This window comes from Galendromus occidentalis, unplaced genomic scaffold (assembly GCF_000255335.2).
Source record: "Galendromus occidentalis unplaced genomic scaffold, Mocc_1.1 scf7180000077458, whole genome shotgun sequence".
NCBI classification, from domain to species: Eukaryota; Metazoa; Arthropoda; class Arachnida; order Mesostigmata; family Phytoseiidae; genus Galendromus; species Galendromus occidentalis.
Genome location: NW_003805446.1, coordinates 168163 through 237258, shown reverse-complemented (window position 1 = coordinate 237258; position 69096 = coordinate 168163). Strand labels below are relative to the sequence as shown.

Here is a 69096-nt window from a genome sequence, read left to right as displayed (position 1 = left end):
TTTCCCCTACAGAACACCCTCGATAGCGAGGGACGGGAGCGGCAAGCAACGACTTGCCCGACTGAGATGTTGGTCATGACAGGCTGGCGAGGAATGGCGAGCGAGTTGTCATGTCAGACGGTGGACGTTATTGCAGAAGCTCGGTGGAAACGTGACTGGCCAACTTCCACAAAGGCAACGCTCGCGAGGACAACCGCCGAATGATCGTCGACAACTACGTCAACCACGTGTACAGTTACAGCAGACAGAGAAAAACAGCCGTTGTGACCGTAACCGTTCCCGACGTCGGTCGCTACTCCTCCCACCGCATCGGCGGCCATCCAGCGAACGGTAGTGATTGCTTGCGTTGACTTCTTGCTTCACGCTGCCGGCTCGTAATGAATAGTCGGTCGGTCTATCCGTGCGTCAGCGGGTCTGTTCGTCCGCCGACCGTTCAGCTCATTCTCGTTCTATCATGGCGCGGCAGGGCTTGGGAAGAGAGTTGGGGGGAATAAGGAGAGGAAAACGGGTCGCTCGCAACCGTCGTGGCCCTGCAGGCGGCGAGCTTGTTCACTCTCTCCCCCTATTTCTCTCCTCCGTTCGTTCGTCCGCCCGCCCGCTTGCTTGAGCGAGTCTCCGGCTGACCCATAGTCTCCTTAAAGCTTTCTCTACCTCCTGGTCTTGTAGGTTACGTTGATCAATTTCCTTCCTTCTGTGCTTGCTTGCCTGCCAGCCGGCTTCCTTCTTCTTACTTTCCTGATTCGTAGCCGCGGCAGCGGCCCTCCTCATCATCAATCTAACGGATCATGCTGCTACAGCCAGTACCCATCCACCCGCTCGCTCTACGAGCCCGGTCGGTCGTCCGTCCGTGCGCTCGCGGCCCGCCAGTCCGCCTGCTACCTTAGCGGCAACCGGTCTGACTTCTACAGCTTGTCAGCCTCCGGAGCTTTTTCCATTCTCTCTCTTCTCGAGCGTTCGATTCCGAGCGTCGCCGTACGGGATCGGCGTTGCTCACGCTCACAATGGCATTCGAATGTATCCGCGGCACTTCCATCGTCCCGCCTGCTCTCATTCTGAAATTCGCTCCTCGAACCAGGAGAGCCTCTCCCCTCCCGCTTCTGACCGCAGTGACGGACGTCTTCTTCGATTGTGAAAAGTGTCCCGAGACTGGAGCGCTTCTCCGGAAATGTGGGGGGAGGGCGGCCCGAGGGAGGAGGAATTCTTGGGAGCGCACAGATTCGATCGGGAATCACACCTGCGAGGACGCGACCGTGTGGACTCCCAACTCGATCATGGGAATTCATTGTAGTAGCTATTCGCTCATCATTCAGAAACCGATAGCCAGTGCGTCGTCGCAGGATTTCGCTGCGCTCTACGCTCCTCCGTCCCGTCCTTCTCTCGAGTCTTCTCCTGCTTCCATTATTTCAAAGTTTGGATGGAGAATGAAAACTGTTTCAACTAACCGGGGAGCTAGTCGTCTGAAGTGAGTGCAGCGCGCAAAGCGACGTAAAGCTGATATCCCATGAATAAGTACAAAATATGCTGATCCTCACAAAACGAAGGCGGCAGGAAGAACTCGCTAAGAAGGTAAGAGGAGCAACGAGCAGGAGGGAGCCCACCATAGGGTTTTTCGCCGCCTCCCGCTGGCTCATGGAAGGACGCTTACGGAGAGACTTTTGAAGAGGAATCATCTCCTTGCGAGGCTCCTCGTTTTCACGAGTGCGTAAGCTAGCGTTCTCACGCGACTGCATGCACAGTCGAGGAAGGTCTAAAGTATTCTCAACGAAGCAATCATATAATGCATACGAGCGCTTAGGATAGGAGCACATCAGGATCCGGAACATTTCTCTCGCGCTCAGTATTACAGTGTTAGCCCACGCGAAATCCGTTCTCAGTCCGACCCATCTCGGAGCCCTCCCGATCCGTACGTACTGTGTGAGGCCGTAAGCGTACATATCCGTAACAAAGAGAGAGAATTCGCCAAGCGAGAGGAAAATTCGTGTTTCCGCTCCGACGGAATATTTCACGTAGTTTAAAAAGCTTCTGAGATTGAGCCAAATTCTCTAGAACGTCCAGGAGATCCCGTGTCGATAAGCTGCGATTTGAGTTCAAAGCTTACATCGATGGGCTCAAGATCCAATTCCGTACAAGAACGATTGCTGAGTCCGATCGACGACGATTTCTATCCACTGCTCATTCAATGCCGCACAGACTGCCCGGAGCGGTATGCAAATCTGAGTGAAAGTGAGTCCTCTATCAGTCTGTATTGCCGTTGACGATGTTCTGCCCCTCGACGATCGTACGTAGACGTTTTTCAGCTTCGAACGCAAGAGCCCCACCTTGTTCCGCTCGTGCTCCAGGCTATCCGCAGGACCCACGCCGGGGACGACGCCCGCGTCACCGAGCAGAACGGCTGATGCCTTTCTCCATGGGAAGTCTTTGAATAGATGTCTCGAGCTAGTTGTTCAGCCTCGATGAAACGGCTCAACTCCTCTCCATCCACGTCTAGTTCTATCCATTCTCGGAGCTCTTTGCGATTCCGCGGGCCGGCCCGCCGAGCAACGGGACGATTGTACCCGAAATCGATTGAATAAGTTCGCTCAGCAGAAGAGCCGCGTGTCTTCCTTGAGGGTCGCTCATTGTCCTTCTGTCTGGCCGGGGACTCATCGCGCTTCCTGGAATTCCTCTCTTGTTCCCGCCTGTACCCCACCCCTCCCCCAACCTGTTCTCGTCCACGTAGTGCAGAAGATTCCTTCTTCTGGAATACGGTCTAAATGCGTAAGTGTACGGGTCTCGCGGATCTGCGGAGGAAACATGGCTGGCCGGAGAGCTAACGAAAGACGGCAGTGCCGGTGGCGGCGCGACGGTGGAATTAAATCTGGCGGGATTGTATTCAATCCAGAATCAATATAAGGGCGAGCAGTACAGGCAGTCAGTCAGTCGGGATGTCGGATCGTCGGGGTAGTCGCGGTAGAAGGAAACGACTAGACATCCGGCGCCTGTTATTGAGTGAGGTAGCTGGTAGGAGTAGTGGCTGTGGCGGCAGTGGTGGGGAACACCGGGCACAGTCGGCGCAAACTTTATCCTCCCGAGGTTTAGAGGGTCCTGCCTTGAAACAGAAAGTAACGTCCAGACAGACAGACAGAAGGAAAAAGGGAGAGAGAGAGAAGAAAGGAAAACTCGTTTTGAAGAGTACGGCGAACCTTGTGTTTAAAGAGCGAAACCGAGCAACGACACTTGCTTCCCCAGATGGAAATTGGAAAGAAACAGAAATGAGCGGAGCGGGAGAATCGGGAAAAAGGAACTGTGACGAAGGGGCTTCGGATGGAACTGGAAATCGGAGCGGAGTGCAGCAACCGTCAGATCAGAGCGCTCATTTCGAAAGATCAAGAGGCGAACCGGAGCCGGACCAGCTGCTACGAGAACGAAAATAGGGATAAATAGGTGGAGGGAAAAAAGGAACAGAGGTCAGATCTGGAGCCGCCACGAGCGGCGAAGCGTCAGAGTCTCGGACCGAATGGTTTTTTTTCTCGCTTTCCGATACCCTCTCGAGTCGAGTTGAGCGGAGTCGAGTCGATTCGATCAAAAGTCAAATTCCAGACTCGAGCGTAACCGAGAAAACTCTTCGTCGACCGTAAGCTCCCTCAACTCAGAGGGAATAAGTGCGCCGACACAAGAATCGTTCCTTCGTTCCTCGGCTTTGGTTTCGAAGTAGATTCTCTCCTTCCAGCTAACTCTTTACGCTCTCGGGGCGCTTTCGTCTGACGCTGTTGACCGAGGAAAATATTGCGAAAGCCTCCCCGCCTGCCTTGCTCCCTCGGAGCATAGCAAAATCCGCCCCTCGTATCTGATCCGTTTCGATTGTTTGCTGAAGTACGGGGAGAAAATCGCAGAACTCCTGCTACGCTGAGCCGGCTCGAGGAGTGTGTGAGTAGACTGCATCGAGGTCAATCGACGTTTCTCTCATTTTCGCGTAAGGCATCTGCACGGTGTCTAGTCGGAGTTATATCGAGATTGCTGATCCGGGAGCAGGCGAAGGTATAAAGGAAGGCTTCCCGACCAGGGAAGATCACATCGCAGGAATCTGACGGCTCCGTTCGTCTCCCTGAACCGAATCAAGCGGATTGACAGGGAACAGGGGTTTCAACGATACAGGAGGATGATTGAAAACGTCGGAACGAATAGACGAGGCGGAGACGTAAAGCGGGAAAGGGGTACGGTCGACGGCGTCGTAGCGTTGGCGAGCAGTACACGAAAGAACGAACTCGATTCGGAGAAGGAACGCTTGATGAGAGAGGGCACATGATGTAATTAGAGCAGGGAGTGGGCGCGCGGCGGGGAGGAAACGGTCAATGTGGACTGAGATGTCAATGGAGAAAAAGTGGCGTTCCGTGCGAGAAAACGTCTGTAGTATAGAGCCGGCCCCTTGTTGAGTAAGGCGTTCATAGAAGCAGCAGCCGGAGCAGGGAAAAGGAGTTTGTGCGGAAGAAAACAGGAAGGAGTAAGAGGATGGCTGGAAGCGAAGAAAACAGCGGGAAACTGCCAGAGAACTGGGAGCACTCAAACGCATCTGCCGCCCACGGGCCAACTTTATCTTCTTCCTGCTTGGTTGCTCGACCGCCCACCCGCCTGCCCGATCGCTTGCCCGTTCGTTCGTGCGTCCGTCTGCCGGACTGGTCTTTGCTGTGCACTACTCCGGCCGGCAAACTGAAGAACCAACTTTGCAACCCTCTGGCTCGAGCAGACCCGCTCAGATTCGCCACACCACTGTATCAATATTCGCTGACCTCCAGCAGCCTCGAAGGGAGCAAAGGCGTCCGGAGCTATCTCGTATCGGGAAAACGGATAAGATATATTCACGTATGGGTAGAGGACGAGAGGGGAAATATTTTGGAAGCGCCCTGGATGATGAGTGGCGGCTGGAATGACCGTTCTCGAGCCGACGGCGGCCTCGAGGGCGATGTCAACAACGGCGACGACGACGACGAAAACTCCACCTTAAAAGGTCATTGTGTACATATTATCGTGGTAATTATGTCCGTCATGCGAGGTTCTCGCATGCACGTCTATCAGCGGAATAGTCCACACGTCACGGCGCAGGCTCAGCGGCGACTGCACCGACTTTAGTGCTGAGGCGGACTCGGTGGCTCGAGATCTTCCGATTCGGAGGAAAAGAGGGTCAATCAGGGGATTCGCTCCTGCCTCATTGAACCTACAAAGACATCTGGACAACGGGACGGTTAGAATTCAGGAAAGGACTCAATGCCGATCCGGGATGACCGCAATGGGCAATATCGGGGTCCGCATACCTTGAATTCAAGAGAATTTCGATCGCCTGATCCTAATCGTGGTAAAACTTATGTATTTCGAGATACAGGCAAACACCGAACTTGTGACGCCGCTGCGAAATGGGCTCGCAAGCAACAGGTTCTCCTCTTGCTCGGCAGGCCCCGAGCGGATAAAATGCGGCTCCCAACAGCAGAAACTGGAAGTCTGTCTCGAGATCGTACGAGACCGCTTCCGGAAGCTGAGATCTGGCGAAATCGATATTTCCGACTTGATTCCATCTTGGCGGACTGGAACGTCTGGGCCACCCTGTCCTCGGACAATCGAAACGTCTCAGGTTCGTGTTCAGTGAATAGAGACCAGACCAAGAGGATCTTCGTTCCTGAACCCACAGCAAGATTCTGCCTCTCGTAGATCATCTAGAACGATGGCAGAGTACGGATGGAAGCAAGATCGAGTATGGAGGGAGCGGCGGGCCCGATATACCTATCCGGCCAAGTATTCCCCTCCGGTTCCGATTCCGGGGCTCGTCCAAAAATCCCAAGCAGAGTCAGCACAGGATTCCGATGAGAGGATGCCAACGCGTCCTGCAATCTCGAGCGGATGATTCAGCCTTGTTCGGGGATGGGAAGAGATTCTCGAGAGCTTATACGCAACAAGTGCTTTGTCCTCGTCCAAAAGCAACAGGTTCGACAGGGTGCCGAGAACTGCAGCCCGTTTTCCAGAGTTCGACAGTGGAGAGAAAGAGAACGAGAGGCTCACATCAAGCGAAACAGACCTCTTCCCTCGAATCGCGTAGAATAGGCACGATCCAGGCGAAACTTCTCTTTGCTGTCGTGAGTGAGAGACCGGGGGTGTAATCCCCCTCGCCGTGTATCCGGGAACGAGTGAGTGAGTGAGAATTCGTGTGTCTGCTCGAACCAGGCCCACTCTGGCAAGACGCTTGACAATAGCACTGGAGCTGCTCCAGCGATAAAAGCTATCTTGAATTATACACAAGCCGAACGCGTTACTGCCCCACTAACTTCCACGCATCTCCAGCGGGCTCTCTCAGCTTGTCGTCGGTGAACGATTGAAAGCAAACGGCTGGTATCACGATTCGCGGGACAAACGGGAACTGCGGATACCTACGATGACTTCCACTCGATGAACTCCGACGCGCGAACTCGAACCCGTTGACGCCGGCGCCAAGTTCATGCAGCCGGATCGACCGTAGATGAGAACGCCTCGCTCGGGTCCGGCCGCTGCGCCGACATTTCCATTAGGGCTGATAGCGGCAGTGGGCATAGGAATAAGACGGAGGACACAGATGCGGAGGGGTCGGAGAAGCGGAAGGATCCGTCCGTGCCGGAGTAATATGGCGTTCGGTAAGACACGCAGGACGTGACCCGACGGCGGACATGGGATATCTCACAACACGCGGCGTGCCGAAGCCCAACGGAAGGGAGTCTGAACATTTTTCATGGATGCCTTCCGAAGACATTGGGTTCATCCGCTCGAGCATATTCCACCCGGTGGAGTCCGCGTGGAGCTCGCAGCGCGCTATCGACGATTGGATCGGATTTGTCCGATCGAATCGTCGTTTTACAAAACTCGATTCCGAAGCGTGACTCTGTCCCCTGGCGACATTGTTTCTCGCTCGCCGTGAGCGGGGGACGATCGGAAAATTTGGATTCGGGTCCGTTCGGTGTAATCTGAGCCGCGAAGGTTGGAACCTCGAACAGGTTCCGCGACGAGGAGAAGAGGAGAGTGGGTTTGCACGTCGACCCACAACGATCCTACAACGACATCGCAACCATTCCGTAACCCACTGTGGCATTCCGCGGACCATCCACTTCTATCTGTCCCGCCGTCGACCGAGTGGGTGGGCAGGCAGGCGAGCGGGCGGGTGGGCAGGCAGGCAGGCGAGCGGGCGGGCGGGCGGGCGGGCGGGCGGACAGGCGGTGCCGAGCACGAGTGGATAGAGATCACGTCAGCTCTCGATAATATCATTCCCTGGCCATCAGACTAAATAATTCATGTCTCACAAGAGGGTCCTCACCGCGGATCTGCTGCGCCGCGCCGCAGCCGCCACCGCTGCGGCCCGGCAGGGCAGGGGAAGGGACACGGCTAACTTCCGAAGCAAGCCTTGTCCGAACCTCCGTCGGACGGCTGAACCTCGAATGGTCGTCCGGCCGGGGCCGTTCGGCAAAAAGAGAGGGAGACAACCCCGCCGAGAGCGACGTGTCTCCGTACCTCATTTAATCCGTTAGAAATTGATTGCCTCTACCCTGAGTCTAGTGGTGCTTGATTCGGTTCTGGGTCGGTCGGTCGGTCACTCACTGCCGCGTCTATCTGTTCGACTGCGTAGTCGACCGGGCAATCGCCTATTTACCCCGTCTGACTGTCTGTTTGCCCACCAGCCTGCCTGCCCGCCTTCCGCCGCCGCCCGTACCGCCCATATTTCGCTTCCAATCACGACCCAGCGAGCTGTCACGAACTAGACAGTCGGATGATTCCCACATCGCATCTCCGCGAAAAATTGAAGTTCCGGCCACAGCGATCCGCGACCTCGCCGTCCGCTCTGATCACGGATCGAACAATCCGTCAGCGACTGTTCGCCGGTCGGAGCAATCCACAGGTAGGTTTTCCCATCGTTGCTCGCTTTGTTGCGGCATCCATTCATTTATTCGCAGGTGGCAGCGGTCGCAGCTCGACTCCTAGCAGCGTATTAGCATGGGTGGAGAAGAGGGAGCACCGATCGGTCCGGTAGACAGACAGCGAGCGAGCGAGCGAGTTGCCCACCGAGCGACGGACCGAACGGCCCGCCGGCCTTGCAGGCGAACAGGGGGCAAGCTGATTCGGAGCAGACTTCCGTGCGTGCTCCCCAGCGGTATCACCTGTGGAACGGCGCCTGCCGATCTCATCCCTCCCCCGGGAGCAGCTCTCACTTGTTCAAACTATCCCTATATAAACAGAGGCCTACTAATTGCAGAACAATTGGGACAACGACACAACACTTTACTTCGCTGACTTTTCCACCTGCCGCCGCTTCTCTTTTCCCTTGTCGGCGTCGTCGTCCTCTCCCTCCTTCGTCGACCGTGCGAAGCCGAGCCGAAAGAGGAGATTTCTTCCCCGCGTGTGTAGTACGCACCTCCATGTTTTTGATCGTACGCGAACGAGCGTGCGCAGCGGCGTGATATTTAGTCTCGCACTAGTCCAAGTAGCAGGGGGTACATAGGAGCCAAAAAGTACAACAACTCAGAGGGAAGCCATGAGGAAGGAAAAAAAAAACAAATGCGGCTCTTTCGCCCGTGTCACGTCAAGGGTGGTGCAAGCTCCAGACGAAGACGAGCATACGATGATCGGAGGAGCGGATGAGGAAACGGCGAATGGAGCAGACGGGGGAAGGAACAGGAAAAGAACTGGATTGGGGATAAGAAGCCGAATAAGGGACCTCCCGAACAGGGAACACGGAAGAGAACGATGGAGAGGCACCTTGGAGAGAGTCTGTCCGCCAGCCAGCCGAGGATTTTCGGAGAAGACACGGAGAGGGAATCAGACCGTAGCAGGGTGGAAGGACGGGAGGGGGCGGTTCCCGCAACGAGGGAGCAAATGCAGAACAGAGGAGAAAGGATCACGGCTGGCGCCGAGAATCGAGACAGGCGTGCTGGGGTTATGAGGATCAAACTGAGGGCAGAGGATCAAAACGACGCACTCGGGGACAGGGAGCCCGGAGATCTTTCCAGAGCCGATCTCACGCAAGCCACGCGGTTCGGCTCTCGGGGCTCGAACGATCTCTATCCGTCCTCTCGGTCGGTCGGTCGGACGGCTCGTTGGCTAGCCGGCTGACTGCTAATCAATCTTGGCTGTGATAAAGCACTCATCGCATCGGCTCCAAGTCCTCGTCAAGCTTTCGATGAAGTTTCCCGATGACAAACTCTGAACTCTCGTGACTGCGATTTTCGTTCGGTCGCCGACCGTTGTCATTTCGAGCCCTCCTCTCATTTTTCTCCTCTGCTCCGCGGAGCCACGTCTCTGGGTGCCCCATGTACTTTGCCCTTCGGGTAAGATTCAACCGACGGATAAGATTCTTCCGAGGTCGTTTCCTCGGCGTTTTTCCTCTCTCCGCTTCTCGCACCGCCATTCATTCCCCTGATAATCAGATGGTGTGCAGCTGATAGCTGATTCGCACATTTGCTCTTCGGTGTCTCCGGCTAGAGCGTGTGGTATTCTTCTCTCGCACATTTTGTACCGAGCTCGTTACTTCGCTCTTTCGTCTCGGGAGCTCCTGCGGTGCTATCGGCAATGAGTGGGTCAGATGGCCTATTTTCCGCCAGGCCGGGGATTCTCGCCCTCTCACCGCCTCGCTCCCCCCGCCCCCTCTCGTGGCGAGGGCAGTCTACAGAACTTCGATTGCAAAGGAAGCGGCATCGGTGGTTTCGCCGAGTTAACCAACTCTTGCTTTTGTGGTGAAAGTCGTTGTTGTATTTCCGCTACAGCAAATGGCGGTGCGCGAACCAAACGAGCGGTCCGGGAGGAGAGCCACGGGGGTGCAGTAGAGCACCGGGGCGGGGGAACGCGAAAAGGGGGCACATCGCTCTTGGCATGGTAGTCGTAGCACTGATGTGGGTGGAAGAGGCTGACTGCTTGACGTTTCGAGCTGCGACTGAGCTACAATCCATTCATTCCGCGCTATTTACCCCGAAAAGCAAGAGCCGCTTCGCCTCCTGACGGCCTCCTTGCTCGGTCGGCGATATCGCCGTTAGCTCGCGGACTGAGCTCTTTGTGAGGGGCATCAAGTCCACGAACGGTCGTGCGACGACCGTCTGGGTCACGAGTGCCAGCCACAGACTCGAAACGATTCCGACATGGATCCCGTTTTAGAATATCGAGTGCTCACTCGTTTGCTAATAGATTGGTCTCCTTAGTGCCCTTATCGGTCTCGGGCGACCCGGTGAACCCGCGCCGTACGGCGAAGGTTCTCAACGCTGCGGCGTTGAGTACGTTCCGGACAATCGATAAGGTTTGTTGCAAAGAAGAAGTTCCGTCAACAGTAGCGTGCTCCGGGGGGCGGAGGGGGCGGCCGCCCCGGGCGGCACTTTCGGGGGGCGGCATTTTCGAGATCGACATTCGAAAAAAACGGGTATTTTTGTGAGAATTTTCGAAATTTCTCGCGAAAAATACTCGGCCAGGGGGCGGAATTTTGGTTGATCGCGTCCGAAAAATGAAAATTTTCGCGGTCCTTCGTTCTCCGTTTTTCCCTCTCTCCAGAATGGTCATTTCGATCCGAGCTCGAGCTTCCCGGGAGCCTCCCCCTCCCCCCCCCCCGTCGAGGAAGGGCCGAATAAAAGCTGAGAGACGAACTGATCGAGCAAAATTTTCCTCGTTGAATCTATCCTTTTGAGGATCCTCTCGGAGCTGCGAAGGTACCTCCTCGGACGGGGCTGCGGGATGAAGTATCGTATCGTGAAGTGGGTTCAAGACGGCTGCGGAGGTTATCGGCTGGCAAGGGACGAACGACAAGCGAGCGAGAGCCGCTTAGATTTCTTGGAGGTCGCCGGGGAACAATGTAAATACTATCACACGTGATTGCCTCTGGTCCGACCAACTAGTGGAACGAAGGAACAACCAGCCAGCCAGCTGACCAACCTACCGAGCAAGCAACCAACGAAGCGGGCAAGCAAGCATTCTGTGAGCGAGCAGGCAAGCAAGTTGGAGAGAGTCGGCCGACCAACTTCGTGAGGACCAGCGGGTAGAGAAGAACAATCGAGAAGACCGTTTGGAGGGCAAACCAAGAAGAAAGCCCAAATGAATATCTCTCATTGGCCAATCAGGGGAGTCGCTCCTTCCTTCGTCGGTCCGTCTGTCTGTCCGTCCGTCCGTCTGTGCGTCTCCCTTCACTCGTTGTTGTTATTGCACGAAACCCACGCGGATCGACCGAAGAGCGTGGGCATCGCGACGATTGGAGGGAGAAAATAATACATACACGGAAGTTGAGAGAGACAGCCAGAGTTCTCCGATGCGCGGAACCGAAGCAGAGCAGGCTTTCTGCCTATCTATGATCTACCTATTGTTATCAGCAGCGGGCAAGTCTTCGGTCAGAATATCGAAACGACTTCGTCGCGGCAGCAGCAGCAGCACCGACGACCACCGTATGCATATAAAGGCAAGCACTGGTGGGACCGGGGAGGTGTTTATTCGTCGAGCCGTCGTTCGCCGGAGTTCGCGATGCAAATAGCCTCCGGTGAGATCAGGTGTTTATCAAGTGCTCGTCTACGGCCGGAGCATCGCGGGAGCAGCTTGAGCTGAGCAACAACGGTGGAAGTCTACCGATCCGCGCAGAGTGCCTCTTCCCATAGACCGGATTTGTTGTCCCGAACAGATCAGCGCAGGAGCTCCGCATCGGAATGTGTGCAGTTCTCGTTCAATCAGATTATTCCCAATGCAATGCATGACACTCATCGTGGCACAATCGCGGGAGAGTCTCCTCGGAAAAGCAAGCGAACATCGGCTCGTTCCATCGGACCTCAGTTCGGTCTCGGACGCCCTCGGCCCAATAACTAACCGAATGGTCGAGTGTAAGCCTCGGCGTCGTTCGGGTTCGCTGCTCAAGCTGGGTGGCTCAGCTGTGCCGTGGAAACTACAGGAGAACATTCAGAGACTTCTCGGGATCAGCTGTTGCCCTCCATTGCCTTCTCTCTCGTTCGCCGACCCGCCTGTTTGTCTGTCCTCCAGTCTTTCTGCTCGTGTCCTCGCTGTTTGGTCTTTCTCCCGTTAGCCCGGATCGCCCGTCACAGTCCGTTCGCCTTCGTCGCGAAACTTCTGTTCGAACCCCTCGAGCCTATTCCCCGCTCTTGCGCCGGCCGTGTCCCGATATTCCTGATCTCATTTCCATTCATGCGCTGTCCCCGCTGCCGATTTCTCTTCACCTTGACATCCCCAGCCCCCTCCCCCCTCCCAGCTCTCCGAAGATCTAGTTCCCTCCCCGTCTCCCGGTACCGTAGCCACGGGTCCTGAATCGACTATTCTCCCCCCAGCTGCTCGCTTTCTTGCACGCAGATCGATGCTATTAGCTTCTCAGGAGCACTGCTGCTCCGTGCTCCTTGTATGTTTCTCCTCGTGGAAGAAGTATTCCCCATTCTTCTACTTCTTTTCTATTCTCTTCCTTCTCGCCCTCGACCCATTCTGACTCGTTATCCTCCGCAGTATCCGTTTCTTCCCCATCGGCTCCCCCCAACCCTCCGTCGGCCCCGCGCTGGTTCGTCTAATCCATTCGAAGAAAAGCGACGGCTGTTCGCGTCTCGTATCGAGGACCTGGTTCGGCAAAACTGGCATCCCCCAACGCCGTTGCTGTTGTTGCCGTTGTTTGTTTCTTGTTAATGCCGTTGTTTCTCCTGCGAGAGCCCCGCCCGCTTCTTATCGGACAGTCGTTGTCGTAGCTTCGCGCTGTTTCCCTCATTGCTTTCTTTCTTTTTCCCTCTCCGTCCCCCTGCCGCCCCCTCCCCGACCGACCGAGCGACCGACCGACTTGTTCCCAGTCGTTTTCCTCGTTAGCCTTCTCCTTCTTTTATATCGCTCTCTCCCACCTACTATGTTCTTCGATTCTCGCCAACCGCTCGGCTATTCCATCCGTAACACGGCAATCATCAATCATCGGGAAACTATGGTGTCGGTAAGACAGTTAGACAAACAGGACACTGAGAAATCTCACAAAGGAGAATCGATCGCTGTAGCTTCTTCCGCCTCCTCCATCGGTCCGAATAGACTCATTTTTCTCCGCTTTGTTCATCCGGAGCATGAGAAAAACGAAGAAAGAAGAACTCGCTGGCGGCAAAAGTCGCTCGTAACTTTTCAAAATACGCGATTCAACTTTGATAAGATGTTCGGCTGCTTACAGAGAGTCGGTGGGGAGAGACAGAAACACTGGGAAAAAGTTTCCCAGAAGGGCGGAGGTGCTGCTTCCGAGGAGGGGGAAGGGGTAGGGGAGGGGGAAATTCGGTAATCGCTCGAAGAAAGCTTGAACAAACTCGCAGCTCGGCCGCCACCGGCTCACATTTGCGCGAACAGCAGATGGGAGGAAAGGAACAAACGAACGAACGGCGGCGGGAGCTCCGAGGGGCGTTCGCAAGCCCGATGGTTGGATAGATGGAGAGCTGCTCGATCTGGCAACTTTGTCGCATCACCCTGGAAAAGACAGACAGACAGTGAGTCCGTCGGCAGACCTACCGAACGGCCTGCTTCGGCCCCGAGCGAGCGAGCGAGCAACTTCGAGGGTGTCTGGCTGCCTTTCACCCAGAGCTCGTCTATCCTTCGGTGCTTAGTGCGCAGGCAGCAGCGGTCCCGACAAAACTAAGCTACGTAGTAGACTCTTCGATCAAGACGGTGGTGTGAGGGAGACAACGCCGACGCACCAGAGGAGGATGAAGTGAGGGATCTAAGGCCCAGCGCTACACTATGAGGTGAGGAAGACGAGCCAGCCGAGGATACTGCAGAGGAAACACAGAGCGGGAATTCGACAGAGAGAGGGGATTCCGCGGCGAAACTTTGTTGAGTGAGCTCGACCGCCCACCCACCAGCCACAACTATTGATCGGGAGCCATCAGCAAGCTAGGTCAGTGGGCCTCCAGCGAAAGCGAAGTTCGGCTTGACAAGCATTCGGACCGGCACGACGACGAGGACGACCCGCTTCCCTCCGAATCATCGACACCAGCACCGAATATCGGGGGTCCTCGGAGCGGGCCGGTAACGAACACGTAAAACACGGATGTTCGGACGAATTATCCGCCGCGCCGCCGGTCGGAAGCAACCCATGGGCGAAGCATCCACGTGTGCGAGCGACTCGGCCTTGTCCCCGGGGACATCAAATTGTTCGAAAACCGATCACGAAGTTCGGTGTGGAAATTCCACCCCCGTAGGATTCATGGTGCGAGTCTATCGATTCGGCACTCACGACAAGCTAAATCGACAGAATCGTTGGGCGTTCACCGCCGGTTCGTGGGTCACATCCCACAATCCTGCTTCCATTCGATAATAGGAACGACACCCGCTCTGTCGGTCCGATAACATGTCGTCGGACGAGTATTATTGGCGAGACAGTACGAGAGGTCGACTTCTGACATAATCCAATCACTCGCCTAACTCGAATAGGCGTTCAGACCCCGCATGCTGCTCTGTCAGCAGAAATTCCATGATAGGTTCGTTTGATTTTGAGAATCGCCCCATCTATTCCTTGGAACTCATTCAAGGACAACTTGGAGGAAGAGTTCGACCGGAGTCTCGACAAATGAGATATTGAACCGCTGTTCTCGTGAAGCTCGTACACGACGACTATCACTGCCTGCCTGAGTGGAAGTTCGCATGAGCGGCTGTCCTGTCGTCGACGATCGACAAATGTTTACCGAGGGTCGGTACCTAGAATGACAATGACGACGTCTGAGATCATGCTCGATATCGAGGGAAAGCGTCTGTCGAGTCTCGATCGAGTGCAATCATCGAAGAATATCCGAGCGATCAGAACTGGAGCCGAGAATTGAAGTCCCTCCGATCACTCGATTAGCGGATCCCGATAAGTCTAGATAAGCCTCGATCGATAACTCTCAAACGCTCCATCGTCTACGGAAATTCGTAATCGAATGTAGCGAAATGTTCACTTCGATCGCCGGGGTAAAGAGTAGAATGTTCCCGAATATGTATAGGTTTTAGAGGAACAAGCTCAAAAACTTGAGAAGGAACAAGCTGACTGGGCCATCGATGGACTCGATGTACGCCGCTCGAACAGCAGTGTCACGAACAGACACCGAAATACATCGAAATCGACCTTGGCGGCGGCGGCGACGACGACGACGACAACAACAACGGCAACGACGACTCCGCCCTTCATGATCCCAGCCCAGCTTAGCATCGATGGATCCACGGACCGACTGGTCGAGCGAGCAGCGACCGACCGACCGAGACACTAGCAGACATTCACAAAACATTGGCTCAGCCTAATACATAATTCCCCTCACACAGCACACGCACATCGGGTTGAAATCGCCGATCGGATCGTTGTCCGACGTGGTGTCCACGATGATTTCAATGTGAGCCCCCTCCATGCGCTCGGCTTCTAATGACCGGGACGTTTTTGTTATCGATCGATCGGAGACTCAACGCCGGGTTCGTTGTCGAGGCTCGGGCTCGTTGTAATCGCGGCTGGAGAGCACTGGACTCCTCGTGGATTTTGATCCCATGATCTCAAGGAGTTCCATTCGCGGAGTCAGCACGACGAGTTATTCAGCCTTTCCTTGATATTCAACGACTTTGTTCTAGTCTTGAATTTTTCTCTGCTCTTTAATTTGGAATTCAGCTCACATAATAATTCAAACGGCGGAAAGGTCTTTCAAACGAAGCGAGACGCGAGTCTCTTCGACAACGACTCGAGAACGTTTTGAAGATATGGCTGTATACAAAAAAAAAAACTGTGCGCCTGTTTGCTTGCACGAGAGCGTCGACGACGACGGCGCCTCCTTCCGCACGTCCGCTCGTCCCCTCCCCCTTGGACTCGCCCCCGACACGTACCCCCTTTATTTTTCCTTTCTTTTGTGCTTGCTCGCCGACGAGTTCAGTCGTTCTACGCTGCCAGTGCGTTGATATAAAAAGTCCAACATGTTCCGTTGATTCTTCGCCCGGCGCACTTCTCCGGATTCGGTCGTTTCCTTCGATTTCGTTCGTCGTCTTTATTTTAATTCGATTTAAGCAACCGACCGTCCGATCGGAGGACCGACCAACGGAGGAGCATTCGGTTCATTTCTGCCTCAGTTCTGTTCTGACTGAGTGAACGAATTAAAGCAACGAACCGACGAGCGGGAAAAGAAGGAGCGGAATCAAAACGAGAAAGCAGATAAAGGAAGGTCTAACTCGCGGAGTAGACTGACTCGCCCCTCCCACGGCTGGAATCTCAAACGGAACATGGACTTCTATTCCTATGAACCTGTCACCCGGGAGGGTTTGCTCAGACTTTTTCGAATCCTGGTGGAGCGTTCCGGAACCTTCGAAGCGCGGCGCACAAGTGTGTACATAGATCCGAATATTTTAAAGGATCGACGTCGCCTACATCAGCTGTACATAGAAGAGTGGTTCGCGTGCTCATGGAAAGCATGCAATCGTGCATAACCGTGATAAGCTCTTTGACTGGAAGAGAGAGAGAGAGAATTCTAAGGTTTGAGGTGCGCGGACCGTGCCGAGCACATCGAGAGGATTTTTCGGGCAAGCTCTCGTGTGGGACGAGGGAGAACGTCGAGGTGATCTACTCACGGCATGCGGCCCGATCTCTTCGTGTTCCATTACGGAAGTATGGAAGAGCTCAGCTCCGGGTCGGACGACCGCTGTGTCGTACCCTTCGTTATTTCATCCGGCGGACGGCTCTTTTCCCGGTCACTCGTTTGTTCTGCTCGCCTGCGCTGCTCCAGCGAGCGAGCGCCCTGAAGTAGCTGTTCCTCTGTGAGTTCAATCTGTTAGCCCGCGTACATTAGTCCTCTGACAGCTAAGTGAGAAAAAGATGGAAGGGGGAACGCGGGACGAAAAATGAAAAGCAGATACGGCCAGTTCTGTGAAGGTTGGAAAGCCACGGGAAAGAGCCTGCGGCTCACACGGGATATTCAGGATGAGAGCCAAGCGGCCAGGAGGGTACACAGAGGACGGAAGGAAGAGAGGAAAAAGATGAAAAACGAGCTTTTCGAAAGAGATAGGACACGGAAACGGTCGTCGGGGCATGAAGTGAAATTCGATAAAATGCGATAGCTATTGATTTGTGATTAGGGCGACCATTGGGTCGCTCCGTTGGGTCTTTCGGCCTGTCTGGCCTCTCGCCGGCTGCCCGTTTCGCCAACGACCGTCCGACCGGGCGAGCGGGCGGGCGGGCGGATTGGTGCCCCTTGCCATCCGCTTAACGTTAATTAATACCTCCCCGTCCCCTGGCTCTTCCGATAGCTCCTCTTTCAATCGTCCGATCTCACCCACAAACTTGCCACCCTCCACCTGGCAGCAGCAGCAGCCGCCGCCGTCGTCGTCGCCAACAGCTAGCAGAGAATTCAAAGTTCTCTTCTGAGTGAGCCGCCGCCGCCGACGTGCTTTGGAATAGAATTAACTGAAGAGGGAAGAAGACGGGGCTGGCGGACCGATGAGAGGGGGGAGGGACTGGAGCTGGAGACGATAGACATGGGAGACAGCTATTTGAGATTCGAGCCGAAGTCGAACGAGCAAACTTCGAACAAGCCCTACTGAGCGGCCGGAGGAGAGCGGGGAAGAGGATCACATGAGAAGCCGTTTAAATAAATAGATAGATAGTATTAGGGGAGGATCACCAACTGTTTCAGTCTGCCAAGGGGTCCCCCAGAGAACCTACCAGCTACCGACCGCCTGTTCATTCCATCGGCGCGCTCAATCCTTTCAATGGAGCTCCATACTGGGTCGAATTCCTTGCTCCGCTGAAGCAATCCCAGTAAATTCAAAGCGCCCCATAGGTACCTTCCATCTGAAACTGACCGGGACTTGTTAATTGGTATTTCGCCCCTCTCTCTCTACCGCTGCATCAGCCGGTCCGGCAGAGCTGACTCTGATTTGCATTCCAAAGCGGGCGGGCATACCACCGAGCTCGCTTGAGCAGCCCGCGCGGCCTTGCTCCCGACGCAGCGTGCGCCTGCCTCGAGTACGTAGGAACACACGAAGAACTCGGTACGAGCCCGTATACTTCGAGTGAGTAAATGACCACCGCCGAGGATGTCCAACTGTCAAGGCGGGCGGGCGGACGTAAGAGAGTATGGCAGGGGGTAATCACGACACGCCATAAACACGCTCAGACTAGTTGTCCAGTGTACGATTTCGTTGACGTCGTCGTTGGCGCTAAACAACCGCAGCCATTATGCTTCATGCTGCTGGTCGTGATGGTGTTTATATCGCGCACGGCTGGTTGTTGTCTGAAGCGATGTGCCTGAAACAACAACGAGCGAGGCTTCTTCAAACCGAGCGTTTAAAGACTATGGGCGGAAGGTTCCGGACAGATAGACAACGGCTTGCAGGCGCTAAAGTACGCACTTCAGCTAAGTAGCTTATGACATGACGTCGACGTGTTATAAACTGAACAACACGCAGACACCACCGGCCCCCGCGTGGCCGTGAATGAAGCAGCTCGGTGAGCTTCGCTCAACATGGCGCAAGTCCGGCCTGCTGCCCTGCTGTAGGTACATATTCATTCACGGATACATAAGTCGTATTTCGGGCTCTGCTCCGGGACGTACGCGATGCCGTCCTCGCTGTTGCAGCTGTTGTACTTATTGCTTCTGTTGTTGTTGTTGATGTCGTCGACGGCATCGTCCGGTAGGTCGGCAGCGACGGTACCGTTCTGTGCCTGACGAACAGAGCAGGCTGCAAAATTTGATGATGCTCCGTACTTTCTCTAGAGATATCACGCTCACTCGATGGCCCAACTACGCTCCAGGCTCGTAGCCCGGAGGCTTGCCTGGTTGACCGGTGAGCAATCGAGATACTGAATGGCAATACCCTCGATCGATAAATCTTATATGCGATGGCATCATGTGTTCAGAATGGAAGGAGCCGTCTTGGACGAGCCGGACGTCGATATAAGGTCAGGCCGGTAGAGGTAGCTCCTGAAAGAATCCCTATGAGATGACGCGATCATTATCGAAGAACGAGCTGCCCGATTGACCGGGCTTGTCGCATAGCCTGCTAACAAGGTAGACGCGGCCTTGAGGAAAACTTTCAACTCACCGATAGCCAAAGTTGCCGTTTTCCGGTCAGACCCTCGCGTCCTTGACCTCCGGTAGTTTCGGAAAAAGAAACAACTTCCTGCCTCTGTCGAATCTCGCTTGCGGGCCTAATTCTGTAGCTCAAAGACGTGCGCTAGAATGCCTGAATATTCCGTTCCAATCGATTCATCGGGCTCGGAACATGAGCCCGATGAGGCTACCGCTCTCAACAAGTCCGTGGCGGAACTCCGACACGCTACTTCCCTCTAGAGGGATAGATCGCCTTTGCATTCCGATGCCCGATCGATGAATTTGTCTGGTTAGTCGACAGAACGTTCGAGTCCACCTATCAGCTTCGGAATCTCGTCTTTGCGACTTGTCTAATCTGAAGTCAAACCCTCGATCGTGCTCACGAGCGCTTTCCGGTTTCCGTCATGAGCAATTCAGCGAGCGTCTCCAATAGCCGAGGAAGCAGTCTCGGAATGACTGACTCATCACGAACAGGAATTCATCTGTCTCGATAATTTTTTTTGAAAATACGTCCAAAGATTCCCAATGACTGCCCCGTAAATACTGGTCCCTCCCGCGTTGATCCGCTAATCGAGTCTCCTTAGCGCTCCGTTGAGAAGACGCGGTCTCTTGGAAGTTCGATCGTTTTCGAGAGAGTTAGCAAGAACACTCGAAACCGTCTTGATCAGCATCATCATCATCATCATCATCTCCCATACCACAAACAAGTCTCCAACGTAATCGAGACGATAAGGGACTCTCGAAATAGTTCTCGCTCGAGCCTTTCCAGCGTTGTTTGTCGTTCCCGGACAGAGTTTTTTTCCCCCCCAAAAAGCACAAAGAAAAATCGGTCAGGTATTCCACAGGATTCTCCACTGCGATTTATATCAGTGCAGGGCAAACTCGTCATTCAAGACGGGACGTCACGACGCAATTAGCGACGACTCTAGAGTAATACGTCGCCGCAAGCGATCAGTCTGGCGTTCAGCGAGTCTCCCTATGTGTACTGGAAACCTTGTCTCGATCAGAGTCGGTTTCGACGGACGAGACAAGAGGACTGAAGTAGGATGTTCCATCGAGCTGGCTCATGCGTTGCTCTTGGGCGGGGATGATTGTTGGGAACGGATTCATTCATGATCTATGGATGAGGGGTGTCCTGCGCACAAGATGATTAATTCGAATATCGTAAGACATCCAGAAGGAAAAAGAACAACAGGAAGAAGGAGCGAGCTCCTCTCCCCGGCAGAAGCGTCGAGGAATGGTGGATACGGGGGGGGGAAAGAAGGAGACAGTGCCTAAATATTTATAATATACACACAGCCGGCAAAGCGGGCGGACAGGCACGCAGGTCGCAGGGCGGCGGAGGAGGAGACGGCAGACAGTTCCCCGGCAGCTTTCGAGTGCTCCACGAGACTCTTCTCCATCCGTTGTTCAGGGCTTCTTGTTGCATACATAACGTCGTAATCCTATGAACAGCATTTTTCGTAGCTTCTTTCCGAGGCAACTTGCGACTTCTCGGCAGCCGACCGACCGGACGAACAAGCGGCCGGTCGGCTGGTGCGCTGGCTGGCTCTCGGTCGGTTGCTCGGTCTGCCGAGAGAAAGAGGGTCAAAGAAGATGGGAAGTCGGAAGAATTCAAGGAATTTCCCCAGAAAAAGAAGATCACTTTCGATGATATTCAGTTGTCGTTGTGGTTCGTCGTAACAACAATAACCGGGGTGGCTGGAGGGTACGGGGCGGAGGGGGGAAGGCGAACGACCGACCGACGCGACGTCGACTTGGTGGACGACGATGAGGAGACGAAGTGGAGCTTCGCAAACTTTTTTTCGGTGGTCCTCGGTTGTTGGACGACTACCGTTTGTTGTGCTGATACACCCCGACCATCTGCGCAGCAACTTTAAGCGACGACGAACTTCCTCCTTTGACAGCATGTGTCGCAACGGTGTTCTCCTTGACAGGCGTTACTTTTTCGACGCGTCGTTCACCTACACTGTGTTCGTTGTTGTCGACGGGGGCGGCGATGGCTTTTACTGAATGAGTCGTGTGCGTTGATGAGATCGACGCCGATTCCTCTTTGAGCCTCAGGGAATTCGCGTTCGCTTGACGTTGTTCATCGTTGTTGTTGTTGTTGATGTTGTCGTCGTCGTCGTTGTTGTTGTTGTCGTTGTTGTCAGCTTCCCGAACGAACACGAGAACGGGCTCATCGACATTTCCAACGTCGGCGATGGCGGAATCTCCGACGACAGATTCGGCGGATTCCTTCGCACGAACGACCGCGGAAGCCGGTGCAGCGGGATCGACGGCGACTGCGTTCAGGATTTTCGTCGTCGTCGTCGGAGCGCTCGTTGGACGTCCGATGGTGTTTTTTGCAGCCCCAGCCACGGACACAATCCGGGGCGATGACTCGTACATATCCGCCGCCGATATCGTGTCCTCCCTCAAGTGGTTGGGAAGCTCGGCGGCCTGCCCCCCGGCGGAGACGACCACCGCCACGACAAGCACCAACGAAACCTGCAAACACGAGTCAGCTAAATGCCATGTCTTGTTCGTTACTCTTCCGCAGCATCCGCGAGCGGGGACAGGGACGGCGGCGACAACAACAACGACAGCTGTTCGGCTCGTGAGCGGCTTGACGGGTGGACGAGAGCTCTGTTCGCCAACATCCTACCACCCCTTATTCCCGCGGAGCGGTCTCTTTCATCTAGTGGCGAGCTTGAACGCAGCCGAACTGCTGCAGGGAGGACCGCTGCGTAAACGCCGCGGGCTTGATGAACGAAGCCGCGGAGCTCCTCTTTGCTTGTTCTTACTCAAGTTCCACAACAAATAAGCGACTATCCCGGTTGTTGTTGCCGCCTGCCTGCCCGCGCGCCCGACCCACCGACCGAGAGCCGTACGCGCCGTTCCATCACTGCGTTCACCACTTCCACCAAGCGGGATAGTAGATAACACAGTAGGCGGAAGCCACGAGTAGGGGGAGTCGATGAGGTCCAATACTCGATCCTTTTAGCTTACCGCATTCTGTTTGTTCATGATTCACTTGTGCAGTCCCGATGATGCGCACGACGATGGATGTGTCGATGCCAGGATCGGCGGTCGACGGAGGGATCTCTCACGGGCCCGATGGGAGCAACAACTCTCAAACAAGAAATTCGAACCCGAAAGGTGCGAGCATTCACGCGCTCGGAGCCACATGCGCAGGTCGACACCACCGCCGCCGCAGACGTCGCCGCTATTGCCGTATATCACGAGAGGGAAGGAAAACTTCTTTCCGTATCGAGAGCTGCCCGGCGGACTGTCGCAGATTAGTGCCGAGAGCCGAATACCAGGTAATGCCACTCGCGTGACTCTCGACCCGTTGACGTCTCGATTCGGAGAATTCGCTGGCATTGCGAGAACATGGACGCATGGCCGGAATGTGCATCAGTTCCTCGAGTTTCCACTGAGCTAGCAGATTTTCTAAACAATCGGTCTCTCGCTGCATCACTGCAGTTCACCGGGAATGTTTCTCGTGTGCGTCGAGGTGACTCGATACAGCACGTCACGGGAAACGATGCTCTCGAACTTTGGAGAACTGCAGTCTCGACTCTTATATGGAATTTATTGATTCTGAATACCCTCGAGCGCGACCTCCGAAATGTCGAGCGGATGTCATCACCTTCGGAATTCCAGTCGCGCAGCTCCTTCTTTGGGAACGTGATTTACGGTTCACTGACAGTGAGACAAGAGCCCGGTGTAGGGTCCGAAGGCTCGGCGCCGCTTCAAAACGAGCCTCACGATCCTTTTTCCGAATTGTACTCGGAATACGGAGGGACCCACCGATAGAGCCTCCAACCGATGGAACTACGAGCAGCCGTTCGACCGACGGACCGACCGGGCGTTTGACCAACCAACGAGGTCACAGGGGGCCGGGGCGGCTATCTGAGCGAAGCCGAATCCCAGGCTGCCGTCGGCACCACCTCCCCGATTCCTCGATTGCCGCACTCGCGCGGGTTGGGGTGTCCAAAGCGATTTTCGGTCGGAGTTTGAAAATTCTGACACAGCACGGTCCATTCCACAGCCAATCGCTTCGATTGAGAGTCATTAGTCATCTGAATTAGCGCAGAAATCGGGAACCGAGTCTGACGGGGAGCTTCAAACGCACGAGGGACATCGAGGGCGGAGGGGGCACACGTCGAGGGCCTGGGTTAACGGACGATTGGGGAATTCCGAATTCATTAGGCATATGACGTCCAAGTTTTGATGGAGATCTCCCATTGGCACAGAGTGGGAAAGGTTCGGTTTGGCGGAAATGAAAAACTCTCTTCAACCTTGCGCGTATCGCAACCTGCGTAAGTTGCTTGTGTTCGACGGCAAGGCCGAGGGAGCGTCCGACTCCGGCAGCGATAGAGCGAGCGTCGATTAATGAAGCTCATTGACAACTCGGGCCGTGAAGAGACAAATCGACAGGACATGCAGCAGTCAATCCGAGACGTTCATTGAAGAGAACGCATTTTGGCGCAATCATAAATGCATCGACGACGCCGAGAGATGCGAATGACTACGGCGACGGTCCCTCACAATTTGGTCCTTGTCGCAGACTTGGTGGCACCCAACAACGACGCAATGTCGGCGACGTTCACGAATCGCTCGGTAATTCAACCCGCTCACCCATCACTTGAATATTTCCTTTGCTATCCAATCCTCAAGCTCGTCGCCCCTGTTCTCCCCAAACATTCTCGATTAAGTCCGCGGTGCATATCGAGATTTTCGAACATTTTGCGTCGTCTACCTCATTATTGTGAGTTGCTCTGCGGAGCTACGGCGAGACGATCCTCAACCGAGCGCTCTCGAACGATCGACTTGTCGGAGAAATGAGTTCGGTGCCATGAATGGATGATTTCGACTGCCCCTAAAACTACCGACCGATCGACCCTTCAACTGGCTGGCTGACTGATTGAGTGGTCGGGCTCGATGTCCACTTGGCCGGCTAGCGGTGGCGATCGAAGGAGGCCGAATATATTCCATTTGCATTGGTTCCGAAACGAATTTCGGCGATATGTACGGACCCAATGATCAGACCGTCTCTATCGGAAACGCGGTCTCCATTGAATAAGCCTCCCATCCTGATCGCTCTGTAAGAATTCTCGAAGGTCCCGACCTCGATGAGCGGCGATCTTCATCGTCCAAGAATTCAATCACTTTTCAGCGAGAATTCCAGTCCGACCGCTCATTGAATGCAGCGCGGCGCTGACGGGTTCCGGCGACTCATGAGCTCGCTCCGGCCATTGTCTCGGTGTCTGTCAGGAATAGCCATGCGGACGATATTAGCCCTGTTTCGTTCAATTCGAAAACTGGAATCGTTGCGGTGGGACGCTCGTAACGGTTCGTGAAGGGGAGGGGGCATGGCACGACCCCTTCTCTATATATCAGCAGCGGCTCCTCGCATTCCGGGCCGACCTTCTCGCAAGAAAATCTCGGCGTCGGAATTGTGATACCATGTCGTGATACCACGTCCAGACACGGTTCGGCTCCGGAGGAAGCTTCGCCGTCGTTCTCGAAGAGTCTCTTCAATCCAATCTGGAAAGCATCGTCAATCGTTCTCCTTAGACTTTTCCAGAGAAATCGGAAGGACGGGCGTCGTTGGTGGACAAGGCGGATTGAGAGTGAATAGTCAAGCGAAAGACTCGCTCGCTCGGTCTTTGGTTTATCCGCCCGCTTGTGCATTGCTAGCTCCATCCGGACCAATGGACGGACAGAGGGACGGACAGGCAGATAAACAAACTATGATATATGACCTGCGAGGCATCGATATCCGGTGAGAGGAGGGAAGGAGGGAGGTAGCGAGGGCGAAAAGGACCGATGTGACGCGCCGCCGCCACCGAACGAAAACGGGGGAGAAAAGCGTGGACACTATTTGTCAATGATGTGCGCCGCGTGTCCGATTAAGCCCCCGACGACGCCCGTCGACGGTTCTTCCGACGGCACGTAAATGGCTGACAGCGTGAAGTCGGCTTAGGCTTCGAGCCGCCGCCGCTCCTACCATTTGATTGATCGCATCTCTGTCATCAAGTCACGTCCTAACGAGCCCGTACGCCGTCGACGCGTCTGCCCGAAGAGTCGTTCCGCTGCTATATCGCACCCCACCCCACGCAGCCCCAACCCCCATGCTACTCCCCCATCCCCCTCAGCGAGCGCCAGCTTTATATCAACCTGCGGGAGTTCGCCGACAATATGCTTAGGTCCTCCGCCGGCTGGGCCGATCTGCGAGAGGGAGAGAGACGGACGTACAAAAAAAAGAGCTCTCCCAAATGGGAATGCGAGCTGTGATATCCCCGCGATACTGAGTGATGCCGGTTAGACTCGATGCGACACAAACGCGATGCGCTGACTGAGTGAGTTCGATGTGCTTCCCGACCGAAGTCCAACTCCGGTCCGAGGTCTGCCCGTTCCGATAGAATGCAGGGATCTGCCCTGCCCCCTCCTCTCCTCCCATTCAGCTCGCCCCCCTGCACGAGGAAGGAATTGATTTAGACCGAGGGGAAAGTCCGCCTTTTCAATGTTAGCCTGCTGACATTTAGCCGAAAAATCACGTCCTCCCGCAACTAGACGAAATTCTCCAAAAGTTCGTCTGCGGAGGGAGACTTTCAGTCTCTGGGGTCTGTTTTGAACTTTAGTCGGAAAGCGTATGTGTTGCCCGAGCTGCGCAGATTTTCAGAGCAACGAAGAAGAATGGAGGGGGATGTTCTGCGTCGGTTTGCGGAGCGCTTTTCTTGCCATTCCACGGCGCGGGATCGAGAAATTCATCTTCTCGAAAGCAGGTGAATTACCTGTGCACTGGTGATTGATAAAATCGAATCGATGGGGTACGCGGTCCTGCGAGCTCCATACGTCGCCCCTGTCATCGAGATCGAGAGGCCGCAAAAAATAGAGTGAGACGAATTCTGAACATGCATCTATCAAACTTGTTCTCGAACCTGGCCGAGGCAGACAGAGATTCCAAGATCGATATCCGGGGCGAATGATTTCTTCCGCCGAATCGGTGAACGATTAGGGAATGACGAGAGCAAAATAGCTCGTCGATGGAGGAAAAATGTTTCGTTTGGACTCCGGATCTGATATCCTCGCTCTTGTTTTCCGCTCGTCTTCGTGAGCTTGATCCTTGCGAGAATAATCCATCGGAATATGAAGCCCGAAACCGCAAACAAGGCCAGTAAGTATGCGTATGTGATTTTAAAGTGAGAGTAAGCGACTGATTGATCTGTTTTGAGATTGTGGCGCTCTCCAACTTTCTCCAAACGTCGAACATCGCACGGAGTGTTTGTCGAGCTTTTTGTATGCGAGAACTTTGTTAGACGCTCGAACTTGTTATCCTGACGACTCGGCGCAATAAAGCAAGATAAATAGGGGAGATAAATGATTGCAAATTGAAATTCCTTTCATTAGAGCACTGCGAGCTGAATCGCGCGCGGGTGCTTGAACTCTCGGATGTTAGATACTTCCCCCTGATTTTGGCGCTTGGGGTTCTCACAGATCGAGTTCCCCTCTTCGTTCATTCAGTCAGTGCGATCGCACGAAAAATTGTTGGGATCTCAATCAAGGGCTAGAGGATCTCGATCCTAACGGAATTTTTTCTTCCCTTCCACTACGGAGGATATCCGAGAAATCGAATCGTCCCGGATCAGCAATATCAGATGTTTAATATTCGCATGCTAGGTTTGACGGAAACTTCGAGGAATGCAGTTTGGAGCCGATCTTATCTCGTAGCGATCGTGTCTGGCGGAATTCTTCGACTTCCGGAGGAGCTCGAGGACGCAATATCCCGAAACAATGCAGTCGGAGACTTTCTTCCAAGTCTCGGGTCATCGTTCTCAGTCAGGTAATCATCAGAGTTCGAGGGCCCGAGGATCGAACATCGCGCCTTTCTGTGCGGTCTCTTCCGTGGAGTCATGGTCTCCCTGAAAGAAGAACTCGATTGAAGAATTCGGGACAGCTTGCGAATTTTTCCCGATTATTCTCCCCACTTATTCTCAATTCTACGCATTTTGTCCCTCGAGAGGGGGCAGGGCCCAGCAATGCTTCGGAGACAGAGAATCGCAGCTCGTGAGCGCTCCGGAATTTGAACATAGGTCACCGCCTCAGGAGCGATACGTTCAGCGGCAGGGGGAAAGGAGGAGGACTGACGCAAAAAGATATCCCGAGACTGAAAAAGCCTGCTGGTCGAATAGTTCCAGTATCTGTATCAATAGTTCGACTATCTCTTCCCAAGTCACACGAGTGATTCTCGATCAGATTCCATTCATGGCCTGTTGTACACGGACGACGGGGTCAAATTTCGCCGAAGCTCCGTTATGCTCGGGCGTTATGTACTCTTGATTCCACAAAAAGATTTTGCTCCTATGCCGATATATCACATCGAGATGTTCACACAGTGGAGCTCACATCGTGAGTCCACTCTATGGAGAGGAGCTGCAAAGGTCTTCCTCAGCTCCCGGCCCCCCGATACTCCGATCTCGGATTCTGGCAAAATGAACTCTGACTTCTACCGGGAACATTACTTGCTCGAGAGGGATCCATGCACAGAAAACGCAGGTCTACCATCACAGCTGTGACATTGAGTTGATTGTCCTAGACCTAGTCGGAAGGGTTGGGCTTTTGAAGCGTGAGCTCAAATGAGTCGTCGATCCGCCGTGGAGCTCGGGCTAAGCGGTCGGGGAATCAGAGCGCTCAGTCGTGCATTTCACGACGTGACCTTTTCTGCATGAAGTGCAGCTCCGCTTTCCCAATTTGCCCCACGACCCCAGGGCGTGAGAAGACGCCGAGCGGGCGAAGAGCCGAGCGATTGCAGGGAACTATCTTGCTTGCGCCCGCTTTCTTGGAATATCTCGACGATATAATTTTGAAGGCTGCTGGGCAATCCACGGTACGACACATGCGCCGCGACGCAGACCGGATGGCTCCCCGGGAGGACAAGTGAAATGTCAACCGGTTCACGACGCTAGAAACTGCGGAGATTATTCTCCTTCTCGCGCTTCCTAACAAGGCACGGTCCTTCACGGAGGAAACGTTCGATTCACCCTGCGAGTTCCGACTTCTTCCTCAACTTTTCTAAATTCATCATATCACGATATATGCCCGTGTCCGAGGTGAACCATGTCCGTGCTGCTGGATCCAGAACAAAGAAGCCGGTGAGCCCCCGCATAAACTTCGGTGTGTTCATATATAGAATGTTGGAAGTCGGGCGGAAGCGTCGCATGTCGCATGCCGGGAGGGAAATGAACGTGCGCGGAATCGAAAGCTTTCCCTTACACGATCGCTCTCGAGAAGGCCCGAAAGAATCGGCTCGAGGAGTCCCCGCGTGTGTCACATACTAGAGCTCGACATTAAAATGTCCCTGGGCTTCGCTTCTAAATTGGGTATAGAGGTTGATGTGTTCCACTCTCGTCCTCCTCATCCCCAATCCCGCCGTCACCCCTCCCACATTTCCCCAGCCGGAGCGTTTCTACGCGCTGCTCGCTCCGAGAGCGAAGAGACGACTCGCGAGATTTTTTAGGTTTCGGAGGTTCTATAATTGCGACTTTGAGCGGACGTTTTCTCGAGCTCTCTGAAATGACTTGGAACTCCCAGGCTATCTCAATTGTTCTCAATCTCCGAGAGGCCGAAGAATCGGCCTCATTTCAGGCTCATAGGAAGCCTCGTGACACTCTTCGCGAGTTCGTTGTGGCCCCATCGGATATTCGATGCTCGAAATGCGTGGGTAAATAAATCCTTTAATCGATATTCGATGCGGAGTCGGATCGAAAGCATCCAGTACTGGGGGCGGTAAACGAGCACCAGTTCTCCGCCGTGGATCTCCGTACCTCTATTGCGGCCCACCACTTTATACCTCTGGCGAGCGTGAGAGAGAACAAAAAAAAACTTTCTTCTTCCGTTCAGCATATCTTTGTCAATACATCTTTATATCCCGTGCCACGCTCTTTTGAACTCGTCGGAGATTGAGATTCTGCACAATGTAGGCATGACAATATATTACACGATTTCTGGCTTTCCGCTAGCCTAAGAGATCCGAGCTTTGAACTCTCTCATCTTTTGAGCATATCACAGATTATTATCGGCCGTATCCGTAGCCTCCTCCCTGTCCGAACTGGTTGCCACCCTGAGCGTATTGGCCCTTGTTGAACTGGTTTCCGTAGGCGTTTTGACCGGCAGCGGATGAAACTCCAGAGTTCTGAGCCTGGCCGAAAGCGGTCGAGGAACCGAAGCTTTCTCGGTTCCCGTAGACGTTCGAGGATGATCCACCTTTGTTATAGCCGAAAGCTCCCTGGTTTTGGTACCCTCCTGGAAAAGAGTAGGATATGCCTTTTTAGAAATTTCAAGCTCAAGAGTTGATCACGGAGACCGACTGCAGCAAGTTCCAAGTCGCTCCTCTTCTTCCGAGGACGCTCTGCAGCAACGTATCCACAGCGAACGAGATTCCATTTGATTGATGAGTGGATCGATACATGGTCTGCACTCGAAAGCTCCATTGAGGACTGGCGCATTAATCATTTCCGAGTCAGACAACGAGCTTCCTGTTCTACCTGAGTCAGTTAGGCATTCTGAACTCGGCGTCTGAATGGAGACGAAACGAAGGAGCGAACGAAAAATGACTTACCCGCTGCACCGGAACCTTGGTTGAAATGGCCTCCGGCGTGACCACCGCCGAAGCCTCCTCCGTAGCCCCCTCCGTAGCCCCCTCCCAAGCCGATTCCGGGTCCTCCGAAACCTCCGCCGTACAGGCCTCTTTCTTCCACTCCGTCTTTCTTATTTTCCCCATCGGTGGCCGCCGAATCCGAGGCAGACGCTGCGGCAGCTTCCTCCCCAGTAGGAGCTGCGGCGACGGCCATAAAACACACAGCAGCGAGCACCACCTGCAATTTCGTGTAAAAACAAACACCGCTGTTATAAAGTAACCAGAACAGAAGAGAGACAGCCTCTGGCGGATTCGAGTCGAATGTTGATCGAATTCTTTTCCTGGAGGAATAGTCGACGCTCGGACCATCATCCGACTCCAGTCATAGCGCGGGACACGCGAGGAGCAGAGGATAGCTTCGCGCTCGCGTCCGCTTCTTCCTTCGGCTGCTCTCTCGATGTTCGCTCGGTTCGGAGCCAAGGCCCCCGAAAGGGCCTGCCGAGGTCGGAATCGACAGGCTTAGCCAGAAACAGGGCAGGTCGCAACGGATATCGATACTCACGAAAGCTTTCATGTCTGCAGTTTTTCAAAACGGTCCGGGAACGATCGGAACAACAATGTGTAACGTTCGGTCGAGCGTTGGGGCTCTTATATGAGAGCGTCGTCGTCCACGAAACTCCTTGCCCTCGCTCCGTCGTCGATGGAAGAAACGGAGCGGATGCACTTTCGAGACGAAGACTTCCAAGCGACCAGTTGATCCGGTCGGCCGGCAATGTTTCCCCTTCGAGCGTTTGACAATGTTCGGCGCTCGCTGGCTCGATATCAGGAAACCCGATGACGGTATGTGATGCCATCATTGCGATTGGTGACAAGAACATACGGCATCCAGTATAGAGACGATGGTGGCTGCAGCGCAGGCAGCATGCGGATATTCGACACTAGGAACAGCAAGCGAACACGACCTACAGAAAACATCTCTCGAGGAATCCCCACTTTCAGCGACCGACTAGTCGGTCGGTCGGTCGGTCCGACTGTCCGTCCACGTCATCATGACAAGCGACTGACCAGAAGATTTTGCGATGATACCTCGGCGGGTCCCGGAGGATCGCTTATCTCATTCTGTAATCAGTCTTCGGGCAAGCCCCGCTTTTCTGTCGGTTCGGGCGAGGAAGAATATTCCAAGCCGTGGCGATTGATGGTAAAAGTAGAATTAATGAGTCCGCGGCGACGCAGAGGGTGAAACCAATAAATTCATGGAACATATCGACGGGGCGCCGAGGGGTAGACGGGGGGAACTGTAGGCGGACCGAGAGAATGCATCATTGCTTCAGTTGGAGATTCTTCATTTCTTCTCATGAATGCCGCTTGGAGGAGGAATAAATGGACGAGGAAAAAACGCGACGACACTTAGAAAGAGTCTCCGAATAGAGCGAGTGTTAATTACGGACGCTGGTCGCGTGCGATTTTCACTCACATCAGTCGCGAGTTTGATAGACGACGAGCGAATCCCCAGCGAGAGCATGCGCAGATTCGCTCGCCCACCAAAATGGGATGTTTTCGCCGATCCGCAGAGGAACCGGTATCTCGAACGTGTAAGCCAGATAGAAAGAATGACTGATCGAGAAGTAATTACCAAACAGCAGCCAATTGATGAATTAATTCGATGCTTGTTTTCGCAGAGAGGAGCCCTCCCACATTCGAGGAGCTGACGATGTCTTTAGGCGTCTCATCCCACCGATTCACGGAATACAGCGTCACCAGTGTCATCCGGTGGCATGCCTGAGCGGAGTTTGAGCCGAATATTCATCGGAGCTCTGACATTCTCATGATTGTTAGCCCGCGCGGCGAACAATGCCCATTTTCTGGATCATTTTTCTCAGAAATCGTCGGACGTCATCATTTCGCGCTTCTGGAAGTTCAATGGTACATATCGTCATTAAAAGGAAGAGTCGACTTGACTATCGGGGGCACAGCGAGGCGCCGTCACGCAATATCGTTCCTCGAAACCCTCATGGGCATCATTGAGTGAATGCTTCGGGAGTTCGGTTCTCTGAAACGCGAGGCGGCTCCCCAACCGATCCCATCACCGGAACAACTCTCTGATAGCTTGACTTAGCAGGCTCTCCGGACCAGCGACGGATCTGGAATTTGTTCTCAGGTATCGGTCAACTCAATTTGGGGAAGGGGCGCGTTCCTCTCCGACGTGGGAATTCTGAGGTCAGCAGATTGTGTCGATCGGGGAGGGAAGTTTGATCCAGAAATTCAATGGACTGCGGCTGAAGGATATACGAAATCACTCGATGAGCTGGTTCAGATCCAGGTTTGAATTCGGGCCCGGACTTCAAGCCCTAAACTCCCCTCAGGCTCACGATTCCAAAACTACACACGTCAACGAGAGCGGCTGTTCTGGCCAACCTCGAACACTGATTACAATGGATCGCGTACGTGCACTGATTACGTCTGACGGCTGTGGCCTTGTTCATTTTCGACTAACGAGAGATAACTAGAGCATTCGGGCGCTCTCCGTGCCATACCTTCATATAAATATGTATGTTGTTCTATACATCCATTGCATTGACGTGTCCTGAAAATGAATTTAGGGATGTACGACCCGCCCCGGTTCCTTTTCGTCAGTTATCGCTGCATGAAAGATCTTCCGGGTCGAAAATCAGAGCGATGCGGACAGCTATGGGCCAGATCTGCGAGTACTCAACCCGTGGGCCAACGGCAAGCGTCCGAATCAGAAAAACGCAGCTCATTTAGCTGCACAGCGATTCAGTATTCTACGATATGCCTATCGAAGCATGGTAACTTTTCGCTCGCTCGATGGCCAGCTCGGATTCCATCGGCTAGTAGATCAGGTCCAAAACCAGCCGCGGAGTAGCTATGTTCTGATATCCGTTCGGATGGGTCCAGCTGCCGTACCTCGAGAATCGTGCCGGGCACGCTCGACCGATCTCGTAGAGCGCCCCACCCATTACTGTTGTGAACTCTCGAGTCGTCGGCCGGCTCGCCACCCTGAACCATCGCTGTGGCTGCCGAGTACACGATGCATAGAACCTGGACGTCCAGTCTAGGAAACAAGGCGAGAAAAATACCCCATCCAAGGAGAAGACCCTGAGGGAACGCTGCTGGACCGATTCGCCGTCCCGCCGCCAACTGACCGAGAAGAGGTCGGCGATGCCGCGACTGCGGCTTGGCACAGGCGCTCCATCCCGAAGATTTACGTTTCTAGTCTTCGTGGTCGCGTCCCAGAAAATATACGAAACTCGTCCCGCATCGGAGGGACGAGAAGCCAGCGGTATCTTGAGCAGTTCAGGAATAATGAAAGCCAAATTATTCATACGCGATTCAACGACCAAACTCAAACTTGATGAAACGCCACAAGGTACGGCGTACTGTCGTAGGCGTACATTGTGAATATTTTACGTCGGTTTCTACGCATGAGCAGCACTTGCGGCGATGTATTCAGCTCGCGATGGGTTCGCCCTCGACGAAACGCTCCAATCTATGGGCACAGATCATGGTACGGAATCGTTCTGAGTCTGCCCCGAGGTCGTCGAGGCTATCCTGGCTGAGGGGGAGAAGAAATTTATCATCAAACGAGCGGTAACTTTTCGCGGAGTGCCCATCTGATCAAGGGATACCGCGGGTTCGGGCATCGAGAGAAGAAGAGGGAGGCGCGCCGCAATTCCTCCTTCGAGATCATGCTGAAGCTAATGTTGGGGAGTCGGCACAATAAAAATACTCTCGTCTCTGAGAATAAATATTTTCTGTCGGAGGAACTTTATTAAGTGAACGAGTCTTGTGAGCCTTCTAACGACCAAAACCGATTCCTTGTCCGTATTGGTTGCCACCTTGCGCGAATTGCCCTCCACTGAATTGATTGCCGTAGGAACTTTGACCCTGCGAGGCCTGTTGGCCTAACGCCTGGTTCAGGCCGAATTGGGTCGACTCTCCGTACGTTTCCCTATTTCCGTAAACGTTCGATGAGGACGACCCTCTGTTGTATCCGAAGGCGCCCTGATTTTGGAATTGACCTGCACATGGGACAAAATCGCTCTTTAGAAACTTTCCCTACCGACAGGGCTAAAATCCAGTATAAAGCGATCTTCTCGATCGCTCTCCAAACGGAACGTCATCACAAACCGGAAGCTCCTGATCCCTGATTGAAGCCGTGTTGGTAATGACCGCCGCCATAGCCGCCCCCGTGGCCAGCGCCGTATCCCCCGCCGAGTCCAGCGCCGTATCCTCCGCCGAGTCCACCGCCGTATCCACTGCCGTATCCCCCACCGTATCCACCGCCGTATCCCCCACCGTATCCACCAACACCACCGTAGCCTCCGAATCCTCCGGGACGTCCGAATCCGGGCCTTCCGAATCCGCCGGGACGTCCGAATCCGGGCCTTCCGAATCCGAAAGTCCTTTCTTCAATGCCTTCTCCGTCACCTCCTTTCGTTGAGACGTCTGTGGCCGTATCTGAAGAGGCTTTTTCAGAGGCAGCAGCTGCTGAAGTTAATTCACTCTGCGACGCAGGTGCTCCATTCGTCACCACCAAGCATAAGGCCACCGTGACTATCTGGGGATGCGTTACACTGAAGTGAGACCGGATCCTTCTCCGTGCCGTTCATTCGACAGACTTTGAGAGGAGCGTACTTACAAAACTCCTCATGATTTCGCTGCACTCGTTTTACGACTTCGTCGTGCACGGAGATGCATCATTTATAGCATTTCTCTCTTTTCGCTTCCCTCTCTTCGGAAGATTCTTCCAAAACCGACACGAGGCCGTTCCTTTCCAGCGGCACCGCTCGTTTGGTGCGCAAGGGGACGAATGGATTTTTCTGATCGCGATCCTGCTGATCGGCTTTGTATTTATCATTGGTGTCATTCTAAGTCATCGAACTCGACTGCGGGTGTTCTCCGCGCGGCCACGGTAGAGCTTTTTTGCGTCGTTCGCACAGAAGAACTGTGGCCAGTCAAATTACTGTCCGCGATGACTGCATCCGCCATGCACGGTATCACGTCGACCTCGATGGTATGCAGGGGGCTGGCGAACGTACAACATCAATAGGGGGATCGTCACGACCCAGCAACCCGGGAATTGAGCGGGAAAAGCTCCTTTTAGTCCAAGAGGTGTTCAGGAAGTTTCATCGTAATGAGTTCACGGAGTGGAATCACCGAGGGAGAGCGTCGCTCCTCTCGCTGAATCGTCTGTTCAGCAGACGAAGAACTGCACGAGCTAACAGCTCAGCCATCTCGCTCGCGGAACCCTCTCGATCCAGTGAGGCTCGCGTGTTTGAAATGATCTCAGAATCATCCCATGACTATCCGAGAGAGATTCTCGAGCTCTGGACTCAGTCTGGAGAAAAAATTTTGAAAGATGAGCTAAAAGTTTCTCGAACCTCCCGCATGCTATCGTGACAGCGCAGGAACCTGGGTTCGCCCGCTTCTTCCCCCCGGGTTCCCCCTTCGCCCAGCCGGCCCGAATATTTGGAAGGAAGACAAATAGATGGATAGATTCAAGGTGAATAGATCACTCTGAGCTTGTGATCACATGTGCTAGAGACTTCGAAACTTGAAAAAGATAATTTATTCAATGTATATCAGCACCATTGATCTGTAGTGAAGAAAAGTCTCACTTTTACAACACTGATTCGTCGTCATGAATCGAGGGCCCCCCGGTCTGTGTAGCCAATGTCGATCGGTGTGTTCCGAATTCAATATTCGTATGCACACTCAGGCTCTGCTCGGAATTAACGAAATTTTGCAATTTTCAGCGAAGTGGCATGCACCAGTTATATTTACAGATCGTATCTACAGATTACCGGCTATACGGATAACAATTGTGATCCCGCCGTAGATTTCTAGCTTTCGTGACGTATTTCCGTGATCTGAGCGTCGGAGTCTGCCGGCCTTCGTAGTCCTGGGCTGTGCACAATATTTATTGATCCGAACACTTTGACCACAACGGCAGTTACCGCATCTGTGATGGAGGAATCTTCCCCGCCACAGTTCTGCCACTCGAGATCTCAAAAACAGGCCGACACAACAAGTCATGCGATTTAAGGCCCCTGTACCAAGCGCTCAGGCCACAATGCCAACAAAGCGCTCTTGAACTTCAACTCTGTATACTCTCCTCTTGCTCGCAGGCGCTTGTAGCTTTAGACTGAAGGTCTAGATCCCACTGTCTATTGGTGGACGATGTACGGATCGGAGAATTGTCGCTTAACTTCATCTACTCCGACGCTACTCTACATCAATATGTATATACGTATGTATGTAGTCGGGAGCAACCGACCGATTTTTACGATATGTAAAAATGTGTAACTTACAACTCACGAAGAAACTCGTATTCTGGCGCGAAATTTCATGTAAAATGATTGGGCCTTAGGGGAAGTTGGCATGAGTTATTCTGAACTCGGAATCTGGCAAGGATTGGGACTTTCGTTCACGGATTCGCTTCCATGATTTGATGGCGGTGATGAGCACCGGAAGCGGAGTATTGGAAGGTCAAGGCTATTCGGCCTCGTTTGCGAGCGAAATCCTACCAAACTGTATCGTCATGGACTGGTTTTCCGTGGACGCGGAATCTATACAAACAGGTGTAGTGTATATTCCCGTGATTGGTGAGGATCTTTAGCTCAACAAACTCGAAAGTTCTCTCCGTTTGATGTTGCACCTTGAAGTTCTGCAAGGGCTCTCCAGTAATCGAGTAATTATATCGTCCCAGTAAGAAGCCCGCCTTGTCCTCCGCACTGTCCATACCGTAGACCTGTGAATGGAAGAGGCGTTCCATGAACGTCATCGATGCTGTGCCATTAGGAAGGAGAAAAATTGCTACGCTCATCCACATACCTCGAAATCGTTCGGCGCGGAGTCGATATTGCCGTTGAGCGCAAGAGACGCAGGAATATGCTCGAGGGTGAAGGCTTCGACATGGATCCGCCGCGACAATTGTAGCACTGCGAACAGTAAAGTCAATGAGATCATCCATTGGACTTCGGTGAGGACATGACCGAGCCTCGTGGCGGGGTCGTGTCTGATTAATTATTATTCACTACGTTTCTCTCTCTCTCTCGTGAATGTTCATCCACGTCGGAATCATCGTTGACTGGGGATCTATTTTCGGCTTATACTGAAATCTGAGTGCGGGACGAACGAGCAACAATGATCGTCCCTCGAGTTCGCTTCACGTCGACGCCGCATAGGTCAAGGCTGGATGAAGCAGGAAATTCCTACACGAGCAGAGTGCCCTTTCATTTCCGACCGAGGAAACATTCAATCCGAACGAGAGCAATGACCTCTTTTTCATGCGTCGGAGATCTCACGCACGGCACGAGGAAGCTCCGGCAGGGGCGGGCGGATAATCTCTCAAAATCCGCAATCGTCACAGACCCCCACCACATATTGTTTAACCCTCCGAGCTCATTTTGCATGCGAGTCATCTACGATCAGAACATCCGTTGCGTCGCTTGAAACGCCACAACAGGAACCGGCAAGCGCCATCTGTCCCGCAGCGGAAACCCGCGATACGGAATACTGAGGAAATGAAAAAAATGTTCCCTCACCGAGATAACCTACGCTGCCTACGAACGGCCAGCATTCTCCGACCGCCAGCGTCGGCTGGATGGCCAGACGGGGCGAAGGTCTCTTCCAAAATAGCGGCACGACTCCGAAAAGATAATAACGGCCCATGTGCGTCGTGTAGGTCTCCGAGCAGCGCGTGGAGAGAACAGAACCCCCTGGAAAACGAAATGGAATGATAAACTCAGGAGATCGGCGGAGGTTCCGAAACAAATGAACTTTTTCCTCGTTCTGTGTCCCACCTGCACTCTCGAGCGCGTAATCAGCCATTCCCGTTTTGTCGGCATCGTACAATTTCAGGGCCTGGTGAATCGCTTCCTGCAGCTGTGAGTCTTCAAATGAGATTTTCTTGCAGTCGCATTTCTGAATTTCGGCGTGTAGATGATCGATTCGTTTCGACAGATGTGATAACTGCTGCAGGAACCAGTCTCTATTGTCTGGGCACTGGAGGCATGGCGAAGGCACAGCGGTGTTTCTGAGGTAATGACGATGATTTGATTGAGTCGACATAGAGCACGTCTTCCTCCTGCCCTGCGCATACCGTCGAGGCGGCCTCTACCATTCTGATCTCAGAGATGTGAACTCGAAACCCTTTTTCCATTGTGAATGACCAACCTATTTCCTCCGTCTGGTCCACGGAGCTCCGGCGGAGGGGTCTGTGTTCGGTCGCTTGGTTGGCCATGTCCAGTCGTCATCGAAAAAGAGCTCATGTTCGCCATCTGTCCGCACGTGACAATGAGGTAAAGCAACGTGCCCAGTAATAACGACAACGTCGCGATGGCCACCGGGGTGCGAGCTCTACGACGTGACAGGAGCAAGACGTCGAGGGTGAATAGCCACGCATGAGCCAAGTACAAGATACGAAACGGTAAACTGGAAAATACGTCACTCATGAGACACTACTGCAACTTTCTCGCACGTCCGATATCGGCGCGGCATGTCCGCCGAGATGATCGTCAAGTCAAAGAATGACGTCTGGATATGAAGCATGAAAGAAAGGCAAGGTGACAAAAGCCGATTATTCAATCCAAACGGGTTCCCTAATCAGAGTTTCGGAGAAACGAGATCCCGAACACGAGCATTCGCACTCTCAGTTCGCTTCCGTTACAAGGATCGATTCTGAATTGGCGTCTCCGTGAAGACACAATTTTTTTGTCTCGAGAACTCCGCCTGGACACCGGACTCTGTACGGCTGAGGGAAACTGCTCACCTAACAGACGTATAGGCCATGATTTGCGCTCTATTGGAAGGCGGCACTCAGGAATAACTCATCGAGCGGGAGATCCAGAACATTAATGTAAGAGAACTGTCTCGTTCGATAGAAAAACGCAGGACGACATGGTGACGCTAAGATTCGGTTCCGGCGCTTTCTGTCTGTCTCTAAAAGAGCAGATATTTCTCTGTATACAAACAACATGCTACGACGGGGTGGAGTCAAGTCCATATCCATTTAAGCCAACGACCAACGACTCGCGTTCGTGAAGGGCGACTCCGATTCGAGCTACTTTGGAAATCGTATCGACATCGAATTTCGATGATTACGTCTGCTCCGATTGTATTCATCCGACAAATGTCCTGCTTTGCCAGGGGGGTTCGTCCCACCATCGCGGAAAACACTGCGAAAAAACGCGCTAGACGGTAATGGACAACGCACGAGGAGGAGGGTCCTCATCTACCGTCGGAATATAACCGGTGCGCGTGTGGCGAAATTGTAAACATTGAGGACTGGGTAAGAATTTATGAGAAAAACATCGGATCCGAGCTCTTATTCGGAGTATTCGAACATTGTTCTGAAAGTCGAATGACAGAGCTAGTACACGAGGCTCAGAAATGCCAGAGTATGTGGTCCGCAAAGTCGTGATGCTGACTTCGTCCAGCGCGGTGAAAGCCATCCGAGGACTCGCGGATGAGAATAATATTCTCGCGATCCAAGACGACTTCATAACCTTACTCGAGGATGATATCGTTCTGAGCCGACTTGCTCTTGCAACCGAACCCCCATACTGCGTCCTCAAGAACACATTGGCAGCACTATCGAAGCGGAGGCTGACTTTCGTGGCGGCGGAGGGTAACCGACTCCGGAGGCGAGCATCGAATTTCGCGAGAGAAATCGCACTCATGTGCAGCAGCTCGGAATATTTCTTTTCTGTTTGCGACCGCACATTGTATCAGCATGATCTCAACGACAGATTCTCGACCCTCAAAACATATGGTGAACCGATCAGAGCCGTATGCGCGACCGAAACGAAACTTTTGGTCATGCTCTCATCGAGTCTACGTCTCATCGACTTGAAGACGCATCAGGACCTGCTCGAGGCCTCTTGTGACGTCGCGAAGCCCATGAATATCTTCTGGAGTGTCTCGGCTGAAGAATCCCTATGGTTTTTGGCGGTAGTCAAACCGCAAGATATGGACGATAACCGAACGCACAAGGTTCTCATGGCGGAAGTCAACGAGCAGCATATCACTTCAGAGGACGTTTCTCCCGATGACGTATCGCTGGAGCGAAAATTGCTCTGCTTCGGAGCATGTGACAAGATGCTCACTTTGGCCGACAACGGCAACGTGATCTTGATTCACCGAGTCGACAATTTTGGAAAGCTCGAACTTCTGTATCGGGGCGAAGCGACAGACATGCCCTTCACGACTGGCGGAATCATCCGAGCTCCCAAAGGTCCGTCTGCCCCGAAAATAGTCCTCGGGACTTCCAACGGAGCTCTCGCCCTTTTGGACGGAGCGTGAAGGAAGGAAAACTGTTGGGAGCGACTCCAAGGATCGGTAGTGCTGATTATAGTTATGGACTTCGTTTGTGTATCAATATTGAGGGACATCTCCCGTCGAGACATGTTGAAATAAATGTGTGCATTCTGAAGAAGATCTAATATACTCTTTCGAATTCTCTCCCGCTGACTCTCTCGCCTAGGATTTCTCATCCATCTCCTTCGTTCGATACATCATTCAAAGTTGCGATCATCTTGCAGGCGCGATGTTGTGGAGATCATTCTACTTCTGCGTCCGGAATAAACAGCTGATTGGCGTCGTGCGGAGCAAGAGTACTACTTCGAAGCCCAAGGCTTCCGAGAGAAAAGTCAACCTGAATGTTGGCACGATCGGGCACGTGGATCATGGAAAAACGTCGCTCACCGCCGCTATCACAAAATATCTATCTCAAAAAAGTACAGGGACGAAATATGTCTCTTACGACAGTATCGACAATGCTGAATTAGAACGTATAAGAGGTAAAACCCTTGTCCACCTATCACCATGGCCTACGGGATCATTCAGAATTGCATGAGAGGGTTGGAGTATGACGACGCACACTCCACGTCGCACAACTCGCATATCGTATTCCGATCGCTTCGGGTATTTATTCATGTACGATACGATGTGTCTCGCACCCGCTCTTGTCGCTACTGTGATTGAAGTATGTCACGAGGCTACGATGGGATTCCCCCGCAGGTATCACGATAAACGCTTCACACGTCTCTTATGAGACGGAAACCCGCCATTACTCACATACGGATTGTCCAGGGCACGCTGATTTCATAAAGAACATGATCTGTGGTACAGCGCAAATGGATGGAGCAGTCCTCGTTGTGGCCGCCGACGACGGCTGTATGCCTCAAACCAACGAGCACCTTCTGGTGTGCAAGCAGGTAATGAGATGGGGCGGAGGCAGATTCATGAAAATTCTGAATCGAAATCCGAGCTGAAACTGCAGAGGGCAATTTAATCCGGTCAGTTGGGAGTAGACAGGATCATACCATTCATCAACAAAGCTGACATATCGGACCGGGATACAATCGAACTCATTGAGCTGGAAATCCGGGATCTCATGGAGTCTCTGAAATTCCCGAACGCCGATACCTGCCCCGTGATATACGGTTCCGCCAAAGCCGCTCTGGAGGGCGATCAAGGCGAATTCGGTGAGAACCATATCGAGCCACTGATTTTTACTAGCCCGAATCAATTCGTGATTCTTCTAGAAGCAGTTGGATATTCTTGTGGATCCATTACAGGAGAACCATCGCTCCAGAGGTTATTGGACGCCATGGACGCTCATTTCCAATTGCCTCTCCGAGACACTACCTCTCCTCTACTCGCCCCTGTCGACGGTGTTGTCAGCGTCAAGAATCGTGGCACGGTGATCATAACGACCATTGAGAAGGGTACAGTGAAAAAAAACGACAAACTAGAACTCCTGGGCTTCGATGCGCGAGAATCGACCTCTGTTGCAGACATACAGGCCTTTGGAGAGGGCACCGCAACAGCACAAGCAGGGGATCATGTCGGGTCAGTGGTCTTAAGAGTGAGCGCCCGCAACGGCTTACCCCCATCCGGGAACCGATCAGTGTTCATTGAAAATCGTTCTCAGAGAGAGACTATTCCAGGATTTTATGCCGTGGCTTGAAAGCGGCTCTGGTCAAACGAGGCATGACCCTCGTGGCACCGGGGGCCTATAAAACGCACAACCGATTCTCCGCCCAATTGTACCTTCTGAGCAAAGAAGAAGGGGGTCACAAAAACCCCATATCTCAAAAGTTCATTATGCGCTTCTTCGCGAAATCATGGAATGTGATGTCACGCGTTGACGTCAAAGATGGTGCGATGCTCATGCCCGGTAGGTGGTTTGGTAAAAGTGATCCATATATTTCTTTTAATATCATAATTATTATCATCATTCTGCGGAAGAGCCCGCATTAACGTCCCAGCCGCTCTACTCGTCATTTCCCCCCGGTCTTGGTCGAATCCTGATCGTGTTTTCTGGACCCCTCCGATCGGCAAACCCGCTCATTAGGTCCTTTCCGCCCGATCCGGATGGTGGCCGATTACGCGGGCTCCTTTCTCTTCCGGAAATGGGAAAAGGCGACCCCTTCACTTTCATAGAACGGATAAACATAAGGCTCTCGTTCGTGAACAGGTGATGCCGGAGAAGTCGTCATCACTTTGGCGAAGAAAATGCTCTTAGGTGAAGGTCAGAGCTTTACGATCAAGGAGAATAACGTCACATTAGCCAGTGGTAAAATCACTGGAATTCTTCCCGATGTTTTTCTTTCGTCATCTGAGCTCGGAAAGAATCGACTGTAATCATGCGGTAGATGGATAGGCCAATGTTCGAATAAATCAGGATAATAATCGGTCATCGTGCCCTGAAATGGATTCCATCCGCTATTCCCTTCATCTAGAGCAGCGTTCCGGGAACGCTCAGGGTTCCGAGAATTCCCTACCGACCTGATTTCAAGTTTCAGAAAGCTCACCAAGCTCATTGCTACTGTACTCCAAGCTTATAATCATTGTACAATTGAAGGATGAAGCCGTATGTATGGATAAAACGGCACTGTGCCATGTCTCGGTCGAAATTCTATACTCTCAGATATTCGATTACCCTCGGGGGAAACGCGAGAGCTCCCCAAGAGCCAGACGGGAGACGTAGGGGAAAAAAGTTTGAGAATCGCTGATCTAGAGCAGAGGTTCCCAAACTGGGTTCCGCGGAACCCTTGGGAATCCGTCGCTCATTTCCGGGGGTTCCGTGAAAAAATCACTGCGGAACCCCAGTGTTCCGTGGGCTGCTCTTTGCGCAACTCGGGGTTCCGCGACGAGGTTTTGCTTCCATATGTACCGTCATATACGGGCCCTATGTGTCGTAGCCCTGTGGGGAACTTCTTTTCCTGATTCCAAATTTCGTCCTCAATCCCGAAGGGGATCGTTCTAATTGGCGCATCGATCGGCAACGAATGCACACCGCGACGATCGTTGCACAAGGCACGTTCCCACTAGATGAGCATTCCTAAACGCAAGAATTGACTAAAGCAATAAACATTCAAGTCTGGTCCGGAACAAACGAGTGGTTTTCCCTCTAATAGCTGAAAGGAAAGAGCAATTGACAGGACTTTGAATTTTTTGAAAAATGAGGAAGGGTTCCACGGCACACTAGGGGTTCCGCGAAGGGTTCCGCGGAAGAAAAAGTTTGGGAACCTCTGATCTACAGAACTAGTGCTCAAGAGCGTTGCAGAGGTGCTACCCAGATAAGCGAAATCGACAAGTTTTCGAATTGAAAGATTCAGATCCTGAGAATCGGGCCATTGGATACAGAACCTTGGACGCGATTCTCCGCAAAGCGCTTCATTGAAGGAAACATTGTCTCCCACGGAAGCGGAGGCAAGGTGGAAGTTCTCAGCAGCCGACCAGAAGCTCTGCGAGATAACGGAAGGAGAGTACGCCCATTATCAGTCAAATACTCCAGGAAAGCAACGAATGCGCTAGATGTCCTCGACGCTGATAAATTGTTCAATATGGTCACGCTTCGGTCCGGAGCTTATCGTATTCGATTCCCAGATAGGCTCGATCACACAAAGCTCTCCTTCCCCGTTGACTTCATACCGTATTCTCTCTAATGGGGGGCAGCCCCAGCTCTAACACTGATGCCCCGACAAATCTGTCCACAGTGAGCTCACGCAACGGTCCGTCGGTCATTCCTGAGCCAGATGACGGAACTGCACAACGCGAGCTGAGCGGTTGCGCTACCTCTCTCGAAGAAGATTCGCCGTAGCATCTCGGACTCCAGAGTGTCCCAGTGTTAGAGACAATACGGTATATCTAATAAGTAGCAATGTACATGGTGGGCACCAGGGGCCATGGCCCTCTCCACTATTCTCTGGTATGAATGCTAAAGTATAGACTTTGAGGAGGCGCGTCATCATTCGAAATCTCGCGCCCGGAAAGTCGTATGGATACGCCTGCGTATAACTCGTATACCTTCCGTATACTCTCAATCATCATTGAACTCCATTATTGAGGCTCAGACCCGTGTGACCACTTCGATTCACAGTTTCGTTTTTCGAACAATATCTAGGATTGTTGGACATGCAAGAGTCGTCTGATCTTGAACTCGCGTTCACCTCGGACGGATGCTCGAATGACCGCAAGTTTCAATTGATCGGCATGTTCGTCTCCGGCGGAGATGAGTATCGTGGTGCGCTCGGGGACAGCCTGGCATTGTGGGGATGCTCTGGTCCAATTGTAGAGGAAGCTCCGAATGCCAAAGCAGAGACGAATATCTTAATTAGGCCATGTCTCCAAGATACTCTGATCGATGTGCCTACCCAATGAATCTCACGCTGGTCACATGTAGCAATAATAATAATCCAAATGGATGACTGCAGGCGAATGCCCCACCCGAATTTGAGGGAGGGACACGCAATGAGCGTGAGGGGCGTGATGACTCCGTGGCATATACGTGGATGACTCCGTATACGCTTGATTCAATCCGGAGAGCCTAGACCGACATCAGCTGAGAGCTATTCTATCCTTGTATCGGCCTGGAGAGGGTTCAGGCTGAAAGTTTCAGAGTCGAAAGAGACGATCTGCGGAAGAGGGGTTCCTGACGGGACGATGTCGCTTTTCAGAACCAAAGAGACGAAACTTTCCCACTATACGCCTCGGAAAGAGTTTATCTATCACGATCCTCCCGTAGGTCAAGCGAGCAGGATAATCACTCTCTGTTGATCCCGGGTCGGATGTCTATAGCTTCCACGAAGAATTCCTTTGGATGATCTGCAACACCCTCCCAAACGTGAAGTTATTTCTAGCGAATATGTCACTCTGATGTTGACTCTCGCCGTAACTTGGTGTCTGATAAACAGGCCCTTCTGAACTCCCGCAGAAAGGTCGTCTGGAAGAGCGAGGAAATACTTGAATGAGTCGAAAGGGGGCTTCGATGTTGCTGCGTTGGAATAAGCCGCGCACGCGCGGTAGAGACAATCCTGCCTGCGCAGCTGCTACTGCCGATGTTCGCGGTGATGGCGATGGAAATGGCGATGGATGTGGAAGGGACAAGAAACGGATCATATCAGCGGACACGTACTGGTGCCAACAACCAACGTTCCAGAGATCGCAGCGGCTACGGCAACTGCGAGAGACGACGGCGACGCTTTATCCACCATAATAACAAATCCTCTCCAGGACCAACAGGTGAATTGTGTGAACGGTGGGACGAGCCTAGGGTTGGTAGGAAGTCGCCGGCTCCACGATTTGTGTCTCTGCACGCCCAACATTCTCAATCGAGCGGTGAGTTTTGTAGCCATCTCGAGACATCGTCTTCGACCGCATGACTGCGTCCTTAGATTAGGCGATCGGGATTCATCCAACGGCTCTTCGATACCGCGAGCTGTTATCTCATCGTACGGAACCCGACACCGAGTGGACCAGATGACCGCGGTTAGAGGAGCTCCTTTGCATGCTCCTCTCCGGAGCGGATCTCTTTTGACTTGAGAAGATCGGATGAACGGTGTTCGATGATCCATATCTAGAGATCTCTGAAGCATCTTTCCCGAGTTTGATTCCCCTGTTCGTCGTCGCTTTTACGTTATTACGTTAACGATTCGGATTTCCTCGTTCCCATCTAATTTGTGGGTTATTCACGCAGAAGGAGTGCGCATAACTCCCAGTTCCCGTCGGAGTGCAGGTCTTTCTCCGGGTTGGTATCCAGTCTCTGTGCCTGAGAGAGACCAGCGTGACAAGCCATAACATCGTCACATGGAGAATTAGAGGCAGGGACCTCGTCGCGAACTGTCTGTAAACACGGGATTCAGTCAGCGTGTGTGTGTGACATACGAATGCGGCGAGCGCCTGCAATGACATCATAGAGCGGCGAGTCCCGCTGGCCGCTGTCGGAGAGAGCGGGCGTTTGTTCAACCTTGACTGTTGATCGGCAACGATTGCAGGGATTGTTTACGTTTTGATGAGCGAAAGCCGCGATTCAGGAGCATCTGTTATTCTTTTCTGTCTGGGTGGAGGTCCTGGGGAAGTAGCATATCGAAATCAGTCGGCTCGAGGAGTTCATCTTCAAGAACCATTTGAAGATCCTCTTGCTGAATCGGGTTGCGGTCTCTTCGGAAGTGAGATCTCGGACTCATCCGAGGATGTTCGGCGTGGACTTTCAACGCGGGGCTCCGAGCACGAAAAATCGAGCGTAATGCGATGGCTCCGATCTCGAGTGCACATTCCCGCGAAACCGCAATCGTGGACTCCCGTCGTATCCGAGAGCTGGATCGTAGACGTTCGGCGCTTGATCTAGATCTCAGTTCAGAGCAGGACCCCAAGCACATCTAGAGACGACACTTGTCACGAGTCTGACCTGTACCATAATTATCGAGACCCTCATTCGTTCGAGAGGTCACAGTAGAAGAGTGGTATGATCATGAAATCGAGATCAGATCCTTAGATCAGAATTCATTTGACGGGCGACTGTCTGCGTCAGGAGGGGAATGTTTCCCTTCTAGAAAAACATGTGAAGCTCTCTCCTCCCTGTAGCCTATCGCATTGACTAATACCAATTAGATCGAATGGCTCAAGTATCTTGTGAATTTCAGAAAATCAAGCGATATGAGCGATTCGCCCGCAACATCTGAAATCGAGATACCCGGGAGCCAATGCAGGGCTGGGAGTCATTCAAGAGGACCCTCAACGCCACCGAATACTCCGCTATCCACCTCTCTGAACCCGAACCTCATTTCCAAATCCTGGTTCACGGAGCAATTCCATCGGTTAGTTGACGAACGGATTTACGGGAATCAATTTGCTAGACCCAGTTTTTCTACGGTATGGAATACGGTCTCGCAATATTGCATTAGGCCAAGCATTAGCGCGAGAGCGCTCGCCGAGTCATCGACTGCGTTCAGTGTCAATGAGAATATTATCAACTGTGGAATTCCAGGCAGATGATGATCCACACGAAGCCCGGTCTCGATGATACCAACGAGACTGCCCAATCGAGCGATAAGAGTGAGAGCGTGGATGGAACGACTTGAAGAGGGAAGAATCATCAAACAGTACTAGGATCTTCCAATTCCTCGCCTTGCAAAGTCGAACAGGCTCGATTGTCAGACTTGAAGACGCCGAACACAGATTCCGATCGAGCAATACGGAGATGAGCGTTAGAAAATTCTCTGGTTTCGCGCTGCTCCGATTCTCAGGAGCTCTGAGCTCCTATGAAGGGCTCAGGGCTCCCTTGAGGACTGAGATCGCTTTCAGTGTCCATTTGAAGATACATATGTAAATACGTTTCGCACGAACCTCGGGATGAAGATCGAAACTAATTCTCGTCTTGGGATAGGAAGCGGTTCTGTGCCAATGTTCAGGAGTCAGTGCTGTGGACGTCGAGGTTAGATGGAGGATTCAACGACATTCAGAGTCGCTCCTGATAGAAATATACATAAAACATAATATATGAGAAGGTATATTTTATCCGTCATAGAATTCACAATTATTTTGCATGTGCCATCATGATACATACCGGTTTCCGACAGAGGAGAGGCGCCAGTGAGAGACTGTCTCCGAGGAGGAATACATAAAGTCTCCTCCTACACATGTCTCCTCCGAGGCCGCAATCAAAAATGAATTCGACGATCTGGGATGGTTATCCCATAGCTCTCTGTAGTTCAAGCATTCGCGAGTTAGGCTGAGTTGGAGACAGTCTGATAACAGACCATGCTACGGCCTTGTCTGATGGTGATGGTTGATACAGACGGAATGAACTGGAATCTTGAATTTCGAATAGAGACCCGGGAGCTGGGAGCAGGTAGAAACCAATCTGCAGCCCGGTTTCGGTCACTGTCATATTCGGCTCGAAGACGCCTTTGTCCTGAGCTCTTCGGCACGATCGTCTCCTCCCGGGGATCCGACGCGAAGATTCATGACCACATTCACGCTGAATGAGTGGAACAGGTTGCGTGAATCGGAGAAATGAATTACCGGTGATCGTAACTTCGACGCAATAAAGCACTGGTGAATGTATCCGGACCCGTCGGCGAATGAGAGTTTTTCATCGATAAGATTTTTTTCAAACCGGAGCTAGACAGAGAGTCTTTGGTATTTCGAGTAAAATATGGCGGACGCCTCACGGGTCATGAGTGCTCCGACGGACGAGCGCAGTTCCGGACTCGAATCCTTAGGATTCTGATGGAAAATCGAAAGTTGTCTGGATCTTGGTGAAGAGCGATCAAAAGCAATGTGGAAAGCTCTAAACGCCAAAAAACGATCCTGGCACTCATCATCTCGAGTTCAAAGCTTCCCTCATCGATTCTCCGAAACGCACGCTACCACGAGGAACGAAGGAGAGCAGCCTGTCGTAGAGCCCGATCGAGAGCGTGACGATACACTCGGGACATCTTGCGCAGCAGGATTTCCGACGCTGCCACCCAAATCATGATCTCAAACAGGGAACTTATCACCCCAATTATCCATCTCATCTGCCTTGCTATATCAAGGAGTGCCGAAGGCGTGAAGGAGCCTCCGGTCGAAGATCCAGAACCTCTGAGTCCTGTTGAACGACGCTCCTCGCCTCTTAACCTCGAGACAAACTTCATCCTGGAGGGTTTCGGTGACTTCAGGCCCATCGAAATGGATTTTGAGATCGACATCAGCATCAACATGTCATGGAGCCTGAGGAAAGCGGTCTGTGAGTTATATGAGCAGGCGTTAATGCACGATGGGGTGAATACTAGCGCCGATGGGACGTTAGTTATTCCACCGAGGAGATTGACGAAAAACATCTACTGGCTCCCCGACCTTCTCCTGGTCGAGGCGAAGTCGGCAGAAATGTCGTCCGATATGATCTACACGATAAACGGTAAATTCAAAAGACGTCGAGATTGCTCTCAGAGCGAGATGATCGTTCTGTCTAAGCAGAAACTAGTTCTGGCCTGCCAGCTCGACCTCAGTAAGTTTCCCTTCGACATACACACCTGCCCTCTGACACTGCGGAGCTTCTCACACAACAACGGCACGATACGGATGAAGAAATCTACCCGAGTACCTGTTTTGAGGTTTGGCAACAATCGTCTGCAAGAGTTTTCCTTCAGAGCTGAAGTCACAGAAATCGAGAACGATCTCAGCTGGTTCGACCCGACCACTCCGTACAGTAGCTTGAGGATAGAAATTTCCTTCAAGAGAAAAATGCTCAATGTCGTTCTGACAGCTTTCTTGCCGTGCTCAACAATCGTGATGGTATCGATGCTCGCGTATCTGATGGATGTCAACGCAACCTACGAGAGAGTAGTTCTAACGATGACCACGTCGCTCTCGCAGTACACGCTCCTGACGACGGTCCGATCGTTCTTACCGCCCACCTCATATCTAACCCGCTGCGATGTGTTCATGTACGTTTCTCTGTTCTTCAATCTAGCCATGGTAATCGAGTGTGCGACGATCGATAAAATCAATACTCACGAGAAGGAGATTCTTCTCACCAAACCAGAACAGATAGGCTTCGAATACGTCAGCCCAACGCCGCGAAATGCGAAAAATCGCGATAGCTCCGCTGGCGAGGATTCTGATTATATCGATGTAGATACCGCCCGTTCTGATGGAGTTGGAGTATCTTCAGGGCTCCGCGTGAGCCTGAATAGCTTGAGACGGATAACGCCGAATGCGGCACTGAAATTACCGGCGCCCTCAGCTACTCGAGCGAAAAGGAAAAATCGATCGAATCGCGTCAGTCCAGCCCCGAGACTCATCACACCGTGGTCCAACACGAGAAGTGATTCGGCTATCTCTTTGCGTAACGCTGTCTGTCCGGATCACTTGTTCCGGAACATAATAGGACCAAGAGCCGAGCGCGTAGATAAGATCTTCAAGATGGTTCTGTCGCTAGCTTACCTCGGATTCCAAGCGTGCTTTTGGGCAGCACATTTAGATTTCTTGACAGGGGTCCAAATGATTTCGAGGAACAATTTCAATCAACTCTGAAAATCAAGGGAGAGATATCCCCGACGAGCTTCGAGATCGGAGGAAGCTCCTCGGCAATGATTGAGCTCTTGACAACATCGGACTCCGCGACGCTTTCAATCCGCGTTTCAAATCTCTACTGCTGAGTGTACTCAGAATGAAATAAACGAAGTCTTTCGATCGGGACGATGGTTTATTCTTCCGACGACCCCAGGCCACAGGCCCTCGGTACCATTCCGGGACATAGGAACGTCTCGTTTCCGATTCTTTTCCTCCAAGTGAAACTCCTCAATAAATTAGCATTCGGGATCCACCATGACTCTCGATAAAGAATACGTATCTAGAAATTCTTCCAAGGCGAACGCAAGACAGCTTGTCAATCCCCTGTCCGGTATCAGACACCCTGAACTGTCGCTGACAGATGAAAGTGTCAGAAAAAGGAAGTGATCCACCTCGTTCCCGAAACAGTCGCCTGTTCCGATGGGAAATCGAGGGTAGAGATTCAATGCATATTTTCGATTTCAACTCGAAGACATATCAATCCGTAAGCCAAACAAAACGCGTTTCTGATTTTACAGAGCATCGCACTATGTATCTACACAAGGGTCGCATGGCAGCAACGGGCTATTTACATGAGAATGTACATCGTCTCTCCTTCTATGGCAGGGCGGAAGCTAAGAATACCTCTACCTCAGAACATTTCTAGCGACGGGATGATCGTCTGACGACGATTCGTATAGGTGTCTGAATTCAAAACCTAACCAGTATTCCGATTGGTATTCCCACCAATTATCACTGGATCATGACAGCCATGCTGCAGCTGAGGATCATCGCCAGGAGAATCAGCGTCGCGACTGCTAATCCCACTCCTGCCAGCGTTTCTGAATGCGCTTCGACGAAGTCTCGAACTTTTGTGTGGCAGTTCTGCAAGGACACAAGAAATAAATTCGTTAGCAATGCCATCTCAGAGGACGACCACGGACAAGATTATACGTATCTTCGCGACAGAAGCCTTCCGGAGGATCGATCGCCGACCGTATATTATCTTCGTTGCGCTTAAAGCACACAACGCAACAGCGGAACTCGCACGCGCACAATAGCTTTTCTGTGGTCGCGAACGTCGCCGTCGTGATATGTGAAAGGCTTATGCCTGTCTTGCGTCTTTCTTGGACAGGTCGTTCATTATCGCGAGACCTCCTATAATCGCACCCTATCGAATCACGAGACCGTCATCTACAGTTACAAGTTCCTGTGCAAGTTGAATTATAACAAGCGGCGCTGTGGCGAGTCCCTCACGCGTCGGTTTTCCGCATCGGACGCTCGATCTTCACAGCCTCGATCGGCAGCCCTTGTTCGACTCGCCGCTGCACAATTGAAATATGTAATTTCGAATGAATTCAATATTTTAAAAGCGACAACCGTCGTTGTTGTGGTGGCAACGCTTGAGGTGCCGACCCGACAGCCGCCACTGAGCTCTTTGCGGAATGACCTTCGGTGATGATTTTGCTCTAAGAAAAGCGACTTCGTAGACACCTACCGCCGGGGAAAGTTTATCTCAGCATTTCAGAAAAGTGCTCCGGAATTTCAGACAACGAACAACAGAAGCTGTTTCAGATCCGCTCACGCACCGCGCAATGCGAAGAATTTGTGAATTCGACATAAAAACAGACCGTGGAATTATCAAACTAGCGAGCCAGTCAGCGCGACAAGTCTCTTCCGTCTTGAATTTTACATCGATATCTAGACTTGAGCGCAAACAGTTGTTGTATCGAATGGGATCGTGGTGAATCTCATCGAGTTCTGTTTCTCTTCCCTCGTTTATTTGTTCGCGTCAAGGCTGCCGTCGCTAAGGCCGGCGAGCGAGCGAGCCGGAGTGAATCCCGTGAACATAAAACATTCCCGATGCGCTCCATTGAGTACCGAGTTTCGATGAGAATTCCGCACTGACCACTGGCAGGAACAAAACTCGTCTCGGTTCCACTAATTTCTTCCAGGCTCCGCTGGAGTGCTCCCAAGTTTCCGTCGAAGAAATGGCTGCCATCTTCTTCGTTTCTCCTCGGCGAGCCGCTTCTGACTCCTCTTACGAACAGCGTTGGTTTTTCCCAATTTTCCATCCTTTGCCATCTGCGAGGGGTGGCTGCAGAGCCACATTTCCCCATCGGATTTCGTTCCGTGGACGCTGGCCGCGGTATTCCCGAGCAAAGAAGGCATGAATGGTCCCTGCTCCTCGGGAATATCCCTCATCTCTTTCACTCAGTAAGTCAGGGTGATTAGATGGGTCGCGTCCGTCCAGTGAATTTCGATTTCTTTTCGATTGCCTCGTGGCACTTGGCGTTTTCTGTAATAACGGGTAACTTTGGGACCCATCAGCGCCTCCGGGCGAATGCGGTAACGGTAGCGCGTATTTCATGGCGATTACCGATTTTGCCCACGGGCATTCGATTGCCGGTCGATGCCCCCTCCAGCTATTGAGGGAATTATGTCACCAAACACTTTCAATTATTGCTGCTTCTCGTATAGATTTTCTCCGACACCCATTGCGAGTAATCAGACTGAGAAGGGACCTCGAATCGTTCGGAGCCCCAACCGAGCCTTGCAGACTTGAACGATGCGTTGCGTAGTATCCAAACGTAGGAACTCGGCGTCCCATTGAATTCTGTAGGAATTCGACCGTGTCTCATTCGCCTTTCATTCCTGAGCCGGACACGAGTCTCGGGGAGAAAATAGGCCACCCATCTTGAACCTCCTGGAGAGCCGTGCGGAGCCGTGCCGGAAAATCCATCTCGGTCGGGATGGCTCGCATACCCGCGCGTTCTCACGAACGCGTGCGCGGAACCAAGACGGTTTGCGAAGGTCCAGATGATTTTCGGGAGATATCAGAAAGCGTTTCGATATCTTGAGAATGACGCGGCGGCTCTCTATGTGGTGAGCGGCTTAAGCGGCGCAAGGCTAAGCCGTTTTCGGACTGAACCGCATTGAGAAAAAATCGACGCATTTTCTGCGACGAAATAAAGCGCCTTTTCGACTGAAGGAGTTTCTCGTACAATACGTCATAGGAACGCGTGAGGCACGCCTTGCTCACGATTCTCACCGATACACGCGCGTTCCTGCTCACTCACACACATTGCGGACCCGGGAAGTGAACGACATTCGGATATTTCTGGTCAATTTTGTGGTCAAAATATTTTCGATTCCACCCTCTCGCCTTGGTGATTTCTCTTGTCTGTTGGCTTGTCGGTGATTTTTCTTGCGTTTTTCATCCGCATGTTTTACGTCCCGAACGTCCCAACTTGATTAGGGCTCTCACTTTCGAACGTCCGCGTTCTCTGAGACGTCGTCCATTGTCGTTACATTTCTGTGCTTCGGAATGTTCGTCGACTGTCCTTTCGCCTACTGCGTCCCGAAAGTCGACAAATCTTGCGATCTGACCGGGGCGGACATCTCTCCACATGGATCGCACGGCGGCAGCGACCAATGATTGTGATGGAATGAAGAGCCCGAAAGAGTGAGGAGAGTTCTTCCGAATCGATACGCAAGATCTCACAGCGAAATTAATGCCCGAGTCTTTGAGAATGATCGACCACAACTCACATCCGTCCTTGAGGGATCGCCACTCAGCTGTTCTACGGGACATCCATCCCGTCAGCTCGAAAGCTCTCTCGCGTACAGACGAAGGTTTCTTGAAAGACTTCAAAAGCTTCGAATCAGCGATCCGTTCCGTCTTCTCATCGACCAGAATCGAAGGAATTGGACGCTTTCGCTTTCCGCCTCGTTCGTCGGGCTCAGCGGTGCAACGAACCGGGGGGAGGAGAAGCCGCCGATCCGTAGCATGCTCGACCGCTTCGAGGATTGTCGTGAGTTTGAGCGATCTCGTGGTGTTCCGGGCTCGAGTTTGTTCCGAGGGGGGATCCCTCGATGTCCAGTCCATCGAGGAATCCCGATCCGGGAATCCATTTCTCGCTATCCAGCCATGTCTTCAATAGCCGCAGTGGTGGATGCGTTCTGCCGACGACGGCTCCGAAGACCGACGGCCTGTATGTTGTTATGAAGCACGTACCTGTACTTCAAGGGCGTCTCAAAGAAAGTGAGCTTTTAAAGCCCAGAACGACAACGACAAACAGTACCCGGAGCTGTTGTTGCGGCAATGTCGACGGCCGTTCGGTTAGCTTTGTAGGGTATCGGAGAAATCGTTTGCTTTGGAAGCTCTACTTTGGACCAGAAAGTGGCTTCGACTTTCTTCTGTGGCATCCCGTAAGGCGACGCTGGCATTGGCTGCCGTACACAAGAGCCGCTGACGATATCGTCGAGCTTTTGTTGGAAAGAGAGCTTTTACTGCTCCACCGAAACATATGAGACGAGCAACGTTGGGCTTGGATTACTTACGTCCATGTAGGTACTGGCCTCCGACGGGCTCGCCTGGCACTCCGGAATGTAGTCTTTCCGCACACAACACGATTCTGGCACCTGTGAAGATCACCGATCAGTTAAATCGCATCAGTGGATCGTTGACGTCTCGATTAAGAGACGGCCGTTCCGATGCGCTCCTTGCCGGTCAGCCGTTTCTTGCTTAGTCAGAGGAGCCCATCTTGAGCGGGAGTTCAATCAGTAGAACAGTGCGCTCCACCTCGCGCCGATGAGAGGACTTACCTGTTTTCTGTCGTTGAAATAGATGTTCTGGAGCCATATTTGATAAGGTTTGTCGTTTGGTATTTGGCTTAGCACGCCGCAACACTTGAACTGAAACGAACGCTCACGTCAATCAATTATTATATATCACCGGGGCGGTGAGGACATCGCCCGCGTAGCTCGTAAACGTCCAAGTGTCGGAGGTGCGGGTGGTATTCGGGGTCAGAACGATGGAATCGCTCTGTTGCACTTACATGCTGCTGAACGGCGTCCCATGCTCTCGTGACGGCTGTATCATTGCCGTACGCTGGAATGGTCATCACCATTTCTTGGTACATTCGCTCGCCCACCTTCGGGAGAAAAAGCACAGCGACACTATAAGACATCGTCTTTGGGACATTCTGATCCGAAGCAAGCTTTGATCTGTCCGGTCAATAATTGGATTGTCTCCATCGTTGGGATTCTCACCTCATTGCGGAAAACGTAGCCGAGGATTCCGCCGACCAGTAGCACGGCAAAGATCATGAGGAGGATACCGAAGAACTGCGAAAGTAGAGAATACAGATCGTCAGGCAAAAGTATCACAGAATCGCAGGTGATTCATTACTAGTGATGATAATATCGGTGTTCGCGGATCGTTGCCGATATTTTCCCGCTTTTCGTCAGCGGAAGGTCGTTTCCGCGCCACTTCATTCTGTCAGTATTCCCGAAAAAACCGCGTGGGGCCGAGCACGTAGCTCAGCTCTGAATTTTCTGCAGACGGCGAAGATAACGCCGACCGTTGCGCGGAATCACGTCATTTCGAAAGACCCTCACAAATTATCCCGTACGATTGCAATGTATGCCCGATATCATTTCCATCGATCCATCGCGCTGCCGCTCGTTAATTCTCTGATTTGTCACCATCGGAATCGATCGCTCTGCGAGGTGCTAAAAAATCGTATGGAGACATAAAGCGTAAAAAGCGTCGAATGTCCGACTGAGAGGTTTATGTTACCACGACATCACCGCCATGATGGGATTTGCTTCGGACACGAAGCGTCTTCACGAGCATGAGCTAGATCGATGACTCTGCATGCTAATCAGAAGCAAAAAACGGAATCAAGCTCCCGGCGACGCCGGCCTCCTGACGGAAGAAAGGGTTCTTGAGCCTCGGACCGCTGTTCGGTACGAGTGAGCTCGCACTAGCGATTACTTCACGAGGTGAATGCTCTCCTCCCTGAAGGAATGCCCGAGACGGGCTTGTATGTACATTTTTTTTGTGTCGAAGACTCCTACGCAGCTCTTGTCAAAACAACGAACTCCCGATGGTCTTGTGAGCACGCGGCTGTCCGCCTCCGACGACGTAACAGCACGTGTTTGCGTTGAAGAAGCGCCGCATCCAACTTATTTGAGCAGTAAAGCGAAAGGCGAGAATCAGAAGCCGAAAACGTGTAATGGAAACTTTCGCTCAGCGCTTTCGAGACGCTGTCTGCTGTCGTCGATTATTCGGGCGTTTTTTTGGCGAGCACTTGGCACGACAGCCAAACGAATTCTCTCCTCTCCCTCCGTATATCTATCCCGCGCGGATAGTCGACGAAGTGTCAGGCGAATGACTCCCGTGGAAGAATCGCTCGAGTCAGTACTTCTCCGGGACTCGTTCTCGTCGAATCGGGCCGGGAGCCTTTGAGAGAGCTGTGCGCGCCCTTTTCGGCGGAATTCGCTCGAGAATCTCTCGGGATGGGTCTCCCGGTCACGCCCTCAGGACAAATGAACTCGATTAATGATTGTCCGAAGAGGAGCACCGAAAGGAGCAGCTATACATATACCTTCGACAAGTCGTCGAATGGGAGCTTTGCCAGGATATTCCATCCAAAAATGATTCATACCCCTTCCGACGGAATTGGCGGAGTTCGCTCGACGGAATCTCGATCACCTTGGAATAACTCTGGTTACGAATATCGCCACTGCGGCCACTGCCAACGCGGCAGCTGGTCCGGCACGAAATCAGAACCACGATAGATACATGCGACAAGTGGCGAACAACTGTCCGCTTGGCAGACACCGCCTTTGTCCGGACGAACGCATCGCACGACAAGATGGTAAGCCAAGCAGCCAGTTAGCCAGCCAGTGAGTAGATCAGTCGATCGGTCGGTCGGCAGGTCGACCAACAAGCCAAGCAGTCTGTCAGAGAGCTAGCTCGATAGCCAGCAGTCTGTCAGCTGGATTGTGGCTTTTCAAAGCGCGAAAGGCCCCTACGCTAAGTCGGGGCCGTCTCGACCGACGCTTTTCTCTAAGGCACTACAGCGAGCGTACATATCCGGCTGAGAGAAACGAGACGTACAATCTCGAGATTCTGGGTTGGAATCTCTTCCTTGGTAGCATAGCGAGTCCGGCCCTCCCTTCAATCCATCCTGAATCGCTCGTTCGGTATTGGAGATCGAGTGCCCCCGCTGCTGTGAAGCCGGAGCGACCATTATGGAGCATCCAGCCTTCCTAGCCTGAACAGACGATAGAGTTTTCCACTACCGTATTCTCTCTAATAGTCGGGCACTCTCTAATAATCGGGCACTCTCTATTATAAGGGCAGGATCGGGAAACTTGAAAAATACACGGGCACTCTCCATTATAAGGGCACTCTCTATTATGAGGGCAGGTTCGGGGAACTTCGAAAATGGAGGAGTATTCTCGGTCGGTGGACTCTCGTCATGATGCAGCGACGTTCCACGTCTTGTGGTTAAGTTCTCGTGTTGACACCTTCGAATGGTCAGCTGTGCGAGTACGCAGCGGGATCGATCTCGCGTAAAGTTTGGAGATACCTTCCACTCATGGCTGCAGTGGAAAATATACAGGGGCACTCTCTAATACACGGGCACTCTCTATTATACGGGCAGGTTTCGGGAACTTGAAAAATATACGGGCAGGCCCGACTATTAGAGAGAATACGGTAGTTATTCGCTCGATATCCAGTTCAAGTGCTCTACAGGGGGGTTGTACACTTGAAGATTCGGTCCTTATCGGTCCGTCTCACTCAGTCATTTTCCTGCCGGTCTCTGCTTCACATCTGTCATCTGAAGGTCTACACTTTCTCCGAGCAATCGCTTCCCGTATCGGTGAGATCGGACGACAAAGTCGACAATCGAATGTCCCTTCCCTCCACTAGAGGCATTGTGTTTGGAAAGTCAGTCCTTTGGGGGCGCCTCGCCTACGTGTGGGGTTGGCGCTAACACAAATGCGGCGAAAGATCGAATGGAGTCTCTCTCCGGTGATACTGTGCGGTGACAATGCGTTGCTCGATCGCTTCCCTTGCCCTGAGTGCTGATCCGCTTCACGGCTCGAAAGGTGAGTCGCCAACGACTGAAGCAATTGTGAGTGCTTTCGGATTTTCCGCGCCTGCAACGCGAAGTTCGGTCCGGGCCGTGATTGAGACGGCGAAAAGAGTTCCCACCCGGTGACGCGCAACTTCTACGTTTTCTTTTTTCAATCAATGAATAGCTGTAACTTTCCCTTCCGCGACTTCGGGCGGCCGTCGGAGAGCATGATGGACTGAGATTGATATGAATAGATTGGACCTGATGAGCTCATCGATACAAACACACAGAGCTTTGCAGATTGATTATAGCGAATAATTATTGTTCCGAAGCCCGTATTCTGAAAGCGGACCAACGAAGCTAGGCATCGGGGATTCACGAGTCAGGTTTGATTCAAACGGAAATCTTCTGGTAGCGTATTCTCTTCAAATTTTTCTAGGTCTGACGCTCCGCAATACCTGTAGCGGTGAGAACAAGCCACTCGGCAATCGTCGTTCGATCGCACACTGTGTACCGAACGGATAGGTTTCTCCGTCTTACGAGAAGTACAAAAATAGCCTCCGCTTCTGCAGGACGAATACGTTCCGTTCAGAATCGTGTCTCCGGTCCCGCGGACACTCAAAAAGATACCCGGACATCCTTGAAGCGGTCCTGTCAGACGAAAGAGTCGGTCGTACCGAAATTGTCAGACATCCTCAAATAAGATGAATGATTGCATGTTGTTTGTCGATTCGTTGATGATTGCCAGACTTTATCGAGTCAATCATGATGCGCAACTCAGTCGAAATCGATTGGCGATGAGAATTACCGGGCAGCACCCCTCCAATCAGCTGGCTGGTGTTCTCTCGAGTGAACATCGCGCAATTGATTTCTACAGAAGCGAACAAACCGTTGGAACCATTCGGAACCGGGAAGAGGACTGTCTGATGGCTTTGATCGATTCTTGCACCTCAAGGAGCCATCGAGGGGGGCAGGGTAGTCTCGAGATACAATTCAGATTCTGGAATCCCATCTCGTGCGAGAATCCTTTTCTCGTCCGTCATCTGTTCCGTACAGCACTAACCACTCGATTTGGGACGAGCGGCTGCTCGTGGGAACTCTCCCGGCGGAGGAACTTCTATTAGCTAAGCCTCTCACAGATATGGATGCAGAGCACCAAGAGATCCCGTCCTCGTCAGAAACGGTGCAGTGAGTCGTTCCTAAGAGATATATTCTGAATTCACTTCCGCGTATTGCTTCAAGTCGAACGTTTACCGAAGTCTTCTATCGAAATAAAAAAGTAAAACTTCATCAACATATATAAACATTTCATCCTTCCAGACTACAATGATACAAGACCAGAATCGCCTTAGGAACCAGATATATCGATTCATTCGACTCGGTCAAGATTAATACGTGCGTCCGACGTCTTCCTGGGTACTGAGACGCTCGTCCCATCTTAAGGAGAAACTTCTCGCAGCAGGGTTCGTAAAGAAAATAATGTTTTCAAATCCGTGTTTCCCTCACGTGGTCGCGTTCTGAAGGAGCAAAGTCGCTTTCTGCTTCGCAGGAGCGTTTCTGGACGACGACAGATCGTCGTTCCATCAAACTCTCGATCGCGAAACGAGGATGCGAGTCGAAAACGACGTACGGAAGCTAAATTAGCGAGGCATATAATAATCAAATGAGCTGCAGCAAAATACCGTGGACATGTCCTGGCGTAAAATAAGAGTAAACACGGAATCGAAGGGAAACCGAAATGATGTTATTTTCCGGCCCACGGAGGATTTTGAAGGAGCGATAATTTCCCATCTTCCGATGGGGGCCATTAATTGTACAGGGCCCGCATAAACGGTTGATGGTCGTCTCCATACTCGGGATTTCTCGCTTTGGAGTTTAAGGCAGTCACATGTGAGAATAGTCTCGGCTAGAATATCAGGACTGTGCGATACTTTTCGCAGAAAACAGAGCCGAGAACTCGGCATGGCTCACGGAGAGCCCTCATCAACGGTAAAACCAATTTCCACTTCTGGGAAACGCAGCGAATCCCCGAGAAATCGATGCTTGACCGCTGATGGAACAAATCTCTGAGACCGTTTGTGCTGTTACTTCTAAGCGTCGCTGGCGGTTCAGGATGTCCAAATGCGCGACGGTGACATAAACCGATCCCAGACGAGTCCGTCAGAGTGGGAGGTCTCCGATGTTCTATCGGCAATAATATCGGAAACCACATGGAAACGATAGATACATCGCTCGACAGGGACGGATTGATAAGTGCGCACGGAAGTCACACGCACTGACTCATATTCTGCAGCGACGGTTTACGCTATGGACAGATCGATATCTAGACTGTACCCGAAACACCTCCCTCTTACAGCGATAGGCAGTTCTTTTTTCTCAACATCTTTCGATCGTCATCAGCAAGGTCGTTTTCTTGTTTTCTTTTGCGTTCACAATGCGTCGAATCGCGACCGCGGTTTCGAATGTCAACCTTGTGGATGGAATTTGCCTTTTGAGGCATCCTTGTCGTCGTGGTCAAGCGGGCAAGTCATGCATCGAGTGAACCCACGAGTAAATCATAGAGTAAGCCCCCAACAAATCGAGAAAACAAAGTCGTTGACGAATTGGTAATGCCACGCACGCTCTAGCCCAGGCATCACTCTGACCACATCGAGAGGGAATTACCGTTCGGATCCATACCGAAGGGCTGATCATCTTCTGAGGATAATGATTCGTGAAAACTTCCCTCACGGCCCGAAGGATTGCTCCATCGAGAGCAAATGAAGGAGAAGAGCACCGTTCGGAGGGCTCCATCGTCGAGACCAAATGACACGGCTTCCGACGGAATCCTCGGCAGAGAAGAGCGCTTTTCCGCAAAAGGGTTCTCCTGTGACGATTAGCGCCAGGAGCTCGTATCTCTCGATTGACGACTCATCCGACCGAGGTCAGCAAAGTTCCGGCTAGAAGACGCAAGTGTTCGCGAGGTTCCGAGTAAGTTCGTTTCGGCTAAGCTAAAAATACCTGCCCATAGCCAACAGGGGAAATAATTCTGAGGACCTTCGTGCCTCGCTGATTCCAGACAAGGCAAGTAACGACGAGAGGCAGAGCCACTGGAGGTGCCGAAAAAAAATCTGCGAGAATTTCGGGCGGAACTTTTTCTAAGAGGGAAAGTTATGCGACTCTACACAGACAACAGGGAAGCAGGGAATGGACAAAGGAGCAGACGGAACCATTACACGGATGACTTCGGAAACACAAAACCGTTTCGCGTGCGCCGCTAGATCTGAAGCTGACGGAGCGAGCTTAACGGGAGCTTTATTCCTATGCTCCTCGCTATAAAACCATAACCACGGGAGCTACCCTAAAGCGAAGTTTCTGCATCCTCCGTCGAGATTCCCGAGACAGAAGCTGCATTCCGACGAAGTATTTTCAATAGAAGCGACAGCTGCCTCAAATAGAACGAGGAACATCCGAATCAGTCGCCAACCTTGGCATCCGTGGGGCTCTATGGCTAAACGACGACTTCTGTTTCCGTGGACTGTCGTCGACTTTCGTGGTCTTCTGTGGGTTTTCGTTCATCCGTCCATCCATCCAAGCATCCATTCGTTCTTCGGTCCCTCCGTTTGTCCGTTGCTTCCTCCCTGCCCTCGTTCATCTATTTCTTCTTCCATTCATCCATATAGCCACAATAAGAGTCGTTGTTCCCATCGCGCACAGTGAGGAGAAATTGTTCCGTTGTTCACCATTGAGCCCAACGAGAAAAGGGCGCTCGTCGCTTTCGACCGGAAGGTGACTCCGCAGAAAGCGAGGCCGCGAATCATCAGTCCCTTATTCACTATTATTCAGCATCTTAGTTTCTTCTGTAGGTACACGCAGCTGACTTAAGTGCTTTGCAAGTGCCTGCCTGACCAAGCCGCATTTAGTTTTCCTGTCCACATTTTTCTGCCCGACTCAGTCGACCAGCCAAACAACCGACTGGCCGGCTGGCTATCTAGCCGTACAACATGAGCTCTCAAGACGACGCGCGACGTCTATGAGCACCGAGTGCGTTCAGCGTCATATAACACGCACACACACACATAGCAAACCAGGAAGTGTGTCCGGAGTCAATTTAGGGAACAAGAATAGTTGCAAAAAGGTCTTTCATTCAATTATGATCCTCAACGGACGGAACCGACAACGTTGTTGTGGTGAATGTTGACGTCTTAATTCGACACGATCGCGCGATAGAAGAAAGAATTCAGTTGAGACGATCCTGAGTCGCGACAGAAAAAAAGTGAATGTTCGGAATCTGCTAGGGCTTCCCCCGTCGAAATGGCCCGCAGCGAAGAACCCGGAGAGTGCGTCAAAGTCTCAGCCGTCGACGTCAAACCCGACCAACGGCATGCTGGCACCAATTGGAACGTCTGGCAATCCGCCTAAATCAATCGAGTGCCGGCCGTGGAGGCAGTCACCATTCGTCTCGGCTCATTGGAACAATGCAAAGATCGTCGCGGATTTCCACGCCATGTCGGAAAGACAGGTGGACGAGGAGGGCGATTCGAGAGGAGTGGAGATGAATCATTGCGGAAACCCCCTTCGTCTGGATTTTCCCGAGACCTTCGGAATCCAGATTCTCAGGGGAAATCTCTAAAATATAGTGGTGAATACTGAAAGCCTTTTTTTTGCGTGCTACTTCGATGAGCTCAATCGAACGTGCAGTTACCGAGACGCGTGGCTGCCGTTGCACGCTCGTCACCGATTTCTGAGCCGAAGCAAAGATCGTTGAGCGGCGAGAGGCTGTTCGTTTTGAAGCCCTGTCCGAGCAAAAGGTGGCAGCCTACCCCCGGACGGCCAGTCCATGTGATATCCCCCGGAGGGGGCCGGGTAGGGAATGGAGGAAGGGGGAAAAACATTGGGTAGAATCGAACAAAGATTCGGAAATCATCATCGATTCCGGCGGCTTGAAGTCGGGGCAGAAGTCAACGACCTCCGGCGACCTTGGCAGTGGCCTCCGTGCTGCGATCATGAGATGGACCGCTCGACAGGCGCGAACAGAATGAAGGGTTGATTTTGAAGTGGGCAAATTTCACTTTTGTCGGCGGGCTCTTTCCTCTGTTCCGACATGGGCTGCCATTCACGCGATTATCGACTTTCATCAGAAAAGCAATCGATCCGCTCGCTTTAGCCCCTAGCAAGCGGAGACAAGCGACGATCGGTGAGGAGAGCTGTCTGAACTTCTTCTCGGTGATTTGATTTCTCGGATCTTTCCCTCTAAGTTCCCACGCGTGAGTTTACAAGTACATCTTGCCTTCTCAGTCACTCGTCGATTTGCGCTTCTCCCCTTCAAATTATCAAGCGCCGCGCAATGGCATGTTGCAATTGTTCTCTGCACGGTGGAATTGAGGCCCCATATCGGTTTGTCAGCACGGGATCGCAAATCATAAACATTGTATTTGCGTCCAGCTTCAACCTCGCTCGATGGCCGCCTCGTTCGCTAGGTATTTAGAATTATTTCGGCTCATCTGTTACAACGATGGATCACCCGGCCGCGGCGAGTAGAAGGGACGAGCCGACACACACACTGACAGAGACAACGAATTCTCGAGGCTCGTCTGTCTCATCACGATCTTCTCTAGCAGCGAGGTGAGAGGGTATGTCTCGCGATGTTTGACCTTTTCCGGGTTTTTCCGTAACGGAGTGTGTTTCCAGGGAGCCGAAGGCGAAACAGAAAACCGGTTTCCCTCAAGAACCGTTCAGCTCTCACAATGGGCTTCACGGCTTTCCGCAAGCTGGAGTTTGAATAGTCACGATGACCCACTGACGGGATATTTAGAAAATTGGATTCCAATTCAATTGAGGTGCTCGCTCTGCGGCCTAACTCTCCAGCGTCATCGTTTTCTCGATTTGCGCTGTGGTCGAGCCGCAGATTCCACCTCAATTGTCACACCGCTATTTTTCCCAAGCCCTGATCCCCGGCGGCGGCTCCACCGACCGAGAATGATTCACCCCGAGGTCCGTTGAGCAATGCTGTCCGGCTGAATAGGCTCTTGCATTTTCTGTCGCGCGTACTCGCGTTGACGGTATGGAGGTACGGACGCAACGTCAACAATGCATAAGCTCACAGAAGACGAAGATGTCCAAGGCGGCATAATTTAACAAGTGGTTATGATGCCGCCTGGGGGTCTTAGCCAACGCTGTTGACAACAACATGCGATAGAGCTTCCGAGGGAGGCCACTTCCTCAGAACTTGAAGACTATTCCCTTGAGAGAAGTTCTCGGCAATAAATTACCGCTCCCTCCGGAGCTTCCGAAGGAGGAGAACCGGCTGCCCCTCAGTCCCCGAGCGAATAAGTTGCGTCAAGAGGAAGCTCTTTTTCCACGCCATTGCCTCATCCATCGTGTCTCGATTTTGTGACACACGTACAGAGAATCTAGAGTATTTCGGCGAAATGAATCCGTGTAATGCAGAATCACGCTTGCCGCATAAGTTCTGGTGAGTGAATCATCTACTGATTCAGTTAGGATGAATTCTGTCCCGCTTCGCGCAATAATCCTTGTTGAAACTTGACCTATCAGGAACTTCTGTCGCTTAAGCAGATTCCCGTATCTTTCTCAAACGCAGGATCCCGGAGTTTCTTGTACTCACCGTGAACAAGAGGCATTTGATCTCTTTGAAGGCTCCTATGCATCCCATGAACGATACTACGGTTACGAGACTGCCCGTAGCCACTAAAATCGATGCTGAAGACACGTAAAGATCCGAGCCCAATAGTCTGGCCATAAAACTTCTGCAAAGATAAAGTCCGTGTTCAGTACAGACGACGCTGGAGACAGGGGTAATTATTACGATGGAGAGAAACTCCGGCAAGATTCGTACCTGTCCGCCAGAGTCCAAACGCCAACGAAGAGAATAATGATACCGCCGATCAGTATCAACAGGTTTGTGACCAGGAGGGCAGATTTCACCAGACGACCGCATCCTTCCAGCATACGCGTATCTGAAATATGGCCGAGACGCTGTCACGGAGTTTCCAGAAAATTGTTGTGTAGCCCTCTCGGATCTGTAGCTCGGGCGCAGCCAGATTTTTTCTGGAGTGAGATCATTTCTTCCCCGCCATCCATTAACTCGTGAATTTCCCTCCGAACGAGCTGATCGGAGCAATCCCCTGGCTGCGGCACTTCTCGAAAATGAATCAGGGTTTGGACGATTGAAAAAGGAACCGTCCCCGAAACACGAACAGAGGCGTACCATCGGGAGGCTCGGAGCGACTTGGCTCAATGGTTTTCTGATGATCTTGTCAAGCGTGAAGTATTGAACCTCTTTTCGAACGTAATCACTCAAGAACAAGCCATTTTGCTATCCCCATGGGAAACGTGGTGTGACGATCTACGTACCACAAACAACCAGCAGAGAGAAAACTGATCGTGGCCATGATCACTGCCGGAGCGACTCACGAATCCCTCAGCGGAACTCTACTATCGTCAAGAACTCGTTGACAAGCCTCGGTGTTGAGAATCCCTCATCGATACCATCTAGCCTTGACATAGGCTCGTTTCTGCCCCAGCAGCTATCGCGGAACACTGACAGCAACAAAAGCGGTTCTTTTCTTCGAACAGAAATGCGGGTAGATATTTTGCCCACTGAATGGCTGTATGCAAACCACTGTCAGCCGGGATCTTCGCGATTTTGAGGTCAGCGATGGCAAGTGGGTCAACCCGAAACCGCCGACATCCACATCCGATCTCGCGACGGGGAACGAGCAGAACTGTCTCGCTAGTCCTGATCCACGAGGACCGAGGATCAAGGATCAAGGGATATTATAATCAACCAGCCCATTGAGTGTGGCACATTGAGAAATCTACCGGATATGGACAACTTCGAAAGATGTGTGTCAGATTCGGAAGTCGAGCGAAAGCTCGATAGTACTCACACCAAAACTTGCGTTTGAGTTTCTGAACGATTCCCATGTTCGATGAGTTTCCTGACAAGTCTTCCGAATTCCTCGAAACGTCAGTGGCGAATGGGAATGATTTATTTTGCACCAAAATCTCACTCAGAAAGTTCGTCGCTTCACTCGGACCGTAGACAATTTGAAGATCCTAACAAAACCTAATGGAAAGTTTTCCTGCAGCACCAACACAGTTTTTCGGCTCCGTCAGACTGATGCCATCTCGACTGATTCACCAAAAATAGCTCCACCGCGCACTCTCTCGTTTTCTGTAGACCGCGATCTCACACTATCTCGCGACACCAGACAAACTTAATGATCTGCGATTCGCGCACTGCACCGAGTGGATGAGTGCTCTGCAGCACTCTGTCTAATACTGATACTAGTCAGATAGCGTCGGCTTCCGTCGAGCAGCGCTGACAGAAGTACTTCAGTAGTGTCGGTGGTCGGTCGACTTCTGCGGGGACTTCAGCCATTCCGGCGAAGAAACGGTCCCCAGCCCTTTCCATCCCGGCCGAAATTCCCTCGTTCTCTTTCTCCTCTTCTTACGTAACGCGCGCGACAGTGTAAAGACCTCACCGTCAGACACGAGGGGACCGCTGGCAACGAGCGAAAGTGCGTTGAGAGAAATCGGAGCAAGCGAGCCCCCGTCCAAGCGAGTGCGAGCACGACGACGTCGACTGGCTCTCCTCGTTGACGTCAATGATGGCATTGATTCGACTCTGGCGCTCAACTATTGTGGCAAAGACACACACACACCAATCGGACTGATTCAAAGCGTTCCTTTTGGCGCTCGTCGCCAACCTTGGGCTTGAGCCAGGACTGCTCGAAGTGGGACTGTCCCTCAACTCGCATGATAAGTTGGGTGACCGGCCAGGGCGGGGTGAGCTGTCCCTGCTGACGTAGATAGAATCGTTGCGGGATCCGTGAAGTCCGCGATCCGATCCATTCCTATCAACAGCGAATGGAGTGAGCTCTCATCAACTTATCGCGTCGCGTTGAGATAAGCGAGAGCCGCTGTGAGCGTGAGAAATCGAGCTCTCAACTTCTGAATCCGATTTCGAGATCTTGTTTCAGTGAAGACAGATATTTCTGCCTCGAGAGCTTCCGAACCTCAAGCACATCTCGGAACCCGCTTGAGGGAGCTCTGTTCCTATCCAGGGATGACGATGGAATTACGAGGACGAAATGTCACGGAATTATAAGGGGCATCCCGAATAGCTTCGGTTCTTCATGCAGGCTCCCGCGATTGTACCCCTAGGACCGGAAGATAAGCGGGACCCGGAATTCCGAGCAGGAGGTCGCTCGTTGACGAAAGAAACAACAAAAAACGGAGTCAATAATTGTACCTCCATATCGGCGTCACCGTCTGTGTCTATCGTGGTATATTCGATTGATGACCCGTGCTTTACAACGATACCGGCGGCATTCCAGTGATCGACTGCAAGGGGGCTGGTCTGACGATGCCGACAGCTTAACATCGCGAAGAATTCAATTCACTGCTTTCTGTAGGATGCTAATTAACTCGGCTCGAAAATGATTGATCAAGATTCTCTTGCCCCTCACGATCATCAGAATGGTCTCAATCGATTCCCAGAGCCTAATGGAATTCATGAGATCAGCTTCAGCATCGGAACCGGCTACCCCAACAGGCTTTGTTGAGCTCCATTGGATCCTGGTTCTGATGGTCCACATCGGTGAATTCCCGTACTCGCATTCTTCATGCCCAGAGCACCCGGGTTTATCCTCCGCGTTCATCGAGAGCTCCGTAGGGGGAATTTCGCGAAACGAGTCATATACTAAATTGGTCCAGAACTCTTCGCTGTGCGTCGAGCAAGCTCTCCCGGACAACAAAGGCGACAATGGCACCGGGGATTTCCCGGTCGAGGGAATGCGTGATACTCGCTACAAATTTCCCGCTCCCGTTTCCCGGTTTCGGCACTAAAGGAATTCTTCCGGCTCAGGGTCGGAGTGACTCGGACGCCTCAGACTCGCCGTCTCTATAAAGAGTTCCTGTTTTAACAGACTCTTATTCACACGACTCGAGTTTGCCAATTCCGAGAAGTGATTCGACTTCGAAGAGCAGTTCTGGGCTGATTTTCAGCTTCGATCGATGGCAGATAAGAATTTTTCAAGTCGATGGGTTCTACGGCCGATAGGCTTCACGTCTCGGGAATCGTCGGCGTTCGGATCCGTTGGCACCGAGGGAGGTTATTGTCCTCCCGAACGGCCTTGTATGAGTCGCGCATCAGATAAACCAAAAGAGAGCCCCTCACGATGAAAGGGCGATCCTTCTGTGTCTCGAACATACTGAGAGATGCAGAATCTTTTGAAGCTGAGTGATCAGAAGACCATGCTCTTTATAAACCTCCTGTGGGGAAGGAACCCTCCTCGAAGTTTCCGCATTGCTTTGGATCCCCTTTGAACAGCTCAAATCGTCGATGCCAATGAGCAGCCGCAGTCGTTCCCGACCGAGGCTTTTCCCGAGGCTTTTCCCGAGGCTCGATGAGATCACATACTTTAGTCATGCGTTGCTTCTCCAGATGCTCTGGTCTTCCCTGCTGACCGACGGAGGCGAAGTCGGGGAGCCGGACAGACCCTCTGGTCACGCGCAACGGGGAGAGCAACTCCAGTGAACGCGAATTCCTCTCGAGCGCGGGCCGGAAATTCCCCGAAGTCGGGTCAACGAACATCGGCGTCCATACGAGGCGCGAAGAAAGTGAATGTCGTTCTTTTACATCTGACGTACAATCGGAGCCGCTGCGATTTTCGGTGACGACAAAGACGACCACCGGAATTCCGCGCTACGCTCGTCCGCCATATCATCATCTTGAATCACAGAAGGGTGATGAATCAGTGACTCTGAGAGACCTACACAGAACGAAAAAGTCCACCTGTCAATTTCCGTCGCTTCTCGGCCATAGTTTGATACAATCGACTTCCATATCGTCATTGGATGAGTCATAGAAGCAATGAATATCTGAAAAATCTCTCATACCATTCCATGTACAGTATTATTTGTGATATGAAACCATTCGAGACTCTCTTCATCGGAATGTCCGTCTAGGTCGTAGAGATCATGAGGAATTGAATGAGGCATTTATCCTTTGATGATTTCGTAACTACAGATTCCTGATTCGGGCGAACCTTCTTGAGGCATCGTCCACCGCTCCGCTGATAGCTCTGCGAAACCTCTTCGGAGAGGAGGTTCTCTGACTAAGAGTGGCGCTTTGCAGGTAGAAGCGTCTCCGAAAGGAAATGTATCGGTCGGAATATGACTTGCTCAAACACGGAGCGTTTCGGCATCGCTGTCT

The 69096-nt window shown here is 52.3% G+C and overlaps 7 protein-coding genes and 1 long non-coding RNA gene across 8 annotated transcripts in view; 3 read left to right on the top strand and 5 right to left on the bottom strand.

Annotated features, from left to right (window-relative positions):
• Positions 1–22210, bottom strand: part of LOC100909220 (myosin-G heavy chain) — a 62534-nt gene extending 40324 nt beyond the window's left edge. Inside the window, exons 1-3 of the mRNA XM_029111650.1 lie at positions 22011–22210; positions 20912–21509; positions 18522–18648 (exon numbers count right to left, since the gene is read on the bottom strand). Of these exons, the coding sequence (XP_028967483.1) occupies positions 18522–18648; positions 20912–21509; positions 22011–22028 (743 nt within the window). The 5' untranslated portion in view covers positions 22029–22210. The remainder of the gene's footprint in view (positions 1–18521; positions 18649–20911; positions 21510–22010) is intronic.
• Positions 22211–28905: 6695 nt separating this feature from the next.
• LOC100905681 (glycine-rich cell wall structural protein 2) lies at positions 28906–30272 on the bottom strand. The gene is made up of 3 exons (XM_003744013.2): positions 30209–30272; positions 29629–29884; positions 28906–29312 (listed from the first exon to the last, which is right to left on the bottom strand). The coding sequence occupies exons 1-3, from the start codon at positions 30218–30220 to the stop codon at positions 29083–29085; spliced, it is 498 nt and encodes a 165-aa protein (XP_003744061.1). The 5' UTR covers positions 30221–30272; the 3' UTR covers positions 28906–29082.
• A 3133-nt stretch (positions 30273–33405) lies between these two features.
• On the bottom strand, positions 33406–34318 carry LOC100909078 (glycine-rich cell wall structural protein 2). Its single transcript, XM_003744036.1, has 3 exons — positions 34307–34318; positions 33796–34225; positions 33406–33686 (listed from the first exon to the last, which is right to left on the bottom strand). Exons 1-3 carry the CDS (start codon positions 34316–34318, stop codon positions 33463–33465), a joined length of 666 nt encoding a protein of 221 aa, XP_003744084.1. The 3' UTR covers positions 33406–33462.
• A 1717-nt stretch (positions 34319–36035) lies between these two features.
• On the bottom strand, positions 36036–38460 carry LOC100905536 (SUN domain-containing protein 1). Its single transcript, XM_003744012.2, has 6 exons — positions 38441–38460; positions 37846–38103; positions 37473–37705; positions 37215–37388; positions 36502–36608; positions 36036–36418 (listed from the first exon to the last, which is right to left on the bottom strand). Exons 1-6 carry the CDS (start codon positions 38458–38460, stop codon positions 36191–36193), a joined length of 1020 nt encoding a protein of 339 aa, XP_003744060.2. The 3' UTR covers positions 36036–36190.
• A 449-nt stretch (positions 38461–38909) lies between these two features.
• LOC100905389 (elongation factor Tu) lies at positions 38910–42318 on the top strand. The gene is made up of 7 exons (XM_003744011.1): positions 38910–38959; positions 40212–40469; positions 40690–40886; positions 40973–41156; positions 41250–41523; positions 41622–41851; positions 42152–42318. The coding sequence occupies exons 2-7, from the start codon at positions 40217–40219 to the stop codon at positions 42316–42318; spliced, it is 1305 nt and encodes a 434-aa protein (XP_003744059.1). The 5' UTR covers positions 38910–38959; positions 40212–40216.
• A 2788-nt stretch (positions 42319–45106) lies between these two features.
• On the top strand, positions 45107–47458 carry LOC100905240 (uncharacterized). The gene is made up of 3 exons (XR_145507.2): positions 45107–45297; positions 46602–46775; positions 46946–47458. It is a non-coding gene; the product is annotated as an uncharacterized LOC100905240 (long non-coding RNA).
• Positions 47459–48435: 977 nt separating this feature from the next.
• Positions 48436–49977, top strand: LOC100908932 (glycine receptor subunit alpha-2-like). The gene has a single exon (XM_003744035.1). The coding sequence runs from the start codon at positions 48436–48438 to the stop codon at positions 49975–49977; it is 1542 nt and encodes a 513-aa protein (XP_003744083.1).
• A 771-nt stretch (positions 49978–50748) lies between these two features.
• Positions 50749–65801, bottom strand: LOC100908792 (tetraspanin-4-like). The gene is made up of 8 exons (XM_018639806.2): positions 65765–65801; positions 64711–64831; positions 64480–64621; positions 55051–55125; positions 54837–54932; positions 54604–54693; positions 54340–54420; positions 50749–50880 (listed from the first exon to the last, which is right to left on the bottom strand). Exons 1-8 carry the CDS (start codon positions 65799–65801, stop codon positions 50749–50751), a joined length of 774 nt encoding a protein of 257 aa, XP_018495322.2.
• Positions 65802–69096: the final 3295 nt, after the last annotated feature.

Bases quoted from the DNA above. Each gene is read 5' to 3' on its own strand.
- LOC100905681 (XM_003744013.2), bottom strand. The intron at 29,313-29,628 runs GTAAGTCATTTT...ACTCTTTTCCAG, and splicing joins CCAAGGTTCCGGTGCAGCGG to GAGGGTACCAAAACCAGGGA.
- LOC100909078 (XM_003744036.1), bottom strand. The intron at 33,687-33,795 runs GTTTGTGATGAC...TCCCATGTGCAG, and splicing joins TCAGGGATCAGGAGCTTCCG to GTCAATTCCAAAATCAGGGC.
- LOC100905536 (XM_003744012.2), bottom strand. From the start codon at position 38,460: ATGGCCTATACGTCTGTTAG. The intron at 37,389-37,472 runs GTGGGACACAGA...TTCGTTTTCCAG, and splicing joins TTACGCGCTCGAGAGTGCAG to GGGGTTCTGTTCTCTCCACG. The intron at 36,609-37,214 runs GTGAGGGAACAT...TACTGTTCGCAG, and splicing joins AGGCAGCGTAGGTTATCTCG to TGCTACAATTGTCGCGGCGG.
- LOC100905389 (XM_003744011.1), top strand. From the start codon at position 40,217: ATGTTGTGGAGATCATTCTACTTCTGCGTCCGGAATAAACAGCTGATT. The intron at 40,887-40,972 runs GTAATGAGATGG...TAATCCGGTCAG, and splicing joins ACCTTCTGGTGTGCAAGCAG to TTGGGAGTAGACAGGATCAT. The intron at 41,524-41,621 runs GTCAGTGGTCTT...AGACTATTCCAG, and splicing joins CAAGCAGGGGATCATGTCGG to GATTTTATGCCGTGGCTTGA.
- LOC100908932 (XM_003744035.1), top strand. From the start codon at position 48,436: ATGATCTCAAACAGGGAACTTATCACCCCAATTATCCATCTCATCTGC.
- LOC100908792 (XM_018639806.2), bottom strand. From the start codon at position 65,801: ATGGGAATCGTTCAGAAACTCAAACGCAAGTTTTGGT. The intron at 64,832-65,764 runs GTGAGTACTATC...GCCATATTTCAG, and splicing joins ACTCAAACGCAAGTTTTGGT to ATACGCGTATGCTGGAAGGA. The intron at 64,622-64,710 runs GTACGAATCTTG...TTATCTTTGCAG, and splicing joins GTTTGGACTCTGGCGGACAG to AAGTTTTATGGCCAGACTAT.